The sequence below is a fragment of the Lynx rufus genome, unplaced genomic scaffold (genome assembly GCF_022079265.1).
Source record: "Lynx rufus isolate CCGP_SWC_20201006 ecotype Redwood Valley unplaced genomic scaffold, mLynRuf1.p SCAF_7, whole genome shotgun sequence".
NCBI lineage: Eukaryota > Metazoa > Chordata > Mammalia > Carnivora > Felidae > Lynx > Lynx rufus.
In genome coordinates, this window is record NW_025814889.1 from 72,241,642 (window position 1) to 72,313,730 (window position 72,089).

Genomic DNA, 72,089 nt, shown 5'->3' on the forward strand with positions numbered 1-72,089 from the left:
GATCCTATTTCCCCTAGAGCTGAAGCTTTGCAGCACTTTATGATCAGCACACTTGGGGTGTGTGAGAGGTTTATGCTGGTCTTCAAGCAGAAGGGCCTGTTGCACTGATTCTCAGGTCAACTTGCCCTCATAGAGAAGCACCTGCAAGGTGCAGAGGGACAGGACTTGGTGTAAGTGGCTCCAGTCTCCACTTGGTGGCTCTGTTTAGCTCACTGAGGTGAGTCAGTGTGGATGGAGGGAACAAATTAGCCTCACCTTGCTCTCTTGTCCCCAGTGCAGAGAGCTAGTGCCCACCACTCTTAAGGAAGCCTGCACAGAAGAGCAAACTATCACCCCTCTTGTGTCCCTGGCTTCTGTCAGATCCCTGCCTTCTAAGCATCTGAGCTGCCCACCTGCCAGGCCACACAGTACTCCTGTGTTTTATCTCAGGCACTGGTGGCCGAGTTTCTAAACTCCAAATATTAGGGACTTGTGCCCAGTGCTGATCCTCTGGGAGAGGGTCTCACCAGGCTTTTGCCCTTTGCAGGCCAGGCCCAGAAAAGCAGTCCTACAACTGCACAGTGGTTTGGAGTTTATGGCAAAGTTGAGCAGAAAGCCAGCACCAGGGCTCACTGCACTCAGCTAATGTCCCTGCTCCTATGCCTGGTAACAGTGCAGCACGTTGGCCCCACTTGTTCTTCTGTCCCTGGAGAGGCTTTGCCACCATTCCCAAATGCACTCCAAGCAGAACCATTTCTCCCCCATGTGACCCAGGGGATCCTCAGACCATGCTGTCCTCTCCAGGGTCTCTGGCCTTCTTCCCCACAGGAGCACCGCTAAGCCAGACTAAACCCATGGCAGACTTCTAAAACTTCAGATTTTGCACTCTGATGCTTATAATACCTTGCAGTAGTCTCTGTAAGCAGGGCTCCCTCCTCTCCTCAGCACCTGCAGTTCTTATCTCTCCCAAACCAACTCTCTACAGCTCCTACCTTCCATGAGGTGGTTGCTTTTCTACTCATAGACTTGCAGTTTTGTTCTCTCAGTCCTCAGATTGATTCCTTAGCTGTTCAGAATGATTTAAACTTTGAAATTTTGAGACTGTGAAATTTGAAAATTTGAAATTTTTAAAAATTTAAATGCTGTCTATATGCTAATGACTCCCAAATGTCAGGCTTCTCTCCTGAGATCTAAGTTTGTATATCTTATTACCTATTGAACATCTCCACCTGAAGAGTTCATGGACACCACAAAGTCAACGCATTTAAAACTTAACTTCTGGGGCACCTGGGTGGCTCAGTCATTTAAGCATCTGACTCTTGATTTTGGCTCAAGTCATGATCTCAAGGTTGTGAGACTGAAACCCGCATTGGTCTCTGCACTGGGCATGGAGCCTGTTTAATATTCTCTCTCTCCCTCTACCCTTTTCCCCAGCTCATGCATTCTCTCTTAAAAACAAAACAAAACAAAACCATAAAACCAAAACCAAACACACTTAACCTCTAATCATCCCTGGAAAGAAACTAGCTCACCCAGAGACTTCCCTATTTGAATAAATGATGATTCTACCCCCCTGCCCAATAAGCCCAGGCAAAAACGTTGGAATCATCCTTATCCCCTTTGTCTCATACCTTTACTCTGTCAGGAAATCCATTTGGCTGTCTTTAAAATATATCCAGAATTCAACCACTTCTCTCTACTACTGTGCTACCACCATGGTCCAAGTCACTATCATCTCCTCTAAGAATTCTTACACTATCCTCCTTACTTTCCTGCTTCCATCTTTCTACTTGTAGTCTATTCTCAACCCAGTAGCCACAGTGACCTTTTTAAAATATAAATCACTTCATGTCACTTTCCCGATCCCCCTCACTTAGAGTAGAAGCCAAAGACCTTACAAAGAAGGTCTTGTTATCTGACCTCATCTTTCACTATTCTCTTTTCTTTGCTCCCCTCCAGTCACACTGCCTCCTTGCTGTCCTTTGAACATACCATACAAGCTTCCATTGACCAGCATCTCCACCCATGTACCCTGTCTTCCCACTTAGATTTTTTGCAGTCTCTATTCCTCCTGCCTGAGATGCTCTTTCCCTAGATACCCACACGACTAATTTCCCTACCCTCTCCAGGTCTTTACTCAAATGTCATCTTTGGTGAAGCCTTCCCTGACCCCTTTATTTACAACTGCAAAACCTACCTCTGGCCCTTACATATTACCTTTTCCCCTTTTATCAGATTCTTACATACTTCTCATCTACTTACATACTACATTCATTATTTATTATCTGTCTTCCTTTACTAGAAGGTAAGCTCTTAAATGCAAAGATTTCTGTTTGTTTTAGTCACTGATGTATCCCAGGCATCTTCTGGTACATTATGCATGCTTAATAGATATTTGTTAAATGAAAAAATGAATAACTGAACATATGAGCAAATGAATGAATTTAGAGAACTTTGCATACAATATTTTCTTGTCAAAAAAGTGGAATGATTATGAAATTTGAGCAAGTGAAATAATTACAAAATTTGAGCAAGTACTATGCTATAAATAAGTTTAAGTAAATATTTAAAATCACTACCATACAGACCAGCATGGAAACACACTTACAATTATAAAAGAGGAAGTACAGAGTCCCTCTGAAAGCAAACAGAGTTCTCAGAATTCTATGCTCAGACCCATATTAATGGAAGAAATAATACCTTGGAAATTTTAAAGATGTGTATAGCTGAGGTTGGGAAGTGGAGTACAGTGAGGTTAGAGTGTTCTAGGCAGAATGAAAGAACATGAGCAAAGATCTGAAGGCAACTGTGAGAGTATAAAGAGCAAGATGTACTGAAAAAAGCCTGGAGTGAGGAGATGGTGATGAATGATGAGGTTGGACTGAAAATTAAGTAGAGACCGTTTCATAAAGATCCATGTGTGCTCTATTAAAGAATGCAAAGTTTACCCTAAAAGCAATGGGACTCCTTCCAATTCCTTCACCTCTTTATCACCAACCTTTATTTCCATCATATCAGCCACGCCTCATCATGCTCCCATTCTTGATCTCATCAGCACTACAAACTACATTACTTCTAAAATCTGATAGCAGCATATCAACAATAGCCAAACTATGGAGAGAACCCAAGTGTCCATTGACTGATGAATGGATGAAGATGTGGCATATTACTCAGTCATAGAAAGAATGAAATCTTGCAATTTGCAATGATCTGGATGGAGCTAGAGTGTATTATGCTAAGTGAAATAAGTCAATCAGAGATTGACAAATACCATATGATTTTACTCATGTGTGGAATCTAAGAAACAAAACAGATGAACATAGGGGAAGGAAGCAGGAAAGAGAAGAGAAGGAAACAAACCACAAGAGACTCCTAAAGTTAGAGAACCAACTGAGGGTTTATGGAGGGACATGGGTGGGAGATGGGCTAGATGGGTTATGTGTATTGAAGGCATTTGTGAGGAGCACTGGGTGTTATATGTAAATGATGAATCACTGAATTATACTCGTGAAGCCAATATTGCAGTGTATGTTAACTAACTAAAATTTCAATTAAAAATTTTTAAAAGTAAAAATAAAGCCTTAATTTCAAATATTACACTTTCCAACCACCAGATCACTTAGTTATGTATTCCCAAAGCTAAAAACTATCCACCTTCACCAAGATCCCCACTATACTGATTCCACAACTGTTTTTGCTGATAAGCAGCCCCTGCTACTTCTTTTCTTCCCTTATTTAGCCTAGATCCCATGGTCCACCATCATAATCACTCTTTCCAATCACCCTGAAGAGTTCAGGGTCAATATACTTTCATACTACTTACTCTCCTGGCAAAACCCTGATTGTTAATCTGCCTTCTTATATATACACTGGCATCTAAAAACTGGTAGAGAAAAACTGTATCTGTAAACTAACCTGTTTCACTTGAAATTCATATCACAGACCACAAACAGGTTTTCAAAAAGACCCAGCAATCTTACTTTGTTTTTCCTATACATTCTCTTCCTTACCTCCTCTCTCATTTAATCTCCTTTTTTCCTCTAAGTTCCCATATCCTTCCTCAGCTTTCACCTTCACTCTCAGCAGATGACTTCCTCGTGGTTCATTAAGGAGCCAAAAATGGGAAGACTTTTCTTTCTCTCCACCTACAAGCAGACCTGCCACCACACTGCTCTTCTCTATGAGTTCAGTGGAAAAAATGTTCTCTCTTCCTAAAGGATATCCCCTCTTAAACCCAGCTCTTTATCCAGTCTCTCTTGCGGTCATCAAAACTGGCTCCTCCTCTCCCTTTCCGACATTGTCATCATCCCCTCAACTTAATCATTCCATTGTTATCCAAATATTCTCTAGTGGCTCCAACTTAAAAGAAAAATATCCCAACTTCATTGCATAAACCCCTCCAGCTTCCACACATTATCTCTCCACTCCCCTTTCACAGCAAAACTGCTTCAAATTTTTATATATTCTGCTTTCTTTTCATTCTTTCCTCAACCCCCTCCAGCCTGGCTTTCACTTCCTAACATTCCAGTTATGGTTATTTTTGTCAACAACATTATCATCTTCTCTGTTGTCAAATTCAAGGAACATTTCTTATCTTACCTTCATCAGCATTCTAGGGTCCTCTTCTGTCCTTTTCTCTACATTGTTTATATGGTCACATATAATAGTTTTAAATACCACTTATATTTTGATGATTCCCAAATTGATATCTCCAGGATGAATATCCCCTCTCAACCCCAGATTCCTATGACCAGCTGTAACCAATGTCCAGTTTGAATGACTCACCAGGTTAATGAGTCCAATATTGAATTTCCAGCCCAAACTTATTCCTCATACCTTCACCATCTTAAAAATACCTTCATTGCTCATTTCATTGTTCAACCCACAAGGCTCAGAATCTTTGTGATTCTTTCATCTCCCTCATCCATCACATTTAACCCATCAGAAAGCCCCACTGATTCTAGGTTTAAAATTTGTCTCAAACGTGTTCATTTCTTTCCGTTTAAAACACCATCAGCTTTGTCCACTGTCATTTCCTTATTTGCCAGCTAGTTTACTGAATAGCCTTTTTCTTCCCTTCTTTCTTTATAATTTGTGTTTTTTTATTGACTTACATTGTTTACTGAATTTGAATATAAGTTGTGTGGGCAATGACAACATCTAACTTGTTCACATCATGTTTCTATACTGTAGCACAGAGCCTCACATAACACATATTTGTTAAATGAATTAAATAAGGAATCAATAAAATAGCAAAAGGGGAGTGACATGATCAAAGCCATGTTTTAGGGCAGCGGTTCTTAACTGGGGGAAATCCCCTTCTACCCACCCTGGGATATTTGGCAATGTCTGGAGATGTTCTTTATTGCCATGACAGAGGCGAAAGAGGAGCTAATGGGTGAAGCTAAGGTTGCTAGTAAGCATCCCACAAGGCATGGGACAGCCTTGCACAACAAAGAATTACTTGGCACAAAATGCCCATAGTGCCAAGGTTAATAAACCCTGTTTTAGGGGCACCTGGGTGGCTCAGTTGGTTAAGCGTCTGACTTCAGCTCAGGTCATGATCTCATGGTTTGTGAGTTCAAGCCCCACGTTGGACTCTGTGCTGACAGCTTGGAGCCTGAAGCCTGTTTTGGATTCTATATCTCCCTCTCTCTCTCTGTCCCTCCCCCTCTTTCTCTCTCTCTCTCTCAAAAATGAACATTAAAAAATTTAAAAAATAAAAATAAAAAATAAACCCTGTTTTAGAGAGATCGAGATAAACTTGAAAGAATAGACTAGTGCTAGTCAGTCTCTTCCTCCATTGGCAATGGGAAGATCAGTTAGGAGGTCATTCCAAGTAAGAGAGGATATCCTGGAATGGAATAAAGCAAGTGCTATAAAGAGAAGTAAATACATGTTTAAGATGTATGGATATAAGATAAATGTTTACCACTGACTGCATTTTGTGATTAACTATATGGGGAGACGAGAGAATCAGACAAAGAAAGATAGCCAGGATTACTTGCAGGTTTCTGGTTTAGATGTCTAGATACAAGCAGTGCATTCACTTGGTCGGAAGATATAGGAAGTTTCTCTCACTTGGAGAGGAAGATGCAATCAGTCTTGAATAAAACATACAGTTAATAAATGGTTGTGGAACTCACAAGATGAGCCTAACAAATTCCATTGCTAAAGTAAAAAACCCAAGATATAAATTCTCAGAGATAAATCAAGACAAATCTTATAAAAGTAAAAACAATATGGCATAAATAAATAGCATACACTATAGTTACTATAGATATTTCACAAAAGGGAAGAAAAGAGAATAACATGATATAAGGTAAAAAGGAACTTCAAAAAGGAACTTCAAAAATTCAGTGACTAAAAATACCTACATAAAATAATAAATCACAAGATAAAACATGAACTGAACTTAAACTAAGTGAAGAGGATAAAAAGGATAGAAAATCTTTAAATTGAATGTGTCATTTCTTTTAGCACAAGTGATCAACTAGTGGGCCAATTTGTATTATTTGCATGAAAGGAAAATAAAAGTTTTATGGTATATAGAGAAAAGATAATAGTATCCCATTTAACATAATGGTATTAGGGCTTCTGATTTTATTTTTGACCTTAATGACTTGAAGTTCTTCATCATAAAGAAGATTAATATATGTTTATGGGCCCACATAAACATACTTTTGACCAAGAGAAATTGCACTTTAAGATCAAGGCTTAATTGTAAAGGACTAGGATCTCTTAAAATAAGGGTTGTGGTAGGCTGAAAAATACACTCCCAAATTAGCAGGTCCTAATTCCTGGCATCTGCAAATTTTGCCTTACCTGGAAAAACGGTTTTGCAGATGTGACTAAGTTAAAGGTCTAGAGATAGGGATACCACCATGCATTGTTTGAGTGAGCCCTAAATGTAATTACATGTAATCTTATAAAAGAGAGACAGAGGGAGATCTGATACAGACAGGAATAGAGTAGACAGACAAGAGAGGAGGCCATGTGACTACAGAGACAGATAGGAGCCATATAGCCACAAGCTAAGGAATGCTAGCAGCCAGCAAAAGCTGGAAGAAGCAAGGAATATTCTCCTAGAATCTCCAGAAGAAGTCAGTCCTGCCAAAACCTTGATTTTGGCCCAGTAATATTGATCTTGGACTTCCTGCTCCTAGAACTGTGAAAGAATACATTTCTGTTATTTTAAGCCACCAACTTTTCAGTAATTTATTATTACAATAGCCACAGGAAATTAATACAAAAGTTTATCTTCAGTATTGGGGTGTTTGGGTGGCTCATTAAGTTAAACAACCGACTCTTGATTTCTGCTCAGGTCATGATCTCACGATTCATGAGATCAAGTCCAGCTGGGCTCTGTGCTAATAGCGTGGAACCTGCTTGGGATTCTCTTTCCCTCTCTTTTTGCCCCTCCCCCACTCAAGCTCTCTCTCTGTCTCTCTCTCTCTGTTTCTCTCTCTTTCTCAAAATAAAAAAACTTTAAAAAGAAAAGTATAATTTAAATACTTACAATGTTAAAATAAAATAGTTTCAATAGTATCAATATATAATAGAATGAGATATAGATAATATTGTCATAAACTGGATTGTGTCATTTCAAAATTCATATGTTTAAGGCTTAAACCCTCAATCTGCTATGTTTGGACATAGAGCCTTTAAAGAGGCACTCAAAGTTAAGTGAGGTCATCTGGTGGGCCCTAATCTGATAGAATGGTGTCCTTATAAGAAGGGACAGCAAAGGCTTCTCTCTCTCTCTCTGTTTCGACACATGCGCAGAAGGAAGCCCATGTGAACTCATAGAGAGGTGGTCATCTGCAAGCCAGGAAGGAAGGTCTCAAAACCAATCTTGCTGGTGCCCTGATCTTGGACTTGCAGCCTCCAGAATTGCGAGAAAATGAATTTCTGCTATTTAAGCTACTGAGTTTGTGTAGAAAACTATAGCATTTCATGCTGGGTCTGACAAACTTTGGAAGTTACCACGCCCACCCCCAGGCTGAGGCAGGCTCTGTGTGCCACTGCCACTTCCCAGTCCTCCCTTACTCCCCCATTACTTTCATTTAACAAGAGAGCTGTGGAAAAGACAAATATGGGGGGGGGGGGTGGGAATTAGAGTGAAACTCTTGCATAGTGTTTAATTTCAAATCAAACAAATACATATTTATTGTGGAATTACTGAATTCCAGCCTCCCTGCTAGCTCTTAATGATGGAGAGGGGAAAATACAGATAGGTTTCCTGACCCCACAGAGCTTAAGTCTATCTAGATTCATAAGGTCGGGAACACAAAAGACGAACAGGTAATTAGAAGGGTGGGGACGATGTTGGGGAAAGGGAACACACAGTAGGGATTCCACCTGGGAGTCCAGGGAAGACTTGAAGGCTGAGTAAAAGTAGGTGAGGAAAAGTGTCAGGAGGAGCAGAGAAGGACAGCAGTCTGTGATTACCTTGTGCAAAGGCTTGGGAGAGGTAAAAGAGTGCAAGAAATTTAAGGAAATGAAGAAAATCCAACATGTCTGGAATTCAGAGAACAAGAAGGGAAGTGGAGAGAGATGAGACCACAGAGATGAGCAGGAATTAGATCTTAGAAGACACCATAAGCTAGGTGAGGAAGGCTGGTCTTGGTCTTAGCTTGGGGAAGAACCATAGAAAGATTTTAAAGGGGAGGATGGCATGACCAGATTTGAATTTTGAAAGTCTGCTTACAGCCTGCAGTAGGAGTTGGAAGGAAGCTAGAAGGAATGCAAAGAGCCTTCCAGGAAACAAGAAGAGCAAATAAGAGAGCATGGTGATCTGGAACTCCTGCGGCTGTAGATCTCGGCAGAGGAGCACCGACTGAAGACATGTTTAGGGGAATATAGAGACAAGAAGCCTTGGCAATTGGTTCTATATAATGGGAGTGGGGAGCAAAGAGGCAAGATGACTCCCACAGTGTAAACTCATTGTCCTATTTTGCCATTTACTGAAAGAAGGAAATGCTGGTGAAGACTTGAGATGAAAGAAGAGCTCATTTGAGTTTGAGATGTCTCTGAGACAGCCATGCCAAGACATATGTCTTCTGATTTTAGAAGTAATGTGGTGTAGGTTTGATTATTTGGAAAAAGAAGAACAAGGAAAAGAAAGCAAAGATCATCTTTAACCCCCCTACCCAGAGACAGCTATAGTTCATGTATGTTTCTATAGTCTTATCTCTAAACCTGTACACACACACACACACAATTAGGCTATCAACATACTATCTTGTAATCTGTTTATCCCTTTAACAATGAATCCTGGCCATTTTTATACATCATCATTTTTTCTACAATATTAATTTCAATGGCTGCATATGATCTCATTATATAAATCCGAAAATTGATTTAATCAATTCCTTTTTATAAAGTAAAAATATAAAAATATATTATGAGAGGACTTTCGGACAGTGGAACTACACTGTATGATACTATAATGGTAGATACATGTCATTATACATTTTTCAAACCCCACAGATTGTACAACACCAAGAGTGAATTCTAATGTAAAGTATGGATTTTAGGTACAATGATGTGTAGGTTCTTCAGTAGTACAAATGTACCACTCTGGTGCATACTGTTGATAGTGGGGAGGCTATGCATACGTGAAGGCAGGGGCATATGGGGTATATCTGTACTTAATTTTGCTGTGAACCTAAAACTGCTTTTTAAAAAATAAAGTCAAATATATTTTGATGAGCACCTTTCTATATAAGATTGTTTGCACATTTTTGACTACTTCCTTGAGATAAATTTCAGTAAGTGGTATTGTATAGTCAAAGGGTATGCCCATTCAACAACTTGTTTGTGTTACCAAATCGCCCTGTAGAAAGTTTTTGGTAACTTACATTCTACTGAGAGAGTACATTTGAGCTGATTTTTGATCCCTGACTCAACATTGCCTGTATTGTGTTTCATTCCACAACTCCATTTACCCCATCATCAAAACAGTGCTGTAAAAACATTATTGGACGTTTCTGTCAACAGCATTCCTATTTTCTTAACCACAATATAGTACCAAGTTCATTTTGTCTTTTGATTACAGCTAGCTGCATCTCTGAGAAAATGTATGCCATGCTAATTTGTCTTTATTTAAAATTTCAAAGAAATTCCCACATGGATCCCAGATGTTGACCATTTAATACAAGAAGGTGTTTCCTCATTATACAAATATGGTATGTGTCCAAAATATTGGCATTGTTTAGTTTATGAATCACTTAAAATAACGACATCACAAAAAACAATGGTTCACGTGTGAGTCATAAATTAAACAATGCCAATTTTTTGATGTGCACCACATTTGTATAATAAGGAAGGAAACACCTTCTTGGATTAAATGGTCAACATCTGGAATCCATGTGAGGGCTTTAAAAAATTAGGGCTGCATATTCTTAAATTGTCCCAGTGTGGACAGAAATCCAAAATGGAGGAAACTTTTACAAAAATTTCCCTTCCCCAAATACTCTTGCAAGTAGTGCATCACATAATTGGTACAACACCTTAAGTCAAAGCAATGTAAGTCAAATTCCATTACAGGGAAAGCCAAGATAGTTTAAATTTCATTTTTGTTTTTCTAGATCTTTGGCTGTAATATTGTAGGGTACAGTTGTAGTGGGTTGAATAGTGGTTCTCAAAAAGATATGTCCTAACTCCTGGAACCTGCGAATCTGACCTTATTTGAAAAAAGGGTCTTTGCAGATGCAATTAAGTTAAGGATCTTGATATATGACCATTCTAGGCTTGGAGTCAGCTCTAAATTCAATGACAGGGGTCATTATAAGACAAAAGCAGAGGGAAATTTGTGACACAGACACAAAGGAGAGAAGGCCATGTGAGTCAGAGGTAGAGGTTGGAGTCACACAGCCCAAGCCAAAGAACTCCTAGAGCCAAAAGAAGCTGGAAGGGGCAGCTTCCTAAAATCTTCCAAGGGACCACTACTCTACTGACATCTTGATTTTGGACTTTTGTCCTCCACAGTTGTGAGAGAATAGATTTCTATTGCCTTAAGCCGTACAGTTTGTGATAATCTGTTATGGCTGCCCTAGGAAACTACAAAGGAAATTCATAGCAATAGGATTAGCTGTACCTTATGAATTAATTATATCACTTTACTTTATTCAAATTTTATGTCCCTGATTTTTTGGCTTTTGATTAGCATCAAACACTTGATGACTCTGCTTTGGGCTTAAGTAACATCGAAGACTCCCTTTTAACCTTGGAATGTTCTGATCCCAAAAGATTCTCCCTATAATTTCTGTTGCTCAAGCAACTTTGAGAATGTCCATACAGTTGTAGGAACTGGGGGATTCTGGACTAACTAGGCAAAGCAGTCTTATCATCTCAGCCTTCAAAACAATGACAAGATGCCAGACATCCAACAACTTGCTTGAATTTTGCACACATTGTGGACAATGAAACATACTTGAAAAAGCTAAACTGATATATCAATATGACTGTAATAAAGCACAATTAATAAGAGAGGTAGAATATTGCCCTGCATTAATATGTTTGCTGCTGGCAATGTACTGAAATCCAAGTGTGTACACTCCCTTGGACTTTGGATGGAATATGTTTTCATAAACTTCATGGTGGCTTTTTGGAAGAGATTCTCCATTTGGTACAGGAGCCCCATGATCATTCTTTCCATGACCTGCCATCCGCTGGCCCCATCCCCTGGTCCACCTCAAGAAGTGAAGGAGTTAACAATGGAAAATTATGCAGGCATAATAAATAGTTTCAACATTTTTAATGGCATGGGAAAATGTTCTCTGTTAAAAGTGGAGTTAAAAAAAAAGCAGGATAAACTGGATATATACTATGATTCCAATTTAGTCACACACACACCTTTATATGCACATACATTCAAAGTGAAAATTTTTCACAAAAGAGCTAAATTGGCCATCTCAAAATGGTGGAATTACACATGAATTTTTGTTAGCTGTATTTTCCAGTGTGTTTCTTCATAATGAGCATATATAACTCTTAGAACCAAAAATAAGAAAGTAACAGAACACAACTAATAGCTGGAAACTATGAACCATCTTCATGGGGCTAGTGCTACATTCTTAAAGTAGTTGCTTATTCCAGAGATGGTTTGTAAAAGATGTAAATTCTGCAAAATTTTCTTATGTATTAAGAATACTCATCATCCTGACTTCCCCTCACTTCTGCTATTTGCTTTTCCTTCACTGTTCTTACCCGCCATGGGTACAAGTTTATTTGAGAAGGTAGAAAGACAAAAGTAGAGAGTAGGTTGCACTATGAACAAAAGAATAATGAATTCTTCCCTTGGACTCTGACTCCTCTTGGGACCAGTGTGGCCTAAATGGAGGAGAGACAGCGCGAATACCAACAATGCCAAGTAGTTTGTATTTTTCTGAATAGTGGAGCACTTCATAAACTTCACTCGCCCAACTGCAAATGGAGAGATAGGGTTTTGGAGGATGTTAAGATTATTGTTTGGTCCAAATTTACTGGACCCAGGTACCAACAGCATGGAATACATCAAAATATTATTTGGCAAGACTAAGTCTACATTTCTTGCGGGCAGGGACCATATTCTCCCTCACATTTGCTTACATAAAGCCTAGGACAGTGCCTCACAAAGAGTACCCAGTAAGTGTTGAAATTCAGAAAGAAAATGACTGCAGAGGCAGTGTCTAACAAGTTTATGAACACAATGGAATAAATTCTGCTGTATTTTTAATTTTTTTTTAATGTTTATTCTTGAGAGAGACAGAGCATGGGTGGGGGAAGAGCAGAGAGAGGGAGACACAGAATCTGAAGCAGTCTCCAGGCTCTGAACTGTCAGCACAGAGCCAGACGAGGAGCTTGAACTCACAAACTGGGAGATCATGCATGACCTGAGCCGAAGTTGGACGCTCAACCGACAGAGCCACCCAGGCGCCCCAACTCTGCTGTATTAAATGCCAACAGAGGTTGATGAAGTCACTCGTCATGAGGGGTAGGTCATGAACATGTTGGGGAGTATGCAGCTTTAAAAAAAATGCATCAGAATGTGGAATGAAAGGGACCAGAAAAGACATGGGTGGCTTGAACAAGCATATTTAATTATGACTTTATATTTGATAATAACTTTGTTTGAGAGTGTGCATGTGAGTGGGTGGGGGGAGGGGCAGAGAGAGAATCCCAAGCAGGCTCCATGCTCAGTGTGGGGGCCCGATGCAGGGCTTGATCCCACGTCCTTGGGATCATGACCTGAGCTGAATTCAAGAGTCAGATGCTTCACTGAGCCACCAGACACCCCAATTATGACTATATTTGAAAAGTGAGAGGCGCTTGGGTGGCTCAGTCAGTGAAGCATTCGACTTTGGCTCAGGTCATGATTTCACAGTTCATGAATTTGAGCCTCACATTGGACTCTGTGTTGACAACTCAGAGCCTGGAGCCTGCTTTGGATTCTGTCTCTCTCTCTCTCTGCCCCTCCCCTGCTTGCACTATTTCTCAAAAATAAACAAACATTAAAAAAATAAAATAAAAAAAGCGAAAAGCATGTATAATGATTCTCAGGGAGGGGGGGCGGGGAGTGGGAGGTATGGATGCTGAATATATGAGGTATATGCCCAAATCTGAGCACATGCCCAAAACTTGTTGGAAGGTATGGCATGTTCATATATATGGATTTTTAAAGTTTGAGAACCACTGGACTAAACAATTGGGTTCCCCACTGAACCCACATCAGTACTAAGGAAATAGAATTGCCTTTTCTACATCAATTATCACGGCCTTCACTGTCGCCAGATCCAGTGACCATTCCTAACCTGCTTATATACTTCCAATCCTTGATATTCAGGTTTATAAAATATTTATCTTCATAAAAGCTAGAGGATGATGCTCGCCGCCTTTTCTTCTCATCTGCCTAAAATCCATTTTACAATTTCTTCTAAAAATTTTAAGATACCTTTGCCTCCAGGCTTCTCTGTCTCTGGTTCTTATGAGAGAAGTATTTGTCTGGAAAGCAGACAACAAATATACTATTATGTGATCACAAGGAGAAAGGAGTCTGCATCTAGAGAACAGAGGAAAATACACATATAAGTATTTTAAGTGGAGGGAGGTGGAGTAGGGAGAGGGAGAGTTGACAGAGAAGAAATTAAGAGAGAAGGGAGGGGCACCTGGGTGGCTCCGTTGAGCATTGGACTCTTGATTTTGGCTCAGGTCATGATCTCACAGTTCGTGGGATCAAGCGTCGCATCAGGCTCCATGCTGACAGCTTAAAGCCTGCTTGGGATTCTCTCTCTCTCCCTCTCTCTCTCTGCCCCTCTCCCACTCATGCTCTCTCTCTCCCAAAATAAATAAATAAACTTTAGAATAAAAGAGAGAGAAAGGGAGATACTTGCAATTAGAATATCAAGCTCAGTGGTTCCGTCCAGTAATTCAGGTAAGTAAAGGCAAAGTAGGAGGCATACATGTATGTGCACCATGTGTGTATGTTTGTGGGTGTTTTCTAAGTATCCCTAATACAGTCATCTAAAGTATACTTTTCCTAAGCCTTGATGCTAGAAACCAATTAAAATATTTATCTGTATATTTGAATATCAGGCCAACCTTGCAGAGAGGAGCCTCTGCTGAGCCTCAGAGCTTGGGGTGAAACCCTGGGGGAAGATCATCTAAGCACCAATCAACCCACATCTAACACCTGGGTCATAAGATGGCCATGAAGCAGATTGCTCTCATTTGATCTTCAAGTTATCCTCCAGAACCATTAACCATAGGTAAGCACTTCATAATTTTTAGCCATGAATGATAAGAAAAAAAAAAAACATTTTCATTTCACTTAAACACTCCTATGGGACTATTGTCTATAGAGGCTTGATAGTTGAAGGTTTCTGCAATTCTTTACTTTCCTCAAACTTCAAAGTTAACAGAGAAGAGAATACCAGAAAGAAAACCATTCCCCAAGTAAGAGATCATAAAGTACAAAATGCTTCTGAATTTCTTTAATAAATCTTACTGTAATCCCCAAAACGTATGTCTTACAATGCATCCCATAAACTTGTGAATACATTCTACAGTGGTATGCACCCCCATATGGTTGGTAAGATCTCAAGATTTGAAACCTGATGGCCAGGGTCCAAACTCTATTCATTAACCTCATGACCTAGGGCCATCACCCTAACCACACTGCCTTCGTCCTGTCCCTTCTTCCTCATCTGGGCAACAGGAATGTTGGCAGTAACAGTGCCTACTTCCTAGGACTATTGTCATGAGGACTGTCATGAATTAATCCACCTTAATAGGCTTAGCACACTCTCTAGAGCATAAAAAAGGACCCAATATATGTAAACGAGGTTAACATTATACAAAGGAAAGAAACAATACTATAAATCATTTAAAGACGAGTTTTAAGTTTTAAATTGTTGTCAGCAGATCCCTGCTCCTACTTCCCACAGAGACACTGAGACAAGCTTCTTCTGAGAGGACTTTTAAGTAAAACATCTAGAGATAAAGACACAGGCTAGCATACCCCAATTCAAATTACGTTCACACAAAATAATTTCTTGATGCTGACTGAAACTGTTGTCTTCTAAGACATTACCTTCTTTAAGCCCGAAAGCCTCAAAGTCTATAACTAGGAATGTAAGCAAATTAGAAGCCACTTTCTTTACACAGATTTCTCACTAACAAAATTCCACATCATGAACTTCTAATAATGTTTCTTGTCCACAGATTAATAATAACCAAGTTCAAAACCACATCATTTCCTTTTTCTGCCTCATTTCCTTCAAAGTGAAACATAATTCTTTCTTGGACCTAGAATAAAAATTTCCAGATTAACTAAGCAAATCGTTACCAGAAATGCAATTTTATAATACTACTATTTCAGGATACTCAAAACACATAAAACATCTGTGTGGTGTCTGTTAATACACAAAAATAACCTAAAAATGTGGTGTATACCACCTAAGTGGAAAATTGAGTCTATAACTAGAAGTGCAAACAGAAATCCACTCTAGAATCCATCAGTATTGTGTTTTGAAGTTCAGTTGGGAACATTTTAAGAACTGTGACACTTCCTTAAATCTTGGCCAGAGGTCAAAAACTGCTTGGCATGGATGTTTCATGTGCCCAACACAGTATTTTTTAAATTATTAAACTCAAATATTTTTAGGTGGGCCATGCCCTTTATTCACTCACAGGCCCTTAAAGGCATTTTGTTTTGCAAACCTTAACTAAAGCCCATCCTTACAGAGAAGAGATCAAAAGATAACTGTTAGTTAAATGGGTAACTCACTGATGTCCTAATAAAGGCCAGAGACTTGGAAAATTAAGGGTACTAACAGTATCATTCAGAAATTCTTATAGTTTGCTTGTTGTGTTAATTTTAAGTATATGCTTTCGGTGTATGTATCTAACAGTGGCTTATTCGATCAGGACAGCTGAGCTGAATTGTTAAAATTCGATAGCTAGATTCTAAAAGAAACCAGAAAATAGAGAATTTTCAAAAACATGTTCCTGTGATATGAAAATTTGGGCTAAAATCCAAATTTTACATTATTTTCAAGAAATTAATCGCATTCAGTCAACAGTTGGTTTTTCCTCAAATAAAAGGAAATGAATTTGCTCGATGCACTATTTAAAGAGGAACTAGCTCCTACTGATGCATTTCCATGAATATTTATATATATACACACATAGAGACACGCACGTATATACACGCACTCAGAGTAGGGACTGAGCCCAACTATATAACTCTCAATTCTTTTCAGTTCCATTGTACTCTCTGGGAGATTCTATTCCACTTACAAATTAAAAATTAAGCCTGAGTCTGGGAGCCAAACAAGAGAACACTGGAGAGGACTTCCTAAAGCATTAGTTCGTGCATCACTCCAAAGATATTATGTTTTAGGCACTGATGAGGCACAAGCTAGCTGGCTTTAGAGTCAAAATATTATTAGTTAGGCGTCCTTTTCAAATTAACAAGGAGGAAGGCTTCCATTCAGACAGCCCCAGTAAGCACACCCTTGTCTCCAGCTTCTTCAGAACACAAATACAAGGCACCCTGAAGTGAATTTGCTTCTGGGGGCCGTGCGCCTGAACTCTCCTGGATCAGTCTTTCTGAAGGTTCTGGCGAATTCTCCCTCCATCTTGGACTTGAGTGCTGTTGGGAGACTTCCCAGAGCGAAGGACATGGAGAAGGGAACCCCAGAGCAGACCGCGAGAGGGGATCCTCTTGAAGGCCTACTTCTTGGATACACCTGTTGGAAAGCACTTCTTTCTCTTTGGAATTCCGCCATTTCATTCTTCTGTTCTGAAACCAAATTTTCACCTATTGATAAAATAATTGGACAAAACGATCACTTATTCCATGTTACTTCACTTCAGTATTTTAAACTATAATTTCTCCTAGTATACCCTTCTATGAAATACCTTATCATGACAGCCAGCCTAGCAAAGTCCTTATCACTTTTCACTGGGCTCCTTCAAAAATATCTGAGAAATTACTTTAGCATAATATCCACACACTTATGAAACAAAACGACTGTGATAAATTGGTTACATCCTACAAGTATGACGTCTGATTTAACTCTCAATAGTTTAAAACATCATTTAGGCAATGCTAATTTATTTATAAAAAGGAAATGCCATTGACTAGCAATAATGTTTATTTTGTGCCAGGTGTCAAGGCATGCATGTTACGCCGAATACATAACTTAATCCTCACGGTGAATGCAAGAAGTCCTCATTTCACACGTATGAAAACTGGGGTTCAGAGTGATAAACCAGTTCAAAGTCATAGAGCTAGTAAAATGGAAGCACTTAGAACAGAATCCATGACTGTGCTACTCCAGTGCCCAGGCTCTTATAACATTTAGATTTCATCAGGAACTTCTAGAAAACTAAATTAAGAATACATTTTATAATGTTTTGATCAATTCCAGGCTTTATACAGTTTCCAAGTTTGATTACTCTAAGGATTTATCAAACTTGAAGAATTAGGCTCAATAAACAGCAACCAATTGTTGTACTTATGATAGTGGTTTCTAATTTGAGCCATATTCCACCTCACCCTACCGGAGTCTGTCTTTACTACGAACTTCTGTCTTTATCTGCTACATAGTCAACTGTGCCTGGTCAGAAAACTTCACAACAGGTTTCCTGACATCTCAAAATCCAATCACATTATTTTCCTGAGCATTACACTGCATCTTTACATGAACAATTTAGTGGATTTCTATTTTTAAAACAAAAACTAGAAAATTCTACATAAAAAAAATCATTGAAGTATTACCAAGTATTTCTCCCAATGAAGGAAAAAATTGAGATGGTCTTTTCAGATTGGGAAAACAATTTCTTCATTCTTTCAACCTGACTGGCAATTTCAAAATGGCTACAAAGAACCTGACCCCAGGCAACTGAGTCCAAAAGACTGCCATCTCAGTTACAATCCTGTGGTTAAGGCTTTTCATAAGAAAACAGTACTAATGTGTACATACCAGAGCATTTGGTTCTATTCATGAACTCATTTATTATTTGTGGTGAGCATTTACTCCTAGAAAGCCTGCCAAGTATTTCTAGTGGGCTTTCACTAAGACATTTATTTGTGCCCACTGGTGCCACATTCATTATTTTCTTTTTCCCGTCGCTTTTCTGCATATCAAGAGTTGTTTCTGGGCGATATCTCAGTGGAAAAAAAAAAAATCAAAAAAGTTCCTTCACAACCAACAGTATTGAAACAAAGGTACATATCTGGGGAAAATCATAAATTAAAAGTTCTACCTCTCAACAAATACAAAAACAATTTCCAAATGGATTAAACAGCTAAACACAAAAACAAAAGTATAAAAGTTTTAGAAAAAACTAGAAGATATCATCACAGTCATGGAGAGATGAATTTTTTTTTAAGTATGACATAAAACATTAAGGCCACAAAAGAAAAAAAATAGAGCTGACAATATAAAAATGAGAAATTTCTGTGTAATACCACAAACATGAAAAAGCCACAAACTACTTTAAAGAATTAAAACCAGAGACTCAAAGAGATATTTGTGATCCATGTTCATGCATTATGCATAACAGCCAAAAGGCAGAAGCAACCAAAATGTCCACTGATGGGTGAATGCATAAACAAATGTGGTATATCCATACAATGGAATATTATTCAGCTTTAAAAGGTAAGGAAATTCTGACACGTGCTACAACATGGATGAACCCTGAAGATACGCTAAGTGAAATCAACCAATCACAAAAGGACAAATACAAATGATTCATTTGAAAGTACCTAGAACAGTCAAATCATAGGGACAGAAAGTGGTGGTTGCTAGGGGCTGGAGTGAGGGAGAAATGGGGAGTCACTGCATAATGGATACAGAGTTTCAGTTTTACAAGATGAAAAAAGTTCTGGAGACTGAAGGTAGTCATGACTGTGCAACAACGTGAACTAAGTACCTGATGCCACTAAACTGTACCCTCAAAAAAGGTTAAAATGGTAAATTTTATGTTATGTATATTTTACCACAATGAAAGAAACCACCAACTTGGAGAGTCTGCAATGGCTGTAACAAGAAAATGTCACTAACTATAATATTCCAACTATTTTGAGAACAGCTACAATAACTGCTACAAATAATACAGATAATAGCTAAAAAGTGGGAGCAATCCAAACACCCACGATGAAGATGGATAAACTGTGGTAAACCGTGTGATGGAATACTACACAGCCATGAGTACCGATGAGCTACTACTGCTTGCAAACGTGAATGAATCTCACAAACATAATATTAAGGAAAAGAAGCCATATACCATAGAATTTGTACCGAATGATTCTGTTTATATAAACTACCCCCAAATAGGCAAAACTAATCTATGTTGTTAGAAGCCATGATAGTGGGTAGTCTCAGAAAAGGAAACAGTAACCTGGAGGGAATCTGCAAGGGACTACTGGCCTGGTGATAGGGTTCTACTGTTTGATCTGGGTGGTGGTAACACAGATTATTTGTCCTCTCCTTCAGAAAATCAAGATATATGTAGGGAATAATCCCATTTATATATCTATATTTTTATTTATATATTTATATATATTTATTTATATATATTTATATTTATAAATATATTTATATATTTTATTTATATAAATATATTTATATTATTTATAATAAAATATTATTTTTATGTTATTTAATTTATTTATTATTTATTTATTATGTATTTATTTTATTATATAATATTATTTATATAAAATATATTTATTTATTTATTTATATTATATATATTTTTATATATTTATATATATATAAATGGGATTATTTCCTACATATATCTTGATATATATACATACATGTATGTATATATATATAAATGTATATATTTCCTAGGGAAAGGAAGCAGTTAAGGAGAAACACATACACATGCACACACAATTCTGTGTCTCAATTCTAGGTCCCTATTATAAAATCAAAGTAGATTCCTCACAGGGTCCCTGTGAGGATAAATGACATCAAATGTAAGGACACATGGTAATCATGGTGCGTTTGTGTTCATTTATTTTAAAGATAAAGATAATACATGGTTCATCAAAGAAATTAAAACAAGAGCCATTTATAAATGACAGTAGTAAATGAAGGAGTTGGGTTGGAAAGGGAGGAGATGAGTTTTCATTTTTAACTTTACCAATTTCCCCTTTGTTTGAAATGCCATGTGTTAATTGTGTAATTAGATGTATATGCAAATAAGAAAATGTGAAATTACTTCTGGGATGTTCACCAAATTCAGTGACATAAAAAGTATTCACTCCTCAGGCACTTGAATTTTAAAAACAATACAATCAACTATGTAACACTATACACCTGTGAATGAGAACTAGACGATAACATACAAACAAGGAAAACAGTTTGTTTTCTTGGAATGGACAGATTACGGTCACCCCCCCGTAAATATTCTCTGATATGCCTGCTGCATCCCCTTTCCAATAGTCTGTTCTTAAGAAGATGATATGTACTGGGGTGCCTGGGTGGCTCGGTAAGTTGGGTGTCCGACCGACCAACTTTGGCTCAGGTCAGGATCTCACGGTTCTCAATGTGCAAGTCCCACACTGGGCTTTGCACAGATAGCGCAGAGCCTGCTTTTAATTCTCTGTCTCCCTCTTTCTCTCTGCCCCTTCCCGCTAGTGCTCGCACTCTCCCTCTCTCTCTCTCTCAAAAATAGATAAGCATTAAAAAATTAAAAAAAAAAAAGATGACATGTACTATCAAAGATGTTCACATGGTCTCAGGGCACTGTGAGATCAAACCTAGCCACGTTTCCTGTTTTAACACTTACTTCAAGTTCTGACTCAACCTCCCCAACCTGCACAGTTTCTCCCCTCTAACTCTGGAGACTTTTATCCATATCAGTGAGACGCAGGTGGGTCCTACTGAGCTTCTGTGCCTCCTTAGTCAGGCCCAACGATTCCTCTAAGGATGAGACAGTTCCATCGCTAGACTCCCCAGGGGTATAGGGACCAGTCATATGGCTGCCCTCCCCAGACATGGAGATTAACATAAGGCTCCAAAGAGATATGTAACTTTGAGGACCACTGACCTAGCTCCTTTATTTGGCAGTATATCTAACCTTCCAGGTGATGTCTCCTATGTTATTGTCTCATAACATAGGAGACAATATTATCTGTTATTATCTAACTGTTCATGACCTTCTGCTTCATTTTTCCAGCTGCTTATATAAATTCCTGAGTGTGAAGAGTGTATCTCAATCAGTCCTTATCAACACTCCTTGCTGCCCACTTCGCACAGTGTCTTGCATGCAGCTGATTTATCTATCACATACACAGAATGGCTCAGTGACATAGAATTCCTACATTTGTCCCTGTTTTTGAAGTGAGAAACTGAGGCATAGAGCAGTCAATTAAGGTTAGGGACTCATTAGTATCACACAATGAGGAAAGCACAGACTGGCGGATCCAGGCCAATTACACTCTACCACACCACGTAATGCTTTCTACAACTAGAAGCAGTTGGGCGTGGGGGTAGGGACAGATCACTTCCCTAGGGAAAGGAAGCAGTTAAAGAGAAAGAAAGAAAGGTTAAGGAGAGTTTCATCCAAAAATAACTGGTTTAATAAAATCCAAAGTTAGAAACCAGGTCATTTGTACCGAGGGAAGAACAGGTGAGCACAGTGGTTAACACAGAGACTGTGCTAACAACTTCAGTGCCTTGAAGCTAATTCAAAAAATCCAGGTGGATTGTAGCCTTGCATCACAAAAGCCAGCTTGGCAGATGGACTACCTGCTACATTTCAACTGCTGCCATCCCTCTTAGTCAAGTGCCTTGTGCAGTGAACATGCGGCACAACCATACAGGATAGCACCAGGTGAAGGAGAACACAACTCCAGAGTCAGGTAACCTGGGGTGAGAGCCCAATTCCCAAGCAGCTTCACTACGTGACATCAGACCTATCTGTGTTCACTTCTCTACATTTTCTCATCTAGAAAATGAGAATGATTACAGTGCTTATTTCACATGGTGATTATAAAATGATTAAATAGTCCAATACTAGTGGCTTAATGTACAAGAAAGGTTTGTAAGTGTTGCAACCATGAAACTACTTTACTGTGCTTGACATAAACCCAAAATGCAGAGTAATGAGATCTAGTTAGAGATATTTATGAGTCACACATTTGGGACTGGATTTGGGATTGGAAATGAAGAAAAAGACGGGGAAAACGGTTCCTGCTTTTGTAGAACATTACGTAGTCTACTCTGAAACCAGAGCAAACAATTAATGATACAAATGCCACATCCTTAATGTTTCTCTTCATTTAGGAAGATTTAAGCGTGCAAAAACCTAGACCTCTCAGCAAATGGACCTATTTCCAAATAGGAATTGTGATATGTATTTCCACCCACTAAAAAATTGCGAAAATCATTTCAATAGCACTTTAGGGTCCAGCACCATACCTAGTACAACAGATATTTGCCAAATGCATGGGTTTCATTGTATTCCTTCAGAAATCAGGAGCAGTGGACATCTTCCTGCTCATTAATACCTGTGATTCCTTTAGTCCCAAGCTGATGGCAAGTTTCTTTCGGTCTGTTTTGCTGATATATTTCTGCTTCTGAAACATTTTCTCCAGAGCCTTTCTCTGATCCTCAGAAAAAACAGCTCTTCTTAAAATACCCCGCCGAGCTTTGGAGTTCGAGTCCTGGGTCAGGAGGGACAGCACATTCTCTTCTCCTAGAGGGGGGAAACATGTACAAAACCTGGTTAGCTTTATTAATAAGGAGAAGTCAGTCTGCCTTTCCCAGGACAGCATCTTCCTTCTCTGTACTATGCCCAAACACTCTTATCTCTGAACTCTGCACACTTTGAGCAGTGCTTCTTCCATGTTTTTGGTCATGGACTCCATTGAGAATCTGATAAATGCCCTTCGCTCCCCAATGAGATAAAAGTACATCTGCTCGCCCTCCCAATTTGGGTGCCACGTTAGAAAGTCCATGGTCCCATGGGGTGCCTGGGTGGCTCAGTTGGTTAAGTGTCTGACTTCAACTCAGGTCATGATCTCATGGTTCGTGAGTTTGAGTCCCACATTGGGCTCTGTGCTGACAGCTCAGAGCCTAGAGCCTGCTTCAGATTCTGTTTCCCTCTCTCTCTGTGCCGCACCCCCCCCCCACTCATGCTCTCTCTCTCTCTCAAAAATAAACATTAAAAATTTTTAAATTTTTCTCTACTTCTTCATTTATTTATTCATTTGTTTTCTCTCTCAACAAAGTTTGAACACTTACCATATGCCAGGCCGTCTGCTCAATGCTACACATTGAGAAACAAGATAAATATATTTTATTATATGCATTACCTGTAAGATTTAGTGGAAGGCATTTATTTTTACTTATTTTATTTTTAACTTAATACTACTTATTTTGCAATAAAATAAATAGCTTTTGAATTTTCAGTATTGTTCTTTTCTTCCTTTTTTTTTTTTTTTTCCAGAGAGAGCTCATGCAAGCAGTAGAGGGAGAGAAATTCTTCATCAGGTTCCATCGGGAGGGCCGATTTCATGACCCTGAGATCATGACCTGAGCTGAAACAAGAGATGGATGTTCAACCGAATGAGCCACCCAGGTGCCCCTGGAAGTCATTTACTCAACTAGCATCACAAATGTGAGGATGTATTCCTAAGGAGGCTGCCTTGGGAGCACAAAGCAAGGGTCTGATCGTAATCTGGGATGTCAAGGAAAGCTTACAGGAGTCAGAGATGTTCAATCTGAGAAAGGAAGTTTGGAAGACCCCCAATCACCACCACTCCCCAATCCAAGTGATCATCAACTCCTTCAGGTCAGAGATATTTACTACTTTTTCTGCCTTTTGCACAACTGGTTCCCACCCTCTGAGAGTTTCCTTCATCATTCACCATTTATTCATTCATTTGGCTTTCCAGCTGTGATAGGCAGAACAATGGCCTTCCCAAAGATTACATACTATGTATGTTCCCTAGAACCTGTAAATATGTCATATTACATTACAAGGGAAAAGTAAGGTTCCAAGTGTAGTATCAGTTGCTAATCAACTGACCTTGAGATTAGAAGACATCCTGGGGTATTCTAGGGTATCCAGGTGGGCCTAATGTGATCACAAGGGTCCTTATGAGTGGAAGAAGGAGAAAAACAAGGGAGTCATAGTCAGAGATTTACTCTCTCTGATGCTACACTCTTGCTTTGAAGATGAAGGAAGTGGCCACAAACCAAGAAATGCAGACGGCCACTAGAAACAGGGAAAGGCAAGAAACAAATTCTCCCCAAGAGCCTCCAGAAGGAACACAGCCCTGCTGACACTTGATTTTAGTCCAGTGAGACCCATTTAAGGCTACTGAACCCCATAAATATAAGATAATAAGCTTCTATTGTTTTAAGACAGGAGATTTGCAGAAATTTGTTACCACAGCAAAAGGACACTGATACCTGGTATCAGACTAACTGAGCTTATTTGAGGAAACCAGACACAGCACATGGTCCCTGCCCTTAAGGAGCTCACCTTCTCATGGGAGGACTAACACATGAACACCACAGCAGAATATAAGCACCAGGGGAGCAGGGACTCCAGTTTATGGCTATAGCTGGTATGCATTCTGGTGCTTAATAATTATTTCTTTAAAAATTTTTTTAAATATTTGTTTATTTCTGAAAGAGAGAGAGACAGAGTGTGATTGGGGAAGGGGCAGAGAGAGAGAGGGAGAAACAGAATCTGAAGCAGGCTCCAGACTCTGAGCTGTCAGCACACAGCCTGATGCAGGGCTCGAACTCATGAGCCGTGAGATTATGACCTGAGCCAAAGTCAGATGCTCCACAGACTGAGCCACCCAGGCGCCCCAAAAATTACATCTAAATAAAAAAGCAAATGAATGCCTTAAGCCCTAGAATAGAATGCTCTATGAAATTCTCTGGTATCACAAAGGAGGAAGTAATTAGTTCAGAGAAAGCAGGTTGAGCCAAGTCTAAAAGAACAATCCAGTTCAAGAGAGAAAGAACCAAGGCCAACCTAAGCAGAGTGACTGCATGTCTAAAAGCACTAAGGCACACCTATAAATACAGAGAACAAACTGATGGTTGCCAGAGGGGAGAGGGGTGAAGGGCTGGGCAAAATGAGTTAAGGGGAGTAGGTAATACAGGCTTCCAGTTATGGAATGAGTAAATTATGAAAATAAAAGGCACAGCACAAGGAATATAGTCAATGATATTGTAATAGTAATGTATCAGGACAGATGGTAGCTATACTTGTGGCAAACACAGCATAATGTATAAACTTGTTGAATCACTGTGTTATACACCTGAAACTAATATAACCTTGTGTGTCAACTACACTCAACATTTTTCTAAAAAGCATTAAGGCATGAAGGAATAAAGTTTATCTGAGGAAAAGTAAACAGTCTTCAAGGCTGGGGAAAGGCATGAAGCAGCAGGTGCAAGCTGGCACCCTTATCCAGCCTGCAGATGGGCTTTGCTGGTCTTAGAATTCTGATTGAGCTGTCCACATTGCACAACTAGGAGATTTCATGTGAAGTCCAGGTTTCTGACATCTCTTCAAAGGGAACCACACTAGGCTCACCTTCCCAGAAAGTAAAGAGCTACCAGAGAACGCAGCAGGTGCCCCCTCTTGATGGAACATGTGGCCCCCAGTCTGTCACAGCCTCACCCAGCTTACCAGGCTCTTGAAGACATTTGGACCTTTGACATAGAGATTAGAGTGGAATGGGGCCAGATCATAGAGGATTATAAGAGTCTGGGACATTATCCAACAGTAGTGAAAATCAAGAGGAGATGTTTAATCAGGGTGTGACATGATAATGATAAACACACAGTACTCTGTACCATTACATTTACTCTGTGTTAAGCCACTGACACACATTAATTCATTTAATCCTCCCAACCTATGCCATCAACATTACATACTATTATTTTCCCCATTTTACAGATGAATAAAATGAAGATCAGATAGTTTAAAAAACTTTGTCCAAGGGCACATGGCTAGGGTTTCAAACCCAAAACAACTCATTTCAAAACAAAGGCTCCCAACCCTACACAATATATTCTAACACAATGTGACTTATATTTTAGGAAACAAGTGTCAACAAATGAATAAATCTTGTCAAATCTCCTTCTGCAATATGATACTTCCTTTCCTATTGGCTAAAAGATTGCAGATCATCTCCCAATGTGTCTCTCAGCCCTGGTTTATATCTCATTCTGGTTCCTCCTCACATTGCTAGAAGGACCACTGGCCTCTCCCTCTTTCCTTCCAGCTCTGCTACACTTGCATCTCCTTAGAAATGCCATAGCTTCTGGGATGTAATCCAGCCTCATTCTTTGCAAAGGTCTGCTTTTACTGATGCTCTATCCATCCATTGTATCATGAGATCTTGGTTAGTTTTCCATCTAGAGCATCATTTCTTTCTTTTGCCTGTCACATGCCAAGGCCATATCTTGAAGTCATGTTTTGACAACTGCATTCACTATTTCTTTATCAAAGATTTAAGTAGCTTTATGAACTCTTGGCCAATAAAAAAAAATATATCTCAATATGTTCTTTTTCTAAATGCTCTTCTCTGAATTTTTCTTGGTATAGAGACTATGGAATTGGCCCTCCTGCCACAGGGACTCAACTGTTGGGATGATGTCTCTCCAGCACAAAGGACTTTGAAATATGAGATACAGAAGAACTGGGCTTGGATCACTGCACTTACCTGTATGACTTAAAGCAAGTCACTCAGCTTCTTTCAGCTTATCTTACAGGGTTGCTCTAAGGATTTGATGACATAATACAAGAAAATTTCAGTGCCTAGCCCACAGTAAGGATCCCACAAATCTACCCACTTCCATTTGTTAGATTTGATTCTTTTTCTTAAAGTTTATTTATTTTGGGGGGGGGCCGGGGGGAAGCACAGAGAGAGGGAGACAGAGAATCCCAAGCAGGCTCTGTGCAGTCAGCACACAGCCCAATGCAGGGCTCGAACTCACAAACCATGACCCGAACTGAAATCAAGTCAGATGCTTAACTGACTGAGGCACCAGGTGCCCCAGATTTCATTTGATTCTTCTAAGAACCATATGGCACAGACATCCTCTGTATAGATGAAGAGGACCTTGTGAATCAAAATTCTTGGCTCCTTCCTCTGGCCCACACTGTGTCTTTACTCAGATGTTACAACATGTCAAAATGGAAGGGAGGAAACACTTATAAAATCCAGGGTTCCTGTCTGTGACTATAGGCTTCTGACCCCTGTCCTGGGCCTGTCTGTGAGCCTGACTACATGGTATCTCCCATACAGCCTAATAACTGTGTCCTCAAATTTAGCATGCCCTATCACTTGATTTTTTGATTCTGGCATTTTTAATTTGTTAATGTATATAATCTATCATTATAATAGCCATATGTATTAAAAATTGGGGGAAAAACTAAATATGCAAAGGTAAAGAAATGTATATGTATATTATACTATATCCACTTGGTGAAATTATTTAAAGAACTATGAAGATCAAGCAGCAGCAAAGAAAATCTGCTTTAATGCGTATGATAAGATCCATACTATGCTTACAACTAGATTAAAATGCAGGGAAAAAAAAGACTGAAAAAGCAAAAATAAATACTAAAATAGAGTACTGTACAGTTATGGACAAATAATTCATATCTATTCTGCATTTTAAGTGTGGTCCTATTTTCTAAGGAAAACAAGCAAACACTATGGCAACCTTTTTGGGAATAATCTGGTGGAGTGATTGAGATGTCACTGAGTGACAAGTGAAGATGAATCCAATCCATCCTTCAGGTGCTCACAGTTGATAAGTGAAGATCAATCCATCCTTCAGGTGCTCACAGTTGATAAGGAGAGGTCCAAGAAATATACAGACAGCCACAACACAGTGGGATAAATAACCACAGACCACAGCAGAGAAAGTATTTAAGAGCCAGATGAGAAGCCACTTAGACTTGGAAGTTAACAGAGTAAGTCCTGAGAGAGAGGAACAGCTAGAAGAATAGCAATTCCTCTTGCTGGCAGCCTAGACAAAAGCAGGCAGAGCAGAGGGATTAGCATTTGCAGACTCACAAGTGAGAGGAGATCATGGCAAAACACGGTGGATCTGGAATCTCACACAGCTTGGTATCTCCAGATTGTGGGGTATGAATGGCAGAAACACAGGCGATAGCTAGATAGGTATATTAGGGCCCTGGTGGGGGCAGAGGGAAGGTTTTGCCTGAAAGAAGTTTATGCTGTAACTTACCCTAGAGGAAAGCCTTTCAAGGAGCACCTAAAATGCTGCTACTCAGCACTGTAGAAAGGCCTGTATTTTCTGAGCTAATAAAACTTTTCATATCTATGGGGAAATGCACAGCAAATTTATGGACCTACAAGCCTAATTTTTAAAAATCTACATACATTTTTTTTCTAAGCAGAGATTTTATAAGTAAGGACCATGATTCTCCCCCCTTTAGCCCCTTCTTCACCAAGGTCTACAAGTGTAAATAAAACAATGGGGTAACACATTTCAATATCCCTAAAACTTTTATTAGAAACTCATAGGTTTTCCTATAGAACTATTTTCAAGTAAAGACAAAGAAGATTCCCATTGAGAAAATCTACAAATAAATTATTCTCTCCAATGTGGTAAATACTAACATTTTGGAAGTCATGGACCCAAACCAGACTCAATCTCTGAGAAATCTGGAGTGGTTATGAAGGTCAAAGGGTTAACTCCTGGACCTGGCACCCTACAGACCTACAGTGAATATGATACAACTAATGAACAAGCAAAAAAATACAGCAACGATAAAGACTATGACATTCTTCCTTTCTTTGCTAGCTACCTGGTTTCTCTTAGCACTCCTCTCAATACACAAATCCTGCTGGTTTTCATTAGGTGATATGCCTTAGGTTCCTACTAAAAGAGTATTTATGATAAGATGCTACTTATACCATTGATGCTCCTTTCCATGTCTCCCCACAGTCTTTTATGGGCTCTCTCTGGATCTAACCATAAACCACACCACGGAACCTACACCACCTCCATTCCTTCTAAGCCTATGAATATGTGCTCAAGTCTCTGCCTGCAAAACAAACATACAGACTTTAAGAACTTGTTGGTGACTCAAAATTCTTTCAGAAACTACTAAACTGTTATAAGCAACAAACACCTAGTAGAACTATGTCTAAACTCATGACAAATGTCTGACTTGTATGGAAACTTCCAGGTGATGATAAATTAAATAAATAAATAAATACATAAATACATAAATAAATAAATAAAATAATATAATATAATATAAAAATAAAAATAAGCAGATATAGAGTTTAAGACACATAGAAAAGAGGCTTTAAAAGCCAGGGCCACCAATTCAATGTGCTACAGACTCTACCAATTTGGGAATATCACTATTTAAAATGTGGCTTCCATATATATGGGGCTCAACAGGTACTACTGTTATGTGCTCAGTACATACAGCATGTCATGTCATCTTTACAACAATCCCCAGAGGGAGGTATTACCATCCTAATTTTCCACAGGAAAAAAACTAAGGTGCCAGAAAGTTAGGCTGTGCACTTGAAGTCAGTGAGACCAATCAATATTCTTTAAAATTATACCAAAGATTGTCAAAGTTATGAGTAGGCAAAGAGGTAAGGAGGTGAGAAGAGTCAGATTAAAGCGGCAGAGTGACCTAGGATAGAAAGTTTCAAAGGTGTGATTCCCTGGATCCTAAAATGGCCCCAAGGACCATTCCCCAGAAAATCCCTGTGTGACATGGGCCTGGTGAAGGGCACTCCAACTGGAGGTGTGCTGTGTGTAAATGACACGTTCGTGGAGGAAAGGAAGGAGGGTGACAGAGAAACAGAGCATTAGATAATTAATGGAACCCTTCATATTTTCACGTGTGGGGATGTAGTGTGTGTGTGTGTGTGTGTGTGTGTGTGTGTGTGTGTGTGTTTTATGTAATTCTTGTGGATTTGAGGCTTGGAAAAAGAAGATAGTGCCTTCCATGGCTCGCCTTATTTAAACTAGAAGTCTACCTTCCAATCTCTATATAATCTAGTACTTGGAAATGCTGTATTATAACATTTCATTATCATATCATATTCATTTGATTTAGTAAAAATCTTTCCCTTATAGTAAGCCCAAATTCAATTTCCATTAAACTCCACTCATTGGTCCCAATTCTATCCTTTACATCTATACTGAATATGGTATATCTAATTTGACAATAACTCTCATGTTCTCCTTATTCTCTTCTCCAGGCCAAAAAAATACTCAATCACTTTAGAAAATTCATGACCAGACATATAGATCCTTTGCAATTTTAGTTGCTGACTGCTTCCTGACCTGGTTTTTATTTGCTCACTGTGCCTTTTAAAGTGGGGCTCTAGAACTAAACAGGTTCTAATAGGCTGTCTGACCATTAGAGTTTAGTAGGACTATTTATCTCCCTTGTTCTGGGCATTCTACTTCTAAACAGATAATCCAACTGCCCCATATCATTCTGTAGACACATACTGAGCCAAGAGTATAACCCTTCCCTTCTTTGTTCTGTTCAGCCAATTCTCTTTCCTCTATTCTGTACTTGTGCTCTTCTTCTGGGGAATCTCAAATCAGGACTTTATTAGCTGCCCTGTTAGAGGTCCCACTATGGTCAGACAAGGGCTGCAGACAAGATCAGGAACAAGCACCCTATATCTCTAAGTAGCTCTGCTCCCCATCCCCCAGCCTCCACTACTTATGAACATTTGGGGAGAAAGGGAACTCCTTTCCTGGAAAGTTACTCAAATACTTTCACTGCCTCTGTAGAACCGTTGAATAGAGCCATCAACTTGGAAAATCTATTGTCTTTGAGTCTCCAACTCCTTTAAACATTCTTCCTGGTTGACCGACTGTCATTTATCTCTGGAACACCCCTCCCTTCACTATTGAGAAGTCAAAACCTATACTCAACTTACTGCATAAAACTGCTTAGGTTTTCAACAAAATAATCATGCTTCTTTCTTTATTAGCACAAAATGCTGCATCCCTCTGAAGATCTGAGAGTGCTAACAATAAATCCTCACAGAAGGACTGCTATAGGTCTTGTTGCTTTTCTCAGGGCACCCAGACTCCAGCTGAGAACAGTGAAAGAGAACACAGGCAGGTCAGGTGGCAAGAATACTAATCAGAGCATCGCCCATCTTTGACAGTGACGCTCAAGACCAACCTACGTTCACAATAATAAAAGTAATGGCCCTTCCCTTCTGTAGTCAACAAAATCCTAAATTTGAATTTGGACAGTATATTATGTTCTTTTAAGTTTCACAAAGAAGAGGAAATAGCAAAATGATCTTAAGATGTAGAATAGAAGTTCATTTCCCAAGGAAGAGGCAGAGCAGTTTGTCCCAGAATATTTTCCTGCTTGTATTTTCATCCTACTACTCTAAATTTAAACTTTGTCTTTTAATGCATAGAATTGTTGAACGATCACATGCAAGTTGAGTACTCAAAGACAAAATGAAATAATTATCTGATTAATTCAATTAGCCATTCTACCTAATTAAGACTCCCGCACTTTTTCAGGTGTTTTTTTTCCCTCCACAAGTTTCCATTTCATTTTAGCTGAGAAATGTGTGATTTTGAAAAGAACCTTATGGATGTAATATCAAAGATTTTCCTTCCACTGCTTTGGGGGAGGGGAGAACTTTTACCACTGCCTTTTAATGTTTCCCCACTGTAAGGGTTGTGCTTAAATAGCCTATTAAACTATTTATTATATGTGAGAAGGGCACTGGATGAATGATTGTTTCCACATTGCAACAACAAATCAATCATAAATCTAAAAGGTTAACAAGAAAAGTGAGATCAATTTTATACAAGTGAATCATGTTACAAGAGTCAAAATGATATTTTACTTGCTTGTTAGGAACCTGTTGATCCGATCCTACACTTTAGAAAGAGTGAAGTCAATTTTGTGAGGGCCACCGATTTCATTGCTTATTAAAATGTTTAGTATAAACCTTGATTTTGGCTGTCCACACATGTCAGCACATTTTGGTTGAAATTTAATACAAGATTACTTGGACAGTTCATTTTCCTCCGTCTGTGCAATGGAAAAAAAATGTAAATGCTTGGGCATAAAAACTGTTCTTATTATTAAAAAAAGAAGAAAAAAAAAAGAAAATCTAGTAAATGCCTTAAATAAAAAAAGATTACTGTGCAGATGTAAGCCTTATTAACGTTCTTTGGTATCATGGTTATTTATGTAAAATTCTTTATTGACAGCCTAAATCCACCATTTCATTATTATTTGCTGCTAATACGATGAACATTATAAACAAAAAAATAAAAAAGTCATTTCAGATTTATAACTAATGAGACACCAAAGTTTATTAAAAACACTTGTGGCATCTCTAAAGTGTTTTTAAAATGCCAACCTCAGAAATGGAGACAAACCAAGTACAGCATTCTCTATGCTTGATCTGAGCCGTGCTGATTTACCCCTTATATGTTTTATTAAATAAAAAAGATAAACATAGGACTTAATAGGCCTCTAGGGATAGATGCCACAATATATAACAGTTACGCCAAAGGCATAAAGTGGGAAGAACTGAGAGGCAGATGGAGGAAAATGAGTCTTGCTTAAAGTAATTTTTCAAGCAATTGAGAGTATGATGACGTTCTCTAGGAAATGTCTTTAGAATTACTTTTATGTGCTCTATTTATCAAACTGGCCTGGGCATTAGTGTAAAGTGTAAAGTAATTTACAGGGCTTAGAGATTTTCACCAAAACATTGCTATGAAATGACTAAACATATACACGCACACATACATGAATGTCCACCTGTTACGTGGGGTTTTTTTTCATATTTATTTTTTGAGGGGAGGGGGCAGAGAGAGAGAGAGAGGAGAGAGAGGGACAGAGGATCTGAAGCAGGCTTCCACGCTGACAGCAGTGAGCCCGATGTGGGGCTCAAACTCGTTAGATCATGACCTGAGCCAAAGTCGGATGCGTAACCAGCTGAGCCACCCAGGTGCCCCTACACAGGGTTTTTTGTCCATTACACTACATTGCCAGAGAGTCTTTAAAATAGAAGTCCAGTATGATATCAAAGGGAAGTAACGGAAACTAGGTGTGGGATCTCTTTTAATCTCTACCCCAGGAATGCAACACCAAAGATTTAATCTCAGAGACGCCACAATGCTATAGTAGCAGAGATTTGGGACTTATGTCTCTACTCCAGCAGCCTCTCCCTGCTACTCTAATATATGATGACAAATGTCTCCTTAATTTGCACAACAGTTTTCAATTGCCCTCACAGGAGACCACCTTGAAGGAGCGAGTAAAAGGTTTAGTCATGGTTTCTATTTTTCTATTTGAATCAATACATTCTAGTTAAACGGACAATTAATAGGTCACTTCCAAAATAGTGGTGTATCAGTCCTGGTTAATAAACGATCCCAGAGTTGATAATGGGCCCTATGTATTCAGCAAGTCCTGTATACACTCAGCTCATCCACTAAATCCCTTTTCAGGTGGACAGGGTTATATGGGAAGATGAGCTAGAATGAGTCTATAAAAGTCAGTTTCATTCACTGCTTTATTTTTCAGTCAAGTGCTTTAAATGGTGTCCAGAAATTCACTTGGAATGTGAGACAGGAGAAAAGATGGACACACAGAGCCTTGCTTTATGACCATACAAAAGGGCAACTGACCCTTGCCCAAGCCTTTTCCATGTGAAATGGCTCCTAAAGTTCATCTGCACAGTGAAAAATCGTGGTGAGGTCGCGTGTGGATGAGTCAAGTGAAAGTGACGATTGGTCACGGGTCTGTCGCCCATTGTGGCTGGGTCCCTGCCATGTAAAGTGCTCTGTGGGAAAGTATCGGCCCCCTAAAGAGATGCTCAGAAGCCTGCAGCTCATTAAACGGCCAGCATTTGCTGCCTCACTTGTCAGGAATCATCCTGTTGAGCAACTGCTCTCCTGAAACATTCATAAAACACATTCACGGGAGGCAGCAGGGACCTGAATCCAACCGTGATAGAGCTCTGTACTTCAGGCTGACTCAACTCCTTCTATTTCACTTTCCACCTGACAGAGGGGTTAACCTGAATAAAAGTTTTCTCTGGGCAGTTGAAATAAATGTGCTGGCCTCTACCGGAGTAGAGTAGAGCTTACTGGACTTCTTCATCACACACTCAGAATCTCTGCCTACAAACTCTTACTTGACCTAGAAATCTCAAGATCAAGGTGAACTTTATTTCTTTTTAGTTCGACATTGCTCTTTTTGAGTGTGTATGTGTGTGCACGCTTGCACGCTCTAAAAGTTTTTTCAGAGTTGTTGTTCTCACTCCACCCCTGGACATTTTAAATTTTGAAATTTTTGAGGAAAAGTTCTCTTGAAAATATTTCCTACAACTCTGGTGGGTTCTTTTCAAGATCATAAAGAGGACATATTTATCTCCTTTCACAATCTGGACAATTTTTATTACTTTCTATGAACACCTAGTGACTTTCTGTGTTACATTCTAAGTTGAATAGAAATTTTATACAGCACAATTTTTTAGCCTTCCTTCTTTCTTTTTTCTTCTCTAAATGAGTATTGCTACACGTTTCAGAAAGAGCCAAATCAGTCCCTCTGAGATCTTTTATATCAAATGGAAAACAAGTCACTTTCCTTGGTGTGTCAGCCCTGGGTTTCAATGCCATTAGAAACGGCTCACAATTGCTCAGTGTGCTGAGGTCTGATAAATCTCTGGAAACCTCCTGAATAGGATCGCTGTGATTTTTAGTGAGGATTTAGCTCCTTGCCATGGCATTACCAATTAGTTTTCCAGAGCACATTAAATCCTGCTGCTTTGGTTTACAGAATAACTGAGGCATTGCTGATGAAGCATAAAAACTTACTTGCAAAAGCAGTGGGGGATGCTGGGCGCCGACAGGACCCACCACAGCATGCAGAGTAGAATGGTGAGGCACTCAGGAAGAAAGGTTTGGAAGACGCTGCGGAGAAAGCATTGATCTCATTGATGAGCCATTTCTTTTAGACCATATTCAAAATTCTAGTTTCCCAAAAGTCACTGAGTAAAACACTCCATTTTCTGAGCCTTTACTTGGCTGGTTATAACTCTGACTGAAATTAACATTATTCTAAAGTAGCCTTTATCTGTCAAAGAGATTACCACACATTTAATCGAGATGTGGAAGATGCACTGGAAAGACGAGTTGATCAAAACCAAACCTATAATTTTCTGTGTGGTCCTAATTACAAGTAGTACATATCAAATACTCCTTTATTCACAATATCCTAGAGCAACACACAGGACAACTATCTGTGGTGATGAATGTCCTTTATCCCCACTGTCCAATATGGGATCTATTTCCCACATGGCTCCTGAGATATGTGGCTAATGTAACTGGATAACTGAATTCTCAATTTAAGTTATTTTAAAATAAATACACTCATGTGGCTAGGAGCTATCATATTATTGAATGGCACAGCTCAAGATATGATACTTACCGAGGAACAAATTGAAAGCAGAAAGTAAAAAATTAAATATAAAAACCAATTTGAGTGTTATATGCTTAAGTTTAATTTTTTAGAAGAGATTCTATTACTCTACTGTTTATTTTCAGAAAATTCTTCAAAATAGTTAGTTGGATTCCAAAGTGGTAAGAGATAATCTATTGAGCAATTCCATAACAAAATGTTTTTTTTTTGTTCTGATCACTTTTACATGTTCAAAAGTATTTGAGAATAATAGCATTTTATCTCAAGAGAAACTAGTTAACCTGAAGGTATCTGTGTTTATAGTATAGGGATTTTCCATATATCTGTTCTGCTCATTTTATTAAACTATACTATTCATAACATTTTCAATACATGTACACGGAATAGGTATCATTACTCTTATAAGGAAAGAAATTTTAAATTCTGTTTCTCAGTAGATGATAAATAGCTAAAAAGGATGTCACAGAACATTAGTAATAGCTCTTCTTTACTGAGCACTTACTATATGTCAGGCTTTGGTTAAACACCTTAAATACCCCATGTCCTTTAGCATAATGAGATATAATACAAACGTGGGCGAAAGTTCCTGAAGGTGGACAACTTGCTTTTGCTATCGCATACCCAAAAGAGTACGTAGCACATTGTAAATGTCAGCAAATTTTCAATAAATGAATGTATAAAACCAAGCCTAATACTTCATTTTCTGTGTGGTCATAATTATAAGTAGTAATTAGTAAAACTAAGAAATAGGAAGCCTCTCTCGACCTTCTCAGGAAGAGAATGAGGATCAGGAATGAACCCCTTCCCTGCTCCCCAGACACACCTTGAAATATAGTATTATCCATAACAGATGACCTTGAAATCTAGAGCATGACTTGAAAATAAATATTTTTATAACTCTCCCTACATATTCAACGGCAACTTTTTTCTTATTTTAATCATATTTAGTGAATATTATTTTGATACGAATACCATACCTTTTTCAAGAACACAGTAATTTCAGACTTGTATTTTAACCAAGTGATAAGCATGTGTTTACTTTCGCCAATATTTTTGAAGGATATATCAAAATAAGTGTATTGCCCAATAAAAATCTAGGTTCTTAATGCCTTCAAATTGCAAATTAATCACACATGCAGGTTTTTTTCTATAACATAACGGAAAGTTGCCAATATTCGTATTCTTAGTTTTTTAATTTCCAAGTTTTCAAATAATAAAATGTTAGTCTTAATGATATTTCAAGGGGTGCCTGGCTGGCTCAGTCAGCGGAGCATGCAGCTCTTGATCTTCGGATTGTGAGTTCAAACCCCACATTCGGTGTAGAGATTATTTAAAAATAAAATCTTTTAAAAAATGATACTTTGAAAATATAGCAACTAAGCAAAGTATGAAAAGGAAATCCATCTTGGTGTTCAAAAAATTCTATAAAACTAAAAAAACATTTTTTTCTAAATAGGCTCCATGCCCAACTTGGGGCTTGAACTCACCACCAGACCCTGAGATCAAGAATTGCACATTCCCAACTGAGCCAGCCAGGCACCCTATAAAACTTTTAAAAAATTTTACTGTTATCATAAACTGTTCTAACACTGACTATAAAACCACCAAAGAAAAGATAAATCATTTCATTTTAATATCTTATGAGAAAATGGCACTATTTAGGCAGAGTTACATTTTCCAGTATTCTAGGAATATTTGAAGTACTTTGAAAAATAAAAATCTATTTCTACATATAAAAATTGTCACATTATGTTGATTCTCAAGCATTTTCTGTTAAATTATTTCATCTCAAAATAAACACTCCATATAATTAAGTCATGGCTACTGTGCAGTTTGGCACAAAATGCAATGCTGCATTTACATACATGTAATAACACATTTATCATGATAGCTGGAAAAAACATACATGAAATAAGCACACTAGTGATACTATTAAAATAACCATGCGTTATAATACGTACAAATTACAAATTTTATCATTCTAGCCAAACTGTTTCTCAATCTAACCCTATGGCCTAAAAAATATAAAAATAAAAGATTAAAAAAAAAATGAATGGTTCGTTTGAGACAAGCAATCAATTAAATTCATTTGTGATAAATGAAGTTCTGAGATATACAATCTTAGTGTTAAATTTAACCAGAAGAAGTTTTCATTGAGTAGTTTGTTATATTACTATGTATTACCTTATCTTAATAGAGTGAAGCTATAATCAAAATGACATGCCATCTACAGTAATAAACTCTTGTGGCTAAGGAACTACATGTGACATGACCAGGCTTCAGGTTCTCTTGTGTAGAATTTCCTTACCATGTTAAAACATCTCTTTGACATACATATATTTACACAGTCAACTCATGGTTTCCATACATACATACACCTTGTTGAAGCTGGTTTCTGTGAAAATTGTGAAATTCCAATTAAGTGCTCCATTTTTTTTTTTTACATGTGCCTACTTTGACATAAGTCAAATGCTCATCCAGCTGAACCTATGACTGCAGGGGTGTCAAATGGCACTAGGAAATAACCATTTTAAACAATGAAGTGCATTAAAGATATATATATATATATTACAATTTTAAATGTTTGTCAATCATATTCTTTTTAAAGGAATAGCAAGAAAGGAAACTCAGCTGTGATGAAAACAAAGTAACAAGTTGATAGATGTGTTAAAACTTTTTTAAGTTTTTGAGAACTACTTAGAAGATGCTCTGAAAAGGACAGAAAACAAGGCAATTTCATCCTGATATGCACTTCAAAGCCCATTAATGCAGACTAGATGAAGTCGCTTTATCATTGATTATACTGGGAACAACTCATTATAGGCTCACTGAACGATATTTACGACAATATTTAAGGAGTGCCTACTACATGCCATGCACTGCTATGAATTGAACACACGCTATCTCATCCACTCATTAGCATTCAACCTCAAATGGGTGTGCATCTGGAATGTGAACACTGTTTTCGGCAATTTTTTTTTAATGTTTATTTATTTTTGAGAGAGACAGAGACAGAATGCGAGTGGGTAAGAGGCAGAGAGAGAGGGAGACACAGAATCCGAAGCAGCCTCCAGGCTCTGAGCTGTCAGCACAGAGCCCGATGTGGGGCTCAAACTCACGAGCTGTGAGATCATGACCTGAGCTGAAGTCAAGACACTCAACCAACTGAGCCACCCAGGCACCCCGGCAATTTCTTTTTTAAAAAAGGACAAGAGAAACACAAATATTTTAGAATAATATTTAGTTATTAGCCACGAGAGATCAGGGTTTCATGCACAGATACTGCCAGTTATTCATAAGAGCTGGAGCCCAGAAAATGGACACATCTCCCAAGCTTTCCATAAGAGAAAATCAAATGGACTTTCCTATCAAAAAAAACGTACACTGTCAGGTTCGGCATGATGTTAGGTTCTGTTAGCACAATACTTCAGGATACTCCGAATTCTGTATCTCACCAACAAACCTAATTTCCAGTTTCTGTGGAAATCTTGTTACCAGTTACCAATAAATAACTTAAAACTTTTGGAACTAAACTGTCTGAATCCAAATGACTAAAATCACTTATTCACAGAAAACCTCATGAGCTTTTCACTTCTTAATAAGATATTCTGACTTATCTGAAGCCACAGAATCAAAATACCTATTAATTATTTTGAACATTTATCTAAGATGGAGACTTAGAGCCAATTTAATGGTGAACTGGCCTGATTTCTTTTTAAACTTAACAAGATGGTTCTGTGATACAATCATCTCATAGCCGAGGATGGTTACGAGCCTAACTACAGAGAAATTATTTTCAACAGTCTGTCATTTAGAAAGCAAGCAATAATTTTTAAATTGCTTTTCTGTTGTTATTTTCATTCTTCTTTTGCTGATGGAGAAGAACAATGTGTATTTAAATGGGGTGAAACCACATTCTTCTGATTGTCAGTGGAAAACTGTGGTACTAACTGACTTGAGTTGACGTTTCAAAGAAAGAGTACTAAAGACCACTAATAAAACCTTCAAATAAATTTCAAGAGTCCACTGCAATGCTATGCCAACTGGCAGCACCTTTTAAGAAAGATGGGGAGAAATGAAAGAAGGCTCCAAGATGCCTTATTAAGGCATCTTTAACCTTTGGTTAAAGGGTAAAAAAACACCTCCAGGAAAGAATAACAGGGAGCTAAATAATTTTTTTTAATGGTTTTAAATGACCTTTTTCAAGTGCCTGGTACATGGGAACCATGAATAAAGAAATCTAAACTTCTGACCTGAAAACAATATACAACTGGAATACAGTGGACCCAAAAATGAGACTCCAAAGAATAGCAACCAGCAGCCCTGAGTAGTAAGATCTAAGAAATATCACTCACCTAATGAGGTGTGATTATCACACACCCTGGAAGGAATTCATTTATGTGATCCACATGCAAATTTACCTTCAGTCACAAGGGAAAGCAAGTTAAATAAATTCATCCTTTATCTTCCTGCTCATCAGAAAACAACAGAAGTCCACATTCTTTTCCTCAAGTATTTCAGACACAGAAAAACAAAGGTCTTAATGTTCTGGTACAGCTCATGAGAAGATAAATCAAGTGCAGTGTCTACTTCTTTGATGCTGTGCTTTTAATTCTGTGCAGATAATATTTATTGCATCTCTAGCAAGTGCCACACAGTGTACTGGGACCACAAAGATGAAAAAGGATGGTTTCCTTCCCCAGAAGAATTTCTATTTAGTGTTTCTTAACTTACAGATTTATGTCTGCTGGTCAACGAAATGAAATGCAAATTTTTCCGTTTTCCAAATTCAATTTTCCTCTGTAAAATCTGAGGCATTCCCCAAGAGAGAGATGAAATTTGAAAAAATTCACATTGTGCATCCCTAACCATTGGTTCTCAACCCTGCATACATGTTAGAATTTTCTAGAGTGCTTTCAAAGATACAGATGCCCAGGCCCCATACCAACCGGGTTAAATCACCAGCTAAGAGTGGGCTCCTTAGCACAGCATTGTTTCAAAAGATGCATAGGTCATTATAATACACGGCCAGGATGAGACCACAGAAAAAAACACAAAACAATGTCTGACACAGCAGGCACTCAATAAATGTTAGCCTTTACTCCTGCCATTATTACAGAATTTGAGATCAACAGTAAGACAACATATAAAAAGAAGCCGCATGGTCAAGACTTCCAGTGAAATATAAACAAGTAAAAAGAAAAGATTATTGTCAAGAGGGCTTTGTCAAAGAAGGCTTTAAGCAGCAACATCTTAACCCACACCTTGATTTGGAAGGTATTTGGAATGGCAAAAGAAGAAAAAGAAGGCATTCCAACAAGGAAAGGTGGCTTGAACAAAAGGAAAGGAGGCAAGGTGGGACACGTAGGGCAGGTTAAGGAGACCAGCCTGATAGCTGGCACAAGGCGAAAGGAGTGAACAAACAATGTACTTGGAGGAGCTAAATGTAGCTGATGGAATGAAGGTGTTGCAGAACAGAATATTTCTATTTGATCTGATCGTCAAATGGGGATAATTAAGGTTTTCCTGAGTAGCTGGGTAATATGAGGAAGCAGATAATTAAGGTTTTCCTGAGTAGCCGGGTAGTATGAGGAAGCTATATTTTAGGAAAATTCACCTGGCAGTACCGGATGCGATGTGGTGGAGAAAGGAGAGGCTATATGGAAGGATCCCACTGCAGTAAAGATTTGTTATAAGAACAGGTAATGAGGGCACCAGGGTGGCTCAGTCTGTTAAGCATCTGACTATTCCGGCTCAGGGCATGATCTCACAGTTCGTGAGTTCGAGACCCACACAGTATTCTCTTGGTATTCTCTTTCTCTCCCTCTCTTTCTCTCTCAAAATAAATAAATAAACTTAAAAAAAAAGTTATAAAAAAAAGAAGAGGTAATGATAACCATTTGTGTATACATGGCCACTAGCATCTTCTCTAGCCTTGCATAATGAACAAATGGGTAGGGTATGGCTTCTTCTCAAGGTGCGGGCCTCAGTTCATCGCAATCACCAAATATGATCACTATCTCTGCTGCCTCTCCCTTCAAGTGGTCTCTATTAGCAGCTCTGAAAAACTGAGCTAAATTTAAGGAAACCCATCTCTTTTTATTATACAGTCGATGTCACAGAAGAGAATAGCCTAATAGAATAGTTCTTGTAGCTCTCAAATTCTAAAAGCCTTAATGAAGACTCCTCAAGCTCCCAGCTATTGCACTCTGTGTGACTAATTCTTGCACTGGTCTACTCCACCAGGAGACAACAGACCTGGCAAGAACTGTATCTGATAGGGTTATCCTGATTTCACCCTGTGGCAGATTTTAAATGGCTACAAATTACCTGGGTCTCAGTTTCCCCTTCCTTTGTATTTGGGATGGTCTTGCTGCCTTGTTTGACCAAAGGATACAGAAGAAGTGATATTCTGGAACATTCCAAGGCTAGATCATAAGAAGCCTTACAGCCACTGCCTAGGATTCTTGGAGTGTTTGCTCTTAGAACTCTCCCTTTCATAACCCAAGCATCAAGCTGTCAGAAGCTCAAGACACTTGGAAAGTCTACTTGTAGATTGTTGTAATAGCTCTAGTTAAGCACCCAATCAACAGTCAGCCATGTGAGCAGCCATTTTGGACATCAAGCCCAGTTGATCCTTCAGAAGACCATAGTCCCAGCTGCCATCTAACTGCATGAGTTTCCATGTTGAGAACCACTCAGCTGGGCCCAGTCAATCCACAAGACTGTGAGAGAAAATAATAAATTGCTCCTTTAAGCCTCTAATCTTTGAAATAGCTTCTTATACAGCAATACCCCTTTCACCAATATTTTACTTATGGTGGAATGGTAGAAAGGAGTCTTTCACATCTTTCCCTGTTATCAGTAGGCTTTTGTGGTATGTGTTTGCAAGTCAAATGCTGACTTTAATCTCTGTTCTTATTTTGAAATGAGGACACAGAGGCTCAAGGAGGTTATATGAATTGATTGGAATTATATAGTCAGTAATATAAAAATCTTAGACTTGAATCTAGGCTTTAAAATTACAGAAATGTTGCTAAAACCAGCTCCAAAAACTGTATTTTTAAATTTACCTAATTTGCCATTTTTGCTTTGGAGAAATTGTTGGCAAACTTTTACTATAAAAGGCCAGATAAATACTTCAGGCTTTGCAGGCCATAAATCTGTTGCAACCATTCAACCTGTAATGCAGAAGCACCTGTAGAAAATATGTAAACACACAGGAGTGCCTCTTTTCCTGCTTGAAAGAATGGGACTGTCTTCTGGTTTGAGACCCAATATAACTATAGAATTGGTTAAATACACCTAAACTCAATCCAGCCCTAGGAGAGTCTCTTTAAGAAACATGCCAGCAGTCATGGTTTTTATTCTCTTTCAATGGACAAAAATCTTTCCAAAGAATAACTTACTAACTCCTTCGCATATTTTAAATTTAAAAGTTATTAGAGATTTAACCCTTTAAAGAACAAGCAATTTTGAGTCCTCTCAAGAGGACTGGTAAAAATTATATATTGTATGTTCTATTTCTGACAGCCACTTAGAATTAATAAAATTGAGGTTGTTGTGGCAAAGTGCCTGAACACGTAAAAGAAACGTTAGAAACCTTGTTCATCTTTGGGATACTGATAAACAAGGAGGCAATTAAGTATTCAGTAATATACAGAAAAAGATGTGAATTTTCTTTCTTTCCTTTTCCCAGATGCTTTGGTTCTAAAACAAAAGTCTAAAACTTTAGAGGCTTTTTGATCTTTGACTTCAGAGAGAATTTTAGTGCCTTCAGTTTACTGTTCATATAACTCACAAAAATGTGCCCCTGAAATATTCCCAACTAATAGCAGGTTGACAAAATGAATAATGCTATTAAAAATGAAATCAGTTATGGTAACTTTATATAAAGTGATGAATCACTCTGCATTGCCAAATCAAGTACTGACTGGAGGCTAAAAAGAATAAAAGGGAGAGATTTCATTAAAAGTGGAAACATTACTGAAAGTAAAATAAAATACTTTGGAATAAAATATACAAGGGTCTGGTAAGCGTATTATACATTAAGGCAAAAATCCAATTTCTTAGTAAGAGAGTATAAAATAGAAGCATGATCTAATGAAGTCTTAAATAAGGATTCTAACAAGCATTCCCAGATAAAAATCATGTTGTTTCTTTTTCCAATTTGCCTTTTTATTCCTGACAGACTCCAGGTGTAGTTGAATGAAAACTTATTTAACAGACTTAAAAACTGTGTACCTTCACTGTGAAAAAAAATCACTGTAATTAGGAAAACACCTTATTTGGAGCCTCTGTTAATCCAAGATAAAGTAGACAAACACTGTATTAAGAGCTACAAAGCAAGACCCCTTGAAAGACATAGTAAGATGTATTCTAAAGTTATAAAGAGTAACAACAGAAATAGGGTGGTGGAAAATAGGTTGAGTGTGGTGTAAATGAAATATTTATCCCCCCCCCCACATAAGGACACATTTATTTAAATATGTTAAAGATAAGAACATCTCACTTCTGTAAAAACTTGCATAGCAAAGAATCTCAAAGTATTTTACAAGCACATCTATTACCTGTGCTACTTCCCTTACTTTACAATTGCTACCATTTCTATCATTGTTCAGCAACAAACCTAAGCATAAAATGAGGTCTTATAGCAAAGGAGACTTTTTTCTGGTGGGCACAAGAACAGGAAGAAGGTGGCACACTCCAACAGGGATGTAATAGAGTCTCATGCACAGCTTTGGTTCCAATGTATGAGGCACATTCATGGCAAACAAATGTGGATAAAATCATTGTCAACAATTCTTTTAAATTGCCCACAACATATGGCATCCTTTGGCTTCTGGCATGTAACCCTGAACTCTCTGAATCCTATGTTTATTTATACATAAATGTGTATACAATTGTCTGGGCATTCAAACTACTGTGCTCTTTTCTCTTGCTCATTTATTTATTTTTGAGAGAGAAAGAGAGAGAGAGAAGGCACCCTTGACAGCAAGGGAGTTGGGGAGGAGCAGAGAGAGAGAGAGAGAGAGAGAGAGAATCCCAAGTAGCGGGGCTGGAACCCCTGAATCCCATGAGATCATGACCTGAACCGAAATCAAGAGTCTGACTCTTAACCGCTTAACTGACTGAGCCACCCAAGCGCCCCAAACCATTGTGCCTCTTAAAATAATCCTTAACTCCCTTAAGTCAATAAGAGGTAAGGGGAAAGTTCTACAGTGTTCCTACTTGCCTGCTGGATTTACTCCTATTTTATTATTAAACCTCAACAGCTTCAATACCTGTTAACAGATTGACATTTCTTGTTGCCTAAGTGGAGTAAAGAAGCACATGTTAGGGGTTGGGGTGGGATAAGTACTAAAGTCAGGGGCAAATTCAATGCACATAAATTGCTCCAGCCCAGGTGTTATTCTGTAAGGATGGTAACTGAGTCATTACTAGAAGGGAAGGAACTATTAGTCCTATTCTCTTCACTGCAAGAATTTCTCCTTGAATCTGAAGTTCATTAACTTGAGCTGATTCTCATGAACTATGTAAAGTTATTAAATGTTAATATGTTTATATTAATACGTTAATATAAATCCAAAGGCATGTTAAGAAGATACAAAAAATATGCACATGTAGTAATAACATGGTTCCGTATTATCTACAAATTCCACCAAAGCAGTAGTTGAGGTGACGGCCTGAGGAAGGAACCACCTTTGCCGGATTTTCCATTCTCTGTCCTGATTCTGGGTCAGCATCACCAACATTCAAGATGCTGTGATTTTAATCTACCAAAACAAGTCTAAAGCAAAGTGGTAGCAAAAATAAGTGAGAAACTCTGGCTTAATAAATCAGATCACAAAATCTTTAAGTTGGACTAGATAAAACATAAGTGCAATTAGTTTAAGACAGAGTCATGGATTAACACGTAAATAGTATCTGGAACTGAGAGATGGGCAAGGAAACGAGGATGTACATTAAGTTTTAATGGTAAGAAGCAATCCTAACAAGGGGCCAGAAAAATGCTACGGATCTGGTTCCATTTCTGTACTACACAGTACAACTTACCTGATAAAATTACCTAAAAAATAAAAAAAAAAAAAAAGAACTCACCTATCCAGAAGAAACATGTGCTTTCTAACCCTTAAAAGGAGTAGCTTCAACAATCAATAAATTACATTCAGAAAATTACCTTTATGTCAAATATTTTTAAAATGTTTAAATAACAAATGTTATTAAAAGGCAAGACTCCACGTATTTTGAATAAAACTGGTGACATAACCAAGAGAAATGTAAAATTTTCAGCTTTTTACATTTCAAAGCCCTTTTATATATAAAAACTTAAATATTGTAATCTAGCACAATATTCACCCAATAATGACATTAATGAACTTTTCAGAAAGGATCTCTGATGATTCTAATTTACTTGCAGAACCTCCTGGTTTCCCCTAATAAACTATAACAGATCTAAGGATTCAACCCTGGATCTATCTTCTATCTACTACCTTCTATAGCACTGTGCCCCTCTCCAGCCTTGAGAAATACCCTTTGATTTCTAGAGTTTTTAAACTACATATATATATACATATATATATATGTATATATATCCAACTGTTTTATATATAAACAACCTGACAACATATAGCTATGGAGAGTCTTTTTCCTACTGTAAATATTCAAAGACTTGCCAGTTTCCAGGGATGAAGAACTGACAGCTATCCTCTCATTTATTACCTATAAAATCTGTGTTATTGCTTAAATGTCATCACCTTGCAGATCCACAGCAAGACAAACAGGAAGGGCAATTTCTTTCCTTATGGACTCACATACAAAATCACAATCTGATTTATTGTGATACACGTAATCAGTTATCACTAGCTTCCGATATTCAATGAAAGACTCGCATAAGGAATACGAAGGTTTGGGACAATTTTTTTTTTTCTCCTTCACAAGTCCACAGATGTTTCCACTGTTAACTTCTGACAAAAACAAAATTAGCAAGTGAAGTAATCATTGTAGGAAAAAACTGGCCTCTATGAAAATTAAAGCAGCGAACAGCTATGAAAATGCTTGGAAAGCCATACAGCAGTCCAAACATGGAATACCACAGGGGCAGAGACAGTCATCCGTTTTGTGCAGTGACGATCCCAATGGTCTAGAACAGAGCCTGACACATGGGAGATACTCGGTAAGCACTTCCTGAACAAATGAAATAGATGGCATCATTAAAAATCGGTAACAAAGATAATGAAGCAGAAATGCATGCAGTGGCATAAATCCCCAAGTTAAAGGGCTCTGTATTTCACCAAGGCACCAATAAAAGGAAGTCTGGGGTTTTCTCATTCAACATTTAGTTTGGTACACTCAACAAGACTGGAAAAAAAGTGAGTACTCAACACGCTGAAATGATTAAAAATCCCATTTTGTGATCCACTCCTAAGTAAGGGTCTAAAGGATTAGCAGTGGTTGTTCGCTGACATCTCAGAAAGAAATATAAGGAAATACTGTTATCTTTTCAAAAACAGTAGCTCTTCTATACTCTCTATAGAACATCAATCACTATGTCGTCAGTCAGTTAATTTTCAGGTGATAGTAACCTTGTCAGCACTCATTAAAACTTCATAATTCTACACAGCAGCAATGAATTCCCACAACATTTGGTAGGACAAAAATCTGTCACTTAAATAAAACTAGGGCAACGTTCAGAAAATGACATTCTGTGTCAAATTACAAAGATAAATGAATGTAAATGCTGGTTTTAAGCAGCATATTCGTGGGCACAAATATAGAGTTTTAATTTTCTTAAGATACTTTTGTAGATTCAAAAATTAAACACACCCCTTACAAGACTATTTTTTGAAATAAAAGGTTATTTGTTCAAAGGAAAATCAACCTAGGAGAATCTCAAATCTTCAATGAGGGCTCAATAAAACACCAGGAAAAAATATGTGCTTAAACTGTATTAGAATACTTCAAAGGGAAATATAAATTCTCATATTCTCTTAACTATTCCAAAAAAAAATTTTTTTTGTATTCTGACACTTTAATAAGTGTACAAGAGTTAATACATCCTTGAACATTTTTTGTAGTTAGGAGACCCTTTACCCAATAATTGCAATATTTTGAATGAAACAGATATACAAACCTCTTGTTCAGTTATTAAAATATCTGCCTTTGATTTGCATTTGGTTTATTTGAATTTAACCTGTAAAATCTACAAAGGGGAAAACTAAGTAACTTTCTCTGGTTGAGCAGCCAATCAGGATCAGGGGCAATTTAAGAATCCTTAAAAATAACTTCTATGAACACAATGCCAAACCACTAAAAGTTATGCAAATCACCATTTTTTGTTTGAAAATGTTATTTTTTTGTGACACAACATTATTTACTAACTCTTGTCTAGGTGAACCGGCTTTATACGTTTCTAATTTTCCAAACACTTCAAAAATAAGAGAGTGGCCCAAATTACCAAGGAACATAAACTCTGCCTTTAACAGTATTTTTTCCTTTCCCTAGATGCAAAAGGCTTCCCAGGTTCCTTAGGTTTTACACTGTGTGAATGAGACCGCTCATATAATTATATTTGTTCCATTCTGTTAATAACCATTTCAAGCTGAAAGACCAGGACAGGTTCTAAACATGTTAAGTTCTATACAGCCATTAGCAATAAATTTGATCTGGCAGTTTGCTGGGACAATGGAATCTGCTGAAAAAGCGTCTATTAGTCATTCTGGACAAACCCATCGGGATTAAAAGAATGAGTTAAGATCGCCTAAGGACGCAGCCAAAAAAAATTAATAATAATCCAACTAGATCTCAGCTTCTGAGTTTCCAAAAGGCTTCCCCTTTTTTTCACCGCGCATTTCGGCTGCCCCTCCATACGCTTTAGCTAAAGTGTGATTAACCCGTCCACATCCTCTGCCCAATCACACCACTTAGGTTTTATGCGAAAATTAAACCAAAATTGTCTTTCTTTTGATAATTTCCCATTTATTGGTGAACTTCCTATTCCAGGTGCCAATTCAGCTGTTTCAGCTCAGCACGAAGAAAAAGTCGTCTTTGATTTCCTTGCGCCTCCGTGATCTCAAATACTAAGAGCGGAGAAAGCCAAAAGTTTGCGCAACTCTTCTTCCAAAAATCTTTGCGAGCGCTCTTGAACGGCCCCGGCCTTCGCTGCAGACGCAGAAGCAAAGCCCCCGAAGCGGGCCGCGGGAACTGCCCAGGGAGCTGGTGTCCCGCGGCCTCCAGGGCTGGAGGCGGCGAGCAGAAACGCTGAACTTGGGAACAAGACGGGTGAAACTGGTCCAGCGAACCCAGAGATCTCGGGACTAGGGCTGCTCTTTCCCGCTAACCCAATGTGGGGCATTCAGGGTTTCTCCGGAAAGGCCTGAAAATCAAGGCAGCCCTACCACTTGTTGAAAGGAAACAGAGAGGAAGCTGGTAGTATGGGATAGGGGTGGAGGGGGTGTCACAGTTAGTGGTTGTACCCTATTTACCCGCGAAGTGGCATCCCCACTAAAGCTCGAGACGCTCGAAGAAGGTCCCAGGCCGGAGCGGATCCGGGCGCGCTGGGGCCAGGGCTCCCTTGGCGCAGCGCGCACCCCCGGGAGCTCGGATCCCGGACCCGCCGGGCCGGAGGCGCCGGGCGCGGCTGGGGAGGAAAAGAGCTGGCTCACCTGGGGCTGACGGCTGGAAGGTAGAGTCTCGATCCCCCGGAGCCCGGCCCGGCAGCCTGGCGCCGTCGGCCGAGGGGCTGAGCACTTGGAAAGCCCAACGCGTGCCGTACGGCGCTCCGCCGGGGCTGACCGGTTCGGCCGCGGGGCACAGCTTGAGGGGAACGGGGCTGGCCGGCAGGGGCCGGACCTGCGCGCCGGCTGCCGTGGCGGCGGCGGCGGCCACTAGAGCGGACGCCGGGCCGTGGTGCGGGGGTGGCTGCAGCGCGTGCGGCGGGGCGCCCCCAGCCCGCAGCAAGTTCTCGATCAGGAAACTCTTGCCCAAGTTGCCAAAGCCCGGAGCCGCGGGGAAGTTGAGGAGCGCGGAGGACGCCACCACGTCCCAGTACGCGCCGGCGTGGGCCGCCACGGCGCTGGGGAGCATAGTGCGGCGCCCGCGGGCCGCCTGCGCGCCCGCCTCCAGCTCCGCGCGCCGCACCGGGCTCGCGCCGCTCCCTCCCGCCGCTGCCTCCCGCCGCAGCCTCCCGTGGAACCGGAGCGCGCTGAGCCCGGGAAGGAGGAGAGGGCACCGAGGACGCCAGCAGGCTTGGAGCAATATTATTTTTTGGGGTTGGGCGTTTTCTTAAAGGATGGGAGGAGTGAATGTGGGAGGGGGAAGCTGTGCGTGTCTCTGGCCCGCGGCGCAAGCTCTGGGGGCGCCGGGGGAGTCCCTCCCGCTCCCTATGCAGATCCGGATGGTCTCTCTCTCTCTCTCTCTCTCTCTCTCTCTCTCTCTCTCTCTCTCAGAAGGCTGGAAGGTGTGTCCAGCCCATCCATTCATGTCACCCGGCCCACAAAGTGACAGACGCGGCCAACAATAAGGGCGGCCCCAGAGTCTGAGCTTTGGCAAAGGGAGGGGACGCGTAGCGGGAAGGTGGGCGTGGAGGCGACGTGAACCGGCCGCGCTCATCCCCTCCCGGCGGCCGGAGCCCTAGCTCTGGAGCCCACGCAGCCCCGCGGAGCGCCAGGGCGCTCGACCGTGGGCGAGGAGTGCCCCGGGGGCGGGCGGCACTCTCTTCTGGAGACCGTTCGGCAGACCACCTGTTGGGCAACCCCCGGCTCTCCAGTGTTGATGTCACTTTCAGGAACCGACGGGCATCCTGGGGAAGCTAACAGGCACTAGAGGCTTGAAGGACTGTAGTCATCAAATAGAGTCGCGAGTGTTACTGGGACTGTTGTGGTCCCGCAGATAGATGCGAAGTTTTAAAGAGTGGGTTGCATATGAGATGCGTTCCCCTTTCTTAAGGCAAAGAAAGTGAGTTTTTCTTGGAGACCTTTTAAGAAATTTCAGAGGTTCTAGTAGCTCGTTTCCAATCGCTTTTCTAAGATCATTTAGGAATCACTCCAGAAGAAATGTTCCGATAAATTTTGATCTAGAGAAAGGGATCTTAGTTGGAGGTGGTTAAATATTTGGGTCCAAAACCCGGCAAGAAAAGCCACCACCAACTTTTCCTAACCAAACATGGTTGGGTCCTCCTCCACAGAGCCCAGGATGAGAACACTGGATTATTTAGGATTACAGTTGCTCTTTTATCCCCCCTAGAAATCTGGGTAGTTTCCAGTTTATTAACAGCCTGCTAGAGACTGGGCAGAAGAAAAAAGGGTGTGTGTGTGTGTGTGTGTGTGTGTAGTTAAAAGTTCCTTTAACCACAAGGCAATTTAAAGCTCCTCATTTTAGAAATTGTATCAATGGAATTTTAAAACGGTGACTTCTCTGTCGATTAACAATTCCCATTGCTACACTCCTGTGCAAATTCAGGTGAATTTATTTAAAATAAGATTTTTAAAAGATTGTGAAAGGTTTGGAGTTACATGTATAGTTTTCCTCTGTATCCTAACAATAATAATATGGTTCCTAGTTTCAATTTACTTAAAAGCTAGACAGAGTTGCCAGGCTAGTAAGATAAATTTCCTTTTAAAAATTCACCTGGTTGATTTGTGTTTCATTTACTCTAAGGATGTCCAAAGCTTTCTAGAAATCCACCCTCCCTACCTGCTGCCAAACGGAAGGAAAGTTATTTGCAAGGTTGGTGTATGTTACTAATATTTGTTCACTTACTGATTTAGTCAACAAACTTTTCCTGAACATTTCATATTTATGGAGCACTTTTGGTGGTCCTGGGAATATATAGAGAAAAGTCTGGTCCTTGCTTTGTAGGGGTTCACAGCTTAGTGAGGGAGAAAAACAAGTAATATCTGAGAAAGGGATTGTAATTCAGAAGGAAAAGTGAGAGAAAATCTCCAGAGTAAGATTCCTGTAAACTGAGTCTTAAAAGTTAGGGATGGGCTCTGAAGTAGTAACCTTTGAGATTAGCAAGGAAAAGAGAAATCACATCATCCCTGCCAGTCCTAAATCATAGCCACCATTTATTCAGTGTTTACATTTGGCCAATTATACACTAAACAGTTTGTCCATATTAACTTGTAAACTTCATAATAATTCTATAAGCTTGGTACTGTTTTTATCCCAGTATTACTGACGGGGCACAGAAAATTTAAGTAACTTTCCTAAAACAACACCACCACCAGAGTGATAAGGTTAAGATACTATCTAAGCCAGATGATTCCAAAGCCTTAGAACCTTTAAAATTTTTTTTTTTTACATTTATTTATTTTTGAGAAACAGAGTGAGACAAAGCGTGAGCGGGGGAGGGGCAGAGAGAGAAGGAGACAAAGAATCTGAAGCAGGCTCCAGGCTTTGAGCAAGCAGTCAGCACAGAGCCTGATGCGGGCTCGAACCCACAAACTGCGAGATCATGCCCTGAGCCGAAGCTGGACGCTCAACCAACTGAGCCACCCAGGCACCCCAAAGCCTTAGAACCTTTAAATTCAACTCCAGACTCTTCACAGACCTATTTGCCATGCTAAATGGTGTCACCTGGCCATGCAAAGGAGGCTAAGAAATCAGTATCCTGTTCTATGACAATGCAGACTCGAGTCAAGAGGAACTGTTGGTTCACCCAACTTGCCATAGATAGGAAACAACTGGAGAAATCCAGACACAAAATGATGTGGAATTTATAGAATTAATGGCAAGAAAACAAAATGGAGAGGATAAATATTACAAAGGTTCAATCTATAGGAACGGATGATGCAGTTCTCAACTGGAGGTGATCCCTTCCTACTCAAGAGACATTTGGCAATGTCTGGGCATACTGTTGGCTGCCGTGACTTGATGAGAGGATGGGGCAGTTAGACACTGGCACCTACTAGCAGGAAGCCAGGGATGCTGCTAAACATCCTACAATTCACAGGACAACAACAAAGGATTGCCCAGCCTGAAATGTCAATAGTGTGGTGGTTGAGAAACCTTGGTTATAGAGGAAAAGGGGAGAATGTAGGATCACTTCTAGTTTTCTGGTTTAATGACTGCGTAGACCTACTTCATCAGGATGGGGACTTATAAGATGAAGAGCAGGTTTTACATGGACGTGTGAACAGAATGATGGAGATAGATGTTCTGGTTGTTTGTGAGAACATCCAGGGGGAATGGTATAGTGAGAAGAAAAATAAGCCAAGAGACAAAGGCTGGGGAATATCAATGTTAAGAGGATGGATAAAAGAAAGAAGAGTCTTGAAGGAGACTGAAAATGAGCAGTGAAGATTTGAAAACTGAAACCAGAAGAGAGAATGGAGCCTTGGAAGTCAAGGGAGAGAAAGTTTCAAAAAGGAGGAATGACAGATGTTGGTTAAGAATAACTGCTGGTTTTGCCCAGCAGTTTCTTTTTCCAACTGGACAGACAGCTCCAGTGCATTTCCCAGTCTGCCTTTCAGACCATGTATGGTCAGAGTAAGAGGAGAAGCGATATAGTTCTCCTCCCATTCTGTCCCCTAAGGATTCACACAGTCCTCCACTCTTTGTTCTTCAGCTCCCAGATGCAGAGGTCCAGGGGATGAAGACGTCCCTAGGGCATGATGGAACCACAAGATGAAAGCAGCCTATGTCCCTGAATCACCACAGAGAAGGCACACAAAGATGAATATTTACATAAGCAGATCATGACATAAGCAAAAATAAACACTTATTGGGTAATGCCATTAAGATTTAGGAGTTGGTCTCCACAGCCTATCCCACCTACCTTAATTAATATACTAACTCTGTAAATGCCTCAGATTGAAAAAATAGTAATTTGATTCTTAGTGACTTGGGCAAAAGCCTTTTCAAGGGAAGCGAAAGAAGTAGACATCAGTTTGTGCATGATTGAAGATGCATATAGAAGGTAAGAAAGTAGAGAGAGACAAGTTGAAGAAACAGGGAGAAAGCTTAAGGGAGTTAATAGGGTAAAAAAAAAAAGACATGAAAATATTATAAGGTAAGAGAAATGAGGCTGGAGATAAAAGTGTGTTAGATGGAGCAAAGAGAGGTGGTAAGCCCAGCACAAGCTGTGTGGGCTCTTTACTTCTTGGTAAAGAAGTGTTCCAGGCCTAAAACCAAGTGAGCAGAATTCCTCATTCTTATGCAGAATGGAGCCCAAGGCTTAATTCTCACCCAGCCCTGTGTTCAGTCACTGATTTAGAGAACTCCTTGCCTAAATCCAACTATGATCTTAGCAGCATCCTGGGACTGGAACGCTGTCACATTTCCTGAAGTGAATCTTTCACACTGGATGTGAACTTGAAAGGGCTGAGAGATGGACATCATTGAGCTTATAAACATATTATAGGACTGTTTCTGTATGGGCTTACACATAAATGTTTAAATGTGTCGTAGAATTCATTCTGACATTTGCCTTCATACTTGGTCATGGGGCTATGGGGATGGCTCTAAACCTCTTAATCTGCTTAATTAGCTATTTGAAGCTCCTGATAACTTATGAAAAAGAACTTAATCGTTGAGAAAGCCTAATAGGCTCAGGCCATTTTGCTGCAGTGTTTCATTCCTTGAAGAAGCACTTTGGTCTGTGCTGAGATCTAGTCCAACAACAACAACAACAAAAAAGCATCAACACAAAATCACATGCCTTCAGCGTCAGAGGGATGAGACTTATGGGCTAGCGAGGTGTAAAGTAACAGAGTGTGAGTTAGCTATTAAAGAGGGGGCGGGGTGGAGTCCGAGGCTGCTAAGCAAAGCATGTACGTAGAACTATTTGTATGGGTAGACCTGTTTGTCACTGGTCTGAAGAAGAAGGCTGGGGCCAGACTGTGTCTTATAGGTAGCGCACAGGATTTTGGATTTTGCCCTTGAATCAATGACATGTGTGCACAAGAAAAAAAAAAATGTAACTATATGTGGTGATGGATGTCAACTTAAACTTATTGTGGTAATCATTTTACTGTATATATCAAATCATTATGCTATACACCTAAAACTAATACAATTCTATATGTCAATTATACCTCAATTTTAAATTGAGATATAATTTAAATTAAAATGCAATTTAAAATGCAAATGTGATCTCATATTTGCATTTCAAAGGACCACTACTGTGGTATGGAGGCTGTGCCAGGATCTGGAGAAGGGGCTGACTAGAGACGTACAAGTAATTCAGAAAAGAGATCCTGGGACTTTGGGCTGGGTTTGTGGCATGACCGTGGAGAGAAGCAGGAGAATATAGAGCCGTCTAGAAGATAACTGTAAGTTTAGAGTGTGAGGAAGTCTTGTCTCCATCAGAACCAGCGTGCTTGGTTTTATCAGACTGTGGGAAATATATAGCCCATTGTGTTTCCTGATATGTTTTGAATGCCAAGAAGTTGAGCTAATTTTAGAATTTAATTGCAGTAACTCTCTTAGCCTGTATTTCTGTTATCTCCACCTTCAGTTCACTTTAGATCTTTTGTGTTTATTTTGATGGCCCTGTTATATGTGAATCCATTTAGTGCAACTCCTCCAACCCTATAAATAATAAGCAAATACAACAAGCAGGTAAATATTTTTTCTTTTAAACACACATGCTTATTCTAAGAAGTAGAATTCTGTAGTGGAATCTAAAGAAGCTTCCCTAATTCCTCTATGATCAGTTGAATTCTCCCTTGGGGCAGGAGAGTCTCTGTGCTTGGTGGAGAGAGAAACTTGTAGCCCAGGTAATATGCACTCTGGATTGCTGACCTCACTGGCACCTCTGAGCACCTACTCCAACAATCAGACATTTTTGAAGAGAAGATGTAATTGTGAGGAATTAGTTCTGTTCTCAACTGAAAGGAGGAGATTCAAGAATATCCTTGTAGCCTTCTTAGTAACCACTGGAAATCTGGCTGGTGCAGGGTTACTCAGGGAGAAATAAATTATTTCCCAAGAACCGCTAACTATGTAGAATCGCTCCACTGCTCAACACCCGCTCACGACTCAGAACCTGAGGCAGATTACATCTTAATCCTTAAATTAGAGGAAAAAATATTTTTTAAAACGCACAGGAATATGTTAAGAGGTACATTCAACCAATTCAACAATAATTACTCAATTAAATTCTATACAGTAATGTACTTTCTTAAGTATTCTCCCATTCCCTCTGCCCCGCCCCATCCCCAAATACTCTTGGGTCTTCAAAATAAATTCTAAAACTCTGGCTTACCTCTGAAAGACATTTATAAATATGTTTCAGTTTTGATCTGGCAGGACTCATGCTCTCATTGTCCTCCTTTTCCTGCACATGTCTTTTCTGGCTGGCTCTGTGGGCTTTTTGTGTATTATTTTGCCATGCCTCAGGCATTGTTCATCTCCGTGCCCTGCATGCTACCTTCAAGCTCTATTTTACTGACTCTCTTCTGTAACTGGGAGACTTCCCAGTTTCTTTCCAGGCTATTCAACTTCTTTGGCATTCCTTGCTCGTTGATCATTTCTAACCACTTTTCCACTTGTACTGCTTGGCCCAAAGTGGAATGGGAGACTACTGAATGATTTTGAGGAAATTACTCTGGATGTTGCTGAGCGGTAGTCTTTTCGACTGTCCCTCATTGTCTCAGTGTCCCCACAGCCACAGGTGCCCCTCATTCATATTGAAATCCTACAGTTTTCTGGTTTGCCCTCAATCACTGCTTTGGACAAAAGGGAGGACACACATCCACATCGCACTGTGAATTTTGTCCTGTTCCCCAATGTTTACAACCAAAATAGTCCCTTCACACGAACATTAAGTGTTTTTTTTGCATTTACTGCCAAAAGTATGAAGTACACACAGAGAAGTTAATCCCTTATGAAACTGCTCTAAGGCTATGAACCCAGACTCTCTGAACCAAATTTAGACGTGTCAGCCTCCTTGCTTTAAAGTGTCATTTCTCTGGCGAGGATTTGTCTCATGTAAAATGTAATAAGCATTTTAGGCAAATAAAATTAATCCCCAGAGGTTTTTTTTTTTTTCTTTCCTAGCCCCCCTGTTCTCTATTGAGTTTCCCAGCTTTGATTTATCTGGAAAGTAGAGTAATATTACAAAGCTTCTGAAGTAAGCATTGCTTGACAGCCGACCATTTAAATTGCGTGGTGTAACTCTCAAGTGACCCTCCTTATGTCACTCAAATATTCTCTCTTGTTTTCAGGCTCATGCATATATTTCACTCTCCCCATCATTTCATCTACACATCTTCCCCAGCCCCAATCCAACACCTCTGGTCCAACTACACTTCTTTCTTTTAACCTAAGCACAACCAACCTCAGGAGCTTCCTGAGTGAAATCTGAAACTGGCCCCCAGAACAAGAAGGGCAAGGAGAGACCTAAGAAAGAGATCACTCCATATAGGGCAGTGGCAGATTGGATAAGCCAAGGCATACCATACGAGATTTCTCTCAGGTGGCCACAAGACCAGTAGATCTCTGCATCCATCCACCAAATTTTAAAAGTTTATATAGAGTCTTTAACTGGGTTCAGTCATGTTATACTATCCAGATATTCTCAATACATTGATCTCTGAAGGCCATGTCCTTGAAAACACCTTCCACAATGGGAACAGTGGGGAGAGTATATACTCCAAGCACAGGGGGTGGGGGTGGGTGGGGGTGAGGAGCCTCTGATTGCCCATGCCCAGTGTTTAGTTCTATGGTCAACTGGCAATCATGCACATTCAGTTACCTCCTCCAGAACACCAACTCATGACTGGCTCTTATAGTCTTACATACCTTCCTCTTCCATGGTGTGTCTTGAGCAGTCAGCTGGTTTCACTAACATGGAAGTGAGTTGTCTGGTGGCTATCTGGCTGCACTGGATAGCCATTGTAGCTCTCTGCGGTAACTGTAGGCCAATATCACAACATCAGTAGAGACACATGCAAGAGAAAACACGGATCATGATAAGGATTCCCAAATTAAGTAACATTTTTTTTCCACCAAGAGTCCCATGATCCAAACCATTGATTGCTAAGTCCCTTAGGCTATGGGTTGGATCACTCAAGGAGTTCACTTGTATCCTCATATGATTTAATAAAGATGACATTAGTATACTCATCAGGAATGGACACACAGCACTTTGTTTGGATAATGGCATAGGTGCCTATTACAAGGCATTAGTAATGTCCAAGGCCATTCTATTTTGGAAGACAGTTTTTCTCATTAAAAACATTTCAGTGTTCAGTTAAGGACAGGCTTTGTTAGCCATCATTTAAGGTTTGCTGGGTGAATTTGATAAGGGCTTCTATACGTGCTATAATTATTCCTGGCCAATGGAGGAAACAAAGATGGTGGCCAAATGATTGTACTGGTGGAAAACAGGAATTCATGGACTGGTGGACTTTCAAGTTATAAGGGTGTTCACATCATCTTTAGTTGCGGTAGCATCATTGCTAGGGTAAGATAGTGGTTGATTTCTTGACACTTTAGGTATGTTATACTTTTGGGGTGAATTTGCCCCTGACTAGCTGACTTTTAGCTGCAGGTTGCTGATAATATTTGGTTGACTTGCAAAAGTGCATTCACTAAGAGGAGTTATTGTTTTTCTATTGAATAGGGTTAAAACTGATTCAGGTGGCTACTTGTTCCCATGGTTATAGAACAGTCACTTTAGATAAAGCTGTGGAAACTTTAAATTCTCAATTCTCCCTTTTTCTCATTCATCCAGAGCTCTAGAAGAGACAATCAAAGATTTTCTAGATCTTACCACAGTTGTTGATTCTATTTAAAGCTATGGTTTATAGAGATAGGATTTTTAGATGGAGCATTAGTGTGATATTATCCTGTGTTTGTCTGGAATCATTTTAGTCATCTGTCAAGACGATGATTATGCAGAAATATTTAAGACTCTGGACAACAGACATCAGATATCTATGAGACAAGTAAATATAAATAGAAGTATTTAAGAAGGTCAGAAGATTCTTTAGAACTAGGTCTGATTGAGTAAACAATTCCCAAAAATTTCCTATGACCATCTTAAATAGCTAGGTGGCCTTTTTTTTTTTTAATTTCAGTGTAGTTAATATATAGTGTTATATTATTTACAGGTATATAATATAGTGATTCAACAATTCTATGCATTACTCAATGCTCATCATGATAAGTATACTCTTAATATCCATTCTCCCGCTCACCTTCCCTCTGGTAACCATCAGTTTGTTCTTTATAGTTAAGTCTGTTTTTTGGATTTTCTCTCTCTTTTTTCTGCTTTTTTTGTTTTGTCTCTTAAATCATATGGTATTTGTCTTTCTCTAACTGACTTATTTCACTTAGTATTATATTCTCTAGATCCATCCATGTTGTTGGAAATGGCAAGATTTCATTCTTTTTTTATGGCTGAGTAATATTCCAGTGTGTGTGTGTGTGTGTGTGTGTGTGTGTGTGTGTGTGTGTGTGTGAGAGAGAGAGAGAGAGAGAGGGAGGGAGACAAAGAGAGAGAGAATATGTGTGTGTATACTACATCTTCTTTATCCACTCATCTATTGATGGAAATTTGGGCTGCTTCCATATTTTGGCTGTTGTAAATAATGCTGCAATAAACACAGGGATGCATGTACCCTTTGAATTAATGTTTTTGTATTTTTTGGGTAAAAACCCAGTAGTGTGATTCATGGATCATAAGTTAGTTCTATTTTTAACTTTTTGAGGAACCTCCATACTGTTTTCCACAATGGCTGCACCAGTTCACATTCTCGACAGTGCAAGGGGATTCCTTTTTCTCCACCTCCTTGCCATAACCTGTCATTTCTGTTGTTGATTTTAGCCATTTTGATGAGTCATCATATTCCTGACGACGTGTGATGTTGAGCATCTTTTCATGTGTCTGTTGGCCACCCTTAAGTCTTCTATGAAAAAATGCCTAATGATGTTTTCTGCCTATTTTTAAATTGGATTTTTTTTTTTGGTGTGGAGTTATTGAAGTTCTTTCTCTGTTTTATTGGATATATCATTTGCAAATATCTTCTCCCATTCAGTAGGTTGTCTTTTAATTTTGTTGACTATTTCCTTTTCTGTGCAGAAGCTTTTTATTTTGATGTGGTCCTAATAGTTTATTTTGTTTTTGTTTCCCTTACCTCAGGGTCCAATCTAGAAAAAAGTTGCTATGGATGATGTCAAAAAAAGGTATTGCCTGTGTTGTTTTCTAGGAATTTTGTGGCTTCAGGTCTCACATTTGGATCTTTAATACATTTTGAATTTGTTTTTGTGTATGGTTTAAGAAAGTGGTGCAGTTTCTTTCTTTTGTGTGTTGTCCAGTTTTCCCAACATCAGTTGTTGAAGAAACAGTCCTTTTCCCATTGAATATTTTTTCCTGCTTTGTTTAAGATTAATTGACCATATAGTGTGGGTTTATTTCTGGGGTTTCTGTTTTGTTCCATTGATCCATGTGTCATTTTTATGCCAGTACCATACTGTCTTGATGACTATAGCTTTGTAATATAACTTGTGGTGCCTCCAGCTTTGTTTTCCTTTTTCTTTTTTTTAAAGTTTGTTTGTTTGTTTGTTTGTTTATTATGAGAGAGACAGAGAGAGAGAGAGGGGGCGAGCATAGGTCAGAGAGAAATGGAGAGAGAGAGAGAGAGAGAGAGAGAGAGAGAGAGAGAGAGAGAGAGAGAATCCCAAGCAGGCTCCACACCACCAATGCAGAGCCCGACGTGGGGCTTGAATTCACGAACGATGAGATCATGACCTGAGCCAAAATCAAGAGTCAGATGCTTAATTGACTGAGCCACTCAGGCGCCCCTGTTTTTCTTTTTCAAGATTGCTTTTGCTATTTGAGGTCTTTGTCATTCCATACAAATTTTAGGATAGCTTGTTCTAGTTCTATGAAAAATGCCATTGGTATTTTGATAGGGATTGCATTAAATGCGAGATGGATTTGGGTAGTATAGACATTTTGACAATATTTGTTCTTCCAATCCATAAGCATGAAATATCTTTCCATTTCTTTGTGTCAGCTTCAGTTTCTTTCATCAGTGTTTTATAATTTTCAGAGTACAGGTCTTTCACCCCTTTGATTAGTTTTATACCTAGATGTCCTATTTTTGATGCAGTTGTACATGGGATTATTTTCTTAATCTCTCCTTCTGCTCCTTCATTTTTGATGTATATAAATGCATTTCTGTACTTTGATTTTGTATTCTGTAACTTTACTGAGTTAATTTATGGGTTCTAGTAGTTTTTTGGTAGAGTCTTCTGAGTTTTCTACATAGAGTAACATGTCATCTGCAAATAGTGAACATTTTACTTCTTCTTTACTGATTTGGATGTCTTTTATTCTTTTTGCTGTCTGATTGCGGTGGCTAGGACTTCCAGTACCATGTTAAACAAAAGTGGTAAGATTTGACATCCTTGTCCTGTTCCTGACCTTAGAGGAAAAGCTCTCAGCTTTTCCCATTAAGGATGATGTTAGCTGTGGGTTTTTCATATATGGCCTTTATTATGTTGAGGTATGTTCCCTCCAAACATACTTTGTTGAGAGTTTTTATCACGAATGGATGTTGTCAAATGCTTTTTCTACATATACTGAAATGATCATGTGGTTCTTATCTTTTACATTACATATGTGCCATATCATGTTGATTGATTTGTGAATATTGAAACATCATTGTATCCTAAGAATAAATCCCATTTGACCATAATGAATGATCTTTTTAATGTATTGTCGTTGTGGTTTGCTGATATTTCCTTGAGGGTTTCTGCATCTATGTTCAACAGAGATGTTGGCCTATAGTTCTCTTTTTCTTTTTGTAGTATCTTTACCTGGTTTTGGTATCAGGGTAATGCTGGCCTCATAGAATGAATTTGGAAGTTTTCCTTCCTCTTCTATTTTTTAGAATAGTTTGAGAAGAAGAGGTATTAACTCTTTTTTAAATGTCTGATAGAATTCACCTGTTAAGCCATCTGGTTCTGGGCTTTTTGTTTGTTGGGAGTTTTTTGATTATTGACTCAGTTTCCTTGCTGGTAATTGGTCTGCTCAAATTTCCTATTTCTTTCTACTTCATTGTTGGGAGGTTCTGTGTTTCTATGAATTTGTCCATTTTTTCTAGGTTGACCAATTTGCTGGCATATAATTTTTCATAATCTCTCATAATCCTTTGTATTTTTGTGGTGTTGGTTATTATTTCTCCTTTCACACTGTGATTTTGTTTATTTGAGTTCTCTCTCTCTCTCTAAATATTTATCAATTTTGTTGATCTTTTCAAAGAACTAGCTCCTGGTTTCATTGAGGTTCTATATCATTTATTTCTGTTCTCATCCATATTATTTCCTTCCATCTACTGGTTTTGGATTTTGTTTGTTGTTCTTTTTCTAGGTCCTGTAGGTGTAAGGTTAGGTTGTTTATTGGAGATTTTTCTTGCTTCTTGAGGTAGGCCTGTATTTCTATAAACTTCCCTCTTAGGACCACTTTTGCTGCATTCCAAAGATCTTAGACCATTGTGTTTTCATTTTCATTTGTCTCCATGTATTTTTTTTATTTCCTCTTTGATTTCTTGGTAGACTCATACATTATTTAATAGTATGCTATGTCACCTTCCTGTATTTGTTCTGTTTCCACATTTTTTTCTTGCTGTTGATTGATAGTTTTACAGCTTTGTGTTGAGAAAAGATGCATGGTGTGACTTCAATCTTTTTAATTTGTTAAGATTTGTTTTAGGGCCTAATATGTGATCTGTTTTGGAGAATATTCCATGTGTACTTGAAAAGAATGTGTATTCTGCTGTTTTAGGATAGAATGATCTGAATATATCTGTTAAGTCCATCTGTTCCAATATGCCATTGAGGTCATCATTTCCTTATAGATTTTCTGTTTGGATGATCTGTTCATTGATGTAGGTGGGGTGTTAAAGTTCCCTACTACTAATGTGCTACTATCAGTTCCTTTATGTTGGTTATTAACTGTTTTATGTATTTGGGCGATTCTGTTTTAGGTGCATACATATTTAGAGTTGTTATATCTTCATGTTGTTTGTCCCCCTTTGTGATTATATAATGTGCTTGTTTGTCTCTTGTTACAGTCTTTGTTATAAAGTCTACTTTGTCAGATATAAGTATTGCCAACCCACTTTATTTTCATAGCCATTTGCATGGTAGATGTTTCTCCATCCCCTCACTTTCAATCTGCAGGTGTCATAGGTCTGAAATGAGTCTCTTGTATGCGGCATATAGATGGGTCTTGTTTTTTATCCATTCTGTCACCCTGTGTCATTTGATTGGAGTGTTTAGTCCATTTGCAGTCAAAGTAATTACTGATGGATATGTATCTTTTGCCATTCTATGCCATCTTATTGCCATTCTATTACTTGTTTTATGGTTATTGTTGTAATTCTTCTCTATTCATTTCTTTCCTTGTTTTCTTGTCTCACCATAAGCTGCCTTTTTTAGTGATATACTTGGATTCCTTTCTCTTTTTTTTTTGCATATCTTTTACTAGTTTTTGATTTGTGGTTACCATTAGGTTTGTATATAATGTCTTCTGCATATAGCAGTCCATATTAAGTTGTTGGTCATGTAAGTTTGAACACATTGTTTACTCCTCCCCTCTCGCGCCACCCCCCCCCCACATTTTAGATAGATGGTGGGAGTCCCTTGGCTGATTTTGCCTTTGTGCTTCCTACATTTCTTGTTCTCACATATGGTCTTTCATTTCCACTCAGAGTCCCCTTTAACATATCTTGTAGGGATGGTTAGTGATTGTGAATTCTTTTAACCTTTGTTTGTCTGGGAAACTCTTTATCTCTTCTATTATGAAAGATAGCCTTGCTGGATAGAGTATTCTTGGATGCAGATTTTTCCCTTTTGGCAATTTGAATATATCATGCCACTCCCTTCTGGCCTACAAAGTTTCTGTAGAAAAATCTGATGATAGCCTATGGAGTTTCCTTTTATGAAACTGTTTTGTTTTTTCTTTATGCTTTTAAAATTCAATCTGTATCAGTACTTTCCATCAGTTAATTACTATGTGTCTTGGTATAGACCTCCTTGGGTTGATTTTGTTGGGGGCTCTGTGGCTCCTGGATCTGAATTTCTGTTTCCTTCCCCAGATTTGGAGAGTTTTCAGCTATTATTTTTTCCAATAGATTTTCTGCCTCCTTTGCTATCCCTTCTCCTTCTAGGATCCCTGTAATGCAAATGTTAGTATACTTGATGAGTTGCTGAGTTCCCTAAGTCTACCCTCATTTTGCATATTTTATTTCCTCTCTCACCTTCTCAGCTTGACTGTTTTCCATTACTCTGTCGTCTGGGTCACGATTCATTCTACTTCCTGTAGTCTGCTATTTATTTCATCTAGCATGTTTTTAATTTCATTTATTGTGTTCTTCATCTCTGGTTCTTTTTTATCTCTTTGTTAAGGGTCTCACTGATGCCCTCCACTCTTTTCTCAAGTCTAGTGAGTATATTTATGACCATTACTTTAAATTCTCTATCAGGCATCTTACTTATCTTTGTTTCACTTAGGTCTCTTGCTATGGTTTTGCCCTGTTTTTTTCATTTGGGACATATTCCTCTGTCTCTTTCTGTGTGTTATGAAAGTCAGCCACTTCTGCTTTTGAAAATAGTGGCCTTATGAAGAAGAGGTCCTGTAGTGGCCTTGCAATGGAGTGTCTCCTGGTTACCAGAAGCTGGCAGTTTAGGATGCCTCCTATGTGTGTTATTTGCACTCTGCTGTTGGGGCTGATCTGCTTTTTCCTTCAGTCCAGTCAGCTGCAATGGCTCTCTTTGACTGTCCTGGGCAGGGTTTGGTCCCTGCGATGATAGTGGACTAGGCTAGAGCTGCCTTGGGCTTGAATTGAGTTAGACCAGAGACACAGTAGCACCATACCACAAGGTGCTTTCCCTGTGTTGTCCCCTGAGAAGCTTTCGTTGGTGGGCAGGGCCTATAACAGACCAGCTGTCTGACCCCAGCCCACTGCCGGGGCCACAGTCTGACTAGTATGTGTGGTTGCCTTTCCCTCTCCTTATGGCAGAAGTCACTTTGGAGTGACTGTCAGAGATGCTTGCATACTGCCAGGATTGTGGCCCTGGTTTGAATGGGCTCTGGCCAAGACTGTAGTGAAGGGTGCAGTCCCAAAAAGCATGTGAGGTTCGGACGCACAGTTTTAGCAAGGTTTGCATGTTGGTCCTCCACCAGAGGGGACCTGCCACCATACTGCTAGGACCAACGTTACATAAAGTGTGCTGGCAGGGAGACAGTGCTGGCATGGCTCATACTGGTTTCTGTGTGGAGGGAACCCATAGCACCAGGACTGAGGCAGGCCTGGCTGGAGAAGACAGATTTGCCAAAGCCAGACAGGGCAGGGTGTAAGCAAGTTAGGTAATGAATTATGCGCTATGTTGATTCCTGCAGATGACCATATATTTATGCTGGGGCCTGGGGAGGGAAATGGTACCTGCTAGCTCCTTTGTTTCTGCAGGAGTCTTCCAGAGATCTCTGTCTCTCCAGGACAGATTCTGAGATTAGTACATAACTCCCTCTCTATGCCCCCAGGCCTTTTCCAAACTGTTGCTTCTGTCCTGTATCTCTAGGGGCTGTTATTTGTGCTGTCTTTTTAAGGGTGGTAGTTCAGTTTCCCTCTTGCTCTCCTGGCTCTCCCAGAGCCAAGCATGCTGATTTTTAAAATTATAGGCTTTAAGTCCCACTGGTTATAAAAACTCATGAAATTTGTCCTATACCTATTGTTTTGTTTGTCATATGAACTTTGCTTCTTTTATATTAGTTTTTTATGTATTGCAATTTTGAATTGTGTAATCATTTCTAATGGAGTTGTATCTTATAGAAATCTGCTATCATCTGACTTTCATGGGTATCACTTTAGAGATGCTTTGTGGCTACTTCTGCCAATTTTCCCTCATCTGCCAAGATGAGGTCTTGGGAAGATGCAAATTGAAGAATTGAAACTGAAACCCAAGCTATGTATTTTAAAAGAATAATGCCATATTGTATCCTGTAATTTCTAGTTGTTTTATATCAGTAGGTTTTGTTTTTATTTTACAGGTCTATCTCAGAGTTATTGTGGCTTCAATTCCAGATCACACATAAAAGTGAGTGTCACAATAAAATGAGTCAAATGAATTTTTTTGGTTTTAAGTGCATATAAAAGTCACATGTACACTATGCTGTGTCTATTGTGTATAATAGCATTATGTCTGAAAAATGTACATACCTTAATTTAAAAATACTTTGTTGCTAAAAATGCTAACAATCATCCTAGCTTTCAGTGAATTATTGCTTTTAGTGGTGGAGGGTATTGCTTCAGTGTTGATGGTTGACCGATTAAGATAGTGTTTGTTGAAGGTTGACATGACTGTGGCAATTTCTTAAAATTAGATGTCAGTCTCTTGCTGTTTCTACCACCTCACCTCTGCACCCACCTACAAAAAGGGACTAGACACTGAGTAACGACAAGTACAAGGCCAGAGGTGAGTGCATACTTGGTTTTTAAGAATAGTAAGGAGGCCAGTGTGGATGCAGCATGGATATTTGGGAATTTAATGGAAATGTTATTGGGAGATAACCTGGAACCAGGTCATTTACAGTTTAATAGGTCATCAGAAAGGCTTTCAGTTTTATTCTAAGTGTGATGTGCAATGACCTAATGAAAGGTCAAAACAAGGAAATTACATGATTTGGTTTATATTATGGAATAGTCACTCCAGCCTCCAAGGAGGGAGTTGGAAGAGAAATGAAGTGGTCCATATGAGGAATAACAGTGGCATGGCCTAGGGTTGAGGTAATAGTGGCAATAAAAAGTGGTCATACTTGGGGACTACTTTGAATTTAGCTCTTACATTTGCTGATGGATTAGGAGTCAAGGATTACTCCTTTTAATTTTATCTAAGTTGCATGAGATGCTACGAGGTGCTATGAAATCACTTTGGTGTGTTAGTTTGGGATGCCTATTAGACATACAGGTAAGGATGTTGCTTAGGGCATTAGATACAGGAGTCTGGAGTTCAGGGGAGAATTGAAGCTCAATATATACATTTGGAAATCATCAATATGTAAGTGGTATTTAAAACAATATAATTGGGTTAGATCATCCAGGGCAGTGCTTTCTAATCTTTCTTATGTCACTGACTACATAAAAATTATAATAGCTGTATACTTGAAGAGGCAAACAGACAAAGTTGTGTGAAGCTAGAGGTGATGACCAGGAATCTCCAGGAATCACATCTCAGAAACGTTTATAACCTGTGTGCTCACACTGGTTAGGACAGTAGTCAAAAAGCATGCCATGGTAACTTCAACACTTAGAGGTCACAGAGTAGGAGAGTATTTAGCAAGAGACTGATAAGAACTTGCAGGTGGTAAGAGAAAATTAGTACCATGTGGCATTCCAGAAGCCAAGTAAAGAAAGTGATTCGAAAAGGAAAGAGAATCAACTCGTCCACTGCTGCAGTTAGGTTGAGTAAGAGGGGGATCAAGAATTGACTATTACCTGTTTTAGAGATGAATGAACTGAGGCTCAGAGAGATTTCCCAAGGCTGGGGATGGGTCTGAGAATCTACATTTTAAATAAGATTCCAGGTGATGAAGATGCTGCTAGTTCCTGGATCACATTGACCATTAAGGCTTCTAGACCAAACTCTTTTGCCTAATTCTTTTCTTTAATACTTAAATAGAAAACATATATTTTAAATGTCTATTTATTTTGAGGCAGAGAGAGAGAATGAGCAGGGGAGGGGGAGAGAGAGAGAGGGAGACAGAGAATCCCAAGCAGGCTCCGCACCATCAGTGTGGAGCCCGACATAGAGCTTGAACTCACCAACTGTGAGATCATGACCTGAGCTGAGATCAAGAGTTGGTTGCTTAACTGACTGAGCCACCCAGGTGCTCCTGTAGGAAATACTTTCTTAAATAAAATGGATTATTAGATCGGGCAAATTGAGATTTTCAAGGACCTTAACAATTATTATTTTAGTCTAGTCATGAAAATGAAAGCCTGATTAGAATGGGTTCAAAGGATATCATAAGTGAAGAGAGAGTGGCAGTGCATTTAAGGAAATCTCTTGAAGAGTTTGACTCTAAAGGGGAGAAGAGTAATAGAACAGTATTTGAACGGAAATGTGTGAGGGATTTTTCATTTTCTAAGGGAGCTATTATAGCATGCTCCTGGACTTAAAAATAACCCAATGTTGAGGCACCTGGGTGGCTCAGTTGGTTAAGCGTCCAACTTTGACTCGGGTCATGATCTCACGGCTAGTGGTTTCAAGCCCCATGTTGGGCTCTGGGCTGACAGCTCAAAGCCTGGAGCCTGCTTCGGATTCTGTTTCTCCCTCTCTCTCTGCCCTTCCCCGGCTTGCAGTCTGTCTTTCTCCCTCAAAAATAAATAAACATTAAAAAATTAAAAAACCCAATGTAAAGGAAAACATGATATTTCAGGAAAAAGAAGGGATTCAGTCCCAGAGTAAGTGAGAAGGTATTCATCTGCACAATTGGGTTACTTCAGTCCATGTACAGCCAGGTTATTTGGCTTTATATAGGGGAGTGAATAATTCATCTTTTTTAGCAGGTAGAATGGCAGAGACCATGAGTACAGACATAAATTGGTTAGTAGATTTGTTGGTGGCAAAATGTTAAGTGGAGGAGGGACAGTAAAGCAGTTTCTAGACTGCGAAGGCTCTTTAAGACCAAAAAATGAAGAAAGCAACTCTATACCATTTACACAGAGTTTTATTCAGGGTAACTTACTGATAGGGGTTAGGCAGATGATAACCCATGTCATTATGCAGCTATTCTCTGCAGTCTAGGCCTTAATCCACAGCTTTTATAGAGTGAGATACATTGTGGTGTAGTCAAAGGATATATATCTTAAGTAGTGCCTTCTGTGAAGATACAACAAAAAGAGAAAACTGCAGGGCACCTGGGTGGTTCAGTTGGTTAAGCGTCCGACTTTGGCTCAGATCATGATCTCACGGTTTGTGAGTTCAAGCCCTGCATCGGGCTCTGTGCTGACAGCTCAGAGCCTGGAGCCTGCTTTGGATTCTGTCTCCTTCTCTCTCTGCCCCTCTCCACTTGTGCTCTATCTCTCTGCCTGTCAAAAATAAATAAATGTAAAAAAATTTTTTTAACAAAAGAGAAAACTACAGGCCAGTATCTCTGAGATACAAAAATCCTCAAAAAAATACTAGCAAACCTCATACAACAATACATTATAAAGATCATTCACTACATTCGGGTGGGATTTATTCCAGGGATGCATAGATGGTTCACTGTTCACAAATCAATGTCATACACTATATCAGTAAAACAAAACAAAACAAAATCATATGATCATCTCAATAGATGTAGAATAAGCATTTGACAGAATTCAACATCCAGTCATGATAAAAAAAAACTCTCAACAAAGTGGAATTAGAGGAAGCATAGCTTGACATAATAAAGGCCATATATGAAAAGTCCACAGCAAACATCAGACTCAGTGGTGAAAATATGAGATCTTTTCCCCTAAGGTCAGGAACAAGACAGTGATATCCACTCTCATCACTTTTATCCAACAAAGTACTGGAACTTGTAGCCACAGCATTCAGACAAGAAAAATAAATAAGAGGTATCCATAGTGATAAAAAGTTAAACTGTCACTATTTGCGGATCACATGATGTTGTACATAGAAAACCCTGAAACTGCAGCAAAAAAAAAAAAAACAAAAAACTACTAGAAGTAATAAATTCAGTAAAGTGGCAGTATACAAAATTTATACCTGGAAATTGGTAGTGTTTCTATACACAGAAAGAGAAATTTAAAAAAACTCCATTTACAATTATACCAAAAATAATAAAATACCTAGGAATAAGTTTAACCAAAGAGGTGAAAGACCTGTAGTCCAACTATGAAACACCGATGAAAGAAATTGAAGATGATACAAATGGAGACATATTCTATGCTTTTTGATTAGAAAAGTTAATGTCAAAATGTCCATATTACCCAAAGCAATCTATAGAGTCAATGAAATTCCTATCAAAACACCAACAGCATGTTTCAAAAGCTAGAACGAACAATACTAAAATTTATATGGAACCACAGAAGACCCTGAATGGCCAAAGCAATTCTCAGAAAAAAGAACAAAGCTGAATGTATTATAAAACCAGATTTCAATATATACTACAAAGATATAGTAATCAAAACAGTGTGGTACTGGCACAAAAATAGACACAAAGATCGACAGAACAGAATAGAGATGCCAGAAATAAACCCATGATTATACAGTCAATTAATCTATTGACAAAAGAAGCAAGAATCTACAATGAGTAAAAGATAGTCTTTTCAATAAATGGTGGTGGGACAACTGGACAGCTACCTGTAAAAGAATGAAACTAAAGCACTTTCTTACATCATACACAAAAATAAACTCCAAATAGATTAACGATTCAAATGTGAGACCTGAAACAATAAAAATCCTAGAAGAGAGCATAGGCAGTAATTTCTATCACATTTGCATAGGAACATTAGTCTAGATATGTTTCCTAAGGCAAGGCAAACAAAAGCAAAAATAAACTGTTGAGACTACATCAAAATGAAAAGTTTTGCAAAAAGATACCTGGCTGAACAGGAAAAGATATTTGCAAAGGACATATCCAGTAAGGGGTTAATATCCAAAATGTATAAAAAACTTCTACAATTCAACACAAACCACCCCCCTAAATAATCCAATTTAAAAATGGGCAGAAGACATGAACAGACTAGTGAAAATAGTGAAATAAGTCAGAAAAAGACAAATACCACATGTTTTCACTCTTAGGGAATTTAAAAAAACAAAAGAAATGAACAAAGAAAGACAAACTGAAAAACACACTCTTAAAGAGAACAAACGTGGTTGGCAGAGGGGGAAGCAGATGGGGGAACGTTTGAAATAGGTGAAGGACAATTAAGAGTATACTTATGGGGTGTCTGGGTTGCTCGGTCAGTTAAGTGTCCGACTTCAGCTCAGGTCATGATCTCACAGTTCATGAGTTCAAGCCCCATGTCAGGCTCTGTGCTGACAGCTCAGAGCCTGGAGCCTGCTTCAGATTCTATGTCTCCCTCTCTCTCTGCCCCTCCCCCATTTGTACTCCCTCTCTCTCTGACTCTTTCTCTCTCAAAAATAAAAGAAAGATTAAAAAATATTTTAACAAAGAGTACACTTATTTTGATGAGCACTGAGTAACATATAGAATATTCAATCACTATATTATATACATGAAACTAATATAACCCTGCATGTTAATTATATTGGAATTAAGATAAATTAATAAATAAAGATTAAAATAATAAGAAAAACTTTCACACAGCAAAGGAACGAAAAAACAACCTACTAAATGGGAGAAGATATTTGCAAATGATAGATCAAATAAGGGATTAATATGCAAAATATTTAAAGAACTTTACAACTCAACACCAAAAAAAGAATCTGATTAAAAAATGCACAGAAGACCTGAATAGACATTTTTCCAAAGAAGATATACAGATGGCCACAGACACATGAAAGATGCTCAACGTGGCTAACCATCAGAGAAATGCATATCAAAACCATAATGAGTTATCAACCTACACCAGTTAGAATGGCTACAGTGAAATTGACAAGAAACAGTAAGTGTGTGAGGATGTGGAGAAAAAGGAACCCATGGGCACTATTGGTAGGAATGTAAATTAGAACAGCCACTGTGGAAAACAGTATGGAGGTTCCTCAAAACAATAGAAATAACATCCAGTAATTCTAGTATTGGGTATTTACCAAATTTGAAAAGATACATGAGGGTGTCTGGGTGACTCAGTTGGTTAAGCATCTGACTCTTGATTTTGGCTCAGGTCATAATTTCACGGTTTCTGAGATCAGTCCCACATCAGGCTCTGCACTGACAGCATAGAGCCTTCTTGGAATTCTCTTTCTCTCGCTGCCCTTCCCCCTACTTGTGCGAGCATGCTCTTTCTTTCAAAGTAAATAAATTTTTAAAAAAGGTATATCCACCCTATGTTTACATTACATACGGCATTATTTACAATAGCCAAGATAGGAAGTAACCTAAGTGTCCATCTATAGATAAATGGATAAGGAAAATGTGGTATATATATGTGTATACACAATGGAATGTTACACCACCATAAGAAAAGATCAGAATGAGCCACTTGTGACAACATGAC

The 72,089-nt window shown here is 38.9% G+C and overlaps 1 protein-coding gene across 1 annotated transcript; it reads right to left on the minus strand.

Annotated features, from left to right (window-relative positions):
• Positions 1 to 16,954: 16,954 nt before the first annotated feature.
• DBX2 (developing brain homeobox 2) lies at positions 16,955 to 50,043 on the minus strand. Its single transcript, XM_047065247.1, has 4 exons — positions 49,623 to 50,043; positions 35,355 to 35,450; positions 22,997 to 23,184; positions 16,955 to 17,284 (listed from the first exon to the last, which is right to left on the minus strand). The coding sequence occupies exons 1-4, from the start codon at positions 50,041 to 50,043 to the stop codon at positions 16,955 to 16,957; spliced, it is 1,035 nt and encodes a 344-aa protein (XP_046921203.1).
• Positions 50,044 to 72,089: the final 22,046 nt, after the last annotated feature.

Excerpts from the sequence above, each read along its gene's own strand:
- DBX2 (XM_047065247.1), bottom strand. The coding sequence starts at position 50,043 with ATGCTCCCCAGCGCCGTGGCGGCCCACGCCGGCGCGTACTGGGACGTG. Across the intron at positions 35,451-49,622 it reads CTTCCAGCCGTCAGCCCCAG|CGTCTTCCAAACCTTTCTTC; the intron begins GTGAGCCAGCTC and ends CTTTCTCCGCAG. Across the intron at positions 23,185-35,354 it reads ATCCCCCACTGCTTTTGCAA|GAGAAGAGAATGTGCTGTCC; the intron begins GTAAGTTTTTAT and ends TCCCCCCTCTAG.